Raw genomic sequence first — 72,089 nt, 5'->3', positions numbered from 1 at the left:
TTAAACATGTTCTTACAATATTTTTGAATTGTAAAATATTTATTTTTTATATATTTGGACATGCATGTTGATGCAATGTCTTTTATATAAATGAATTAGATTTTATTCACAATTATTGATTAGCTTTTTACCATAATAATATTGAAACAATATAAATTTCAAAAATGTTATAACTTTAATTTTTTAAATAAAATTGTAAAAAGATAATAGTTATAATAATAGAAAATTAATTAAATAATATATATTTTACTCATTTAGTATTTTTGTTTAATTTCGTTTTTTAAATTATTTTTACTTTTATATTAATTATAAAATTTATAATTTTTTTAAAGTTTTACACTAATTAATAGTATTAGTGAGTAATCTTTTTTTTTTCACTTTTACATGTTCACAATAAATTTCCAAAATTTGATATTGATAAATTGGTTATAGATCTTTTTTATATTATATATATATATATATGATTTTCTTTTGAAGTCCTAAAATAATTTTTTCCAAATATTTAGAAATAAATGTTTGTTCAAGATCATGAACATAAATGGATCACTTGTTGTTTTGGAGTGTTAACTTTTTAACACATAACATCGAAACAACAAAAGCTTCAAAAATGGTATTACTTTAATATTTTAGAAAATAAAAATGTTAATAATGGAATGTTAGATCATATAATATAACTAACCATAAATTAATTTAGATTATATTAAGAAATAATAAAATTTAATTTGTAATGTTATTCTCATTCAGTTTGAACTAAACACTCCTTGTGAAATAAAGTTATAGAACTTCATTACAACTAATGAAGTAGGTTGCTCACCAAAAAGCACCATTTTAGCACAACATTTTCACTTTCATATCTATATTTTCATAAATTCTTTAATTAATCAACTGGCAACACGTGAGTACTCCATACTCCAATTTGGCATATTTAAACTAAACGGTAAATAACACTTGTTTAGCTTTAAAAATAAGACAATGTATTAAAAAAATAAAAGAAAAAATAAGACATATATGCACAACCTTTAATTTTAAATTCCAATAGAAATTATAAAATTTAGAATGTTTATATTTCCCATAATAATATATATTTATAATAAATAATATATATTAAAAAAAATAAAATTAACCATTAAACATTATGTATATGTATTTATAATATATTATATTTTAAAGTTATCCATTATATATATATATATATATATATATATATATATATATATATAACTAATGTCATGATCATTAAATTCAAAAACATCACCCATGGTAGTTTTGTCTATGATAACCATTATGTTGAGGAGGTTTCTTCTTATAAATATTTGGGTATTGACTTTCAGCTCAATTGGAACTATAGCATCGAGAAATGAATTATTGGAGGTTGGAAAGCTTATTATGAGTTTGAGAACAATTGTAAGTCAGTCAATCTTTACGTTTGGAGTAAAAAAAGGTTCCTCTTTGAGACTCTCGTCACCCCTATTATCTTATATGGATGTGAAAGGGTGCAGTATATCTAGGGAGTCGTGGAGAAAGATTGAGATGATCCAAAAACAATTCATAACCTATAACATGAATATAAAGGGAAATACTCCCTATCCTATCCTCTTGATTGAAGTTGGTTTGTCCCCTAATGAAAGTGCGACTATGTTTATATATCTAATGTATAAGAAGAAACTTCACAATATGGAATCCAAGAGGCTCCCAAAAATTGCTTCCACCTTTAGTCCAAATCCCCACCCACGCCTCAAGAGCAAGTGGCATGAGGATGCTCAACCTTGGCTTTACCTTTGGGAGATTAAGGAGTAGATCATCATGGGAAGCAAAGACAATATCAAAGATACTATTACCTCTAATTTTAAGGACGAGATGTGGGATGAGAAGGAGTTGGAGGGTAAAGCGAAGCTAAGGTACTATAAGGAGGTGATCAATCCAACCCTCGATAACCAAAATTATATCTCTATGTTGACTAGAACTAACTCTCATGAGCTTTGGAGTGAGAAAAGCCAGTGGTCTACTCCCAAGACTCCCTCGGATGATAGTATTTATCAGATTTGTGATACTAAGAAGGTGGAAGATGAAAATCACTTGCTCTACACTGCGTGACTCTTGCCCACATTCACTCCCAATTCCCTATCATCAACCACACCTCCATTCTTCTTGACTTATTAAACGAGCCCAATTATAGTGACTTGGAACACTTATTTCCTTGTTCTTTAATCACAGAAACACGATTTTGAAGAATGACAATTATACTCTCTTTTCTTGAGTTCTGATAGACCACATTGGTCTTAGTAGATGTTAATCTCACACACACACACACACACACACAAACTAAAAATATATTTTTTGTATTAAAATATTTCTGTTAAGATATTTAAAAAACACTTAATAAGTTTGCTAAAAAATTATATATATACATATATGATTTAAATTATAATAAATATGTTGATAGACATAATTTTTTTAGAGTGAGATTTTCATAATTTTAATTTAATTATTAATAATTATTAAATGGATGATATAGATTTAACTTTTATTCTAAACTATTTTTAATAATGGTTATAAATTAAATTTTACAATTTATTTTGAAAGTAATTATGTATTTTTTTTCTTTTAATTAAATTGATTAATTAAAAAAATATCATATGAAATGATATTTTTTTAACACATGGTCTTCACCCATGGTATTGTGATAAAACTTATCTAGCAATTAATAATCTTCATGATAAAGTGGGGTTGAATCTTCACGGTTAAAAATATTGTTTATATATATATATATATATATATAAACAGTCTCCTTAATTTTAATCAAAATTTCATTGACATTTTTAAAAACACCAGTTTAAGTTGTTTAATTTGTTGAGTTTGAGTGCCGTAAAGACTTTCAAGGTGCTAAATCTATTTATACATTCAAAAATGTAGTTTAAATAACAAAAATTCACAATAAACATCAATTTAAGTTGTTTAATTTGTATAATTTGAGTGCCCCAAAGAATTTCAAGGTGCTAACTCCATTTATACATTCCAAAATATATTTTAAATAACAAAAAATCACAATCCTGCTTGAAATTGTATAATTCCGTGAAAATGGTCCTTAATCCCCGATATAATAATAATAATAATAATAATAATAATAATGTGTACATTTTGAAATTGGGCTTCTAGAATTCTAATTTAATTATCAATAATTATTAGGACGAAAGTAGGATTTAATATCTATGGAATATTCTAGAATATTTATAGTAGTATAACAAATCAAAGTTTGAGATTTATCTTCAAAGTAGTTATGTTTTTTTTCCTTTTTTAATTAAATTGATTAATTTAAAAAATTGTCATATTAACAAGTGTCGTATGAAGTGGGTTATGGTTTCTGGAGCATGTGATATTGATAAACCTTGTTATTAGCCTATGGTATTATAACAAAGTCTATTTACAGATTAAGATTCTTCATGATAAAATGGACTTAAATCTCCATGGTGAAGAATTGTGTTCCAAGTTTTTATTTAAATGTATATATTTTTATCTTATAATAATAATAATAATAATAATAATAGCCCACTAGGCTTTGGATTGATAGTGAAATGTGCACTATTAAAGCACTCTATTGGGTATGTCACCATCAAATCCCCGGTAGTGATTGCTGACTTAAAAAAAAATATATATAATAATGATAATAATACCATTGTTATAGCCTAAATAGTTCCTCATAATATTTATAACTACATATGTGTATAACATTTTTCTTTAAAATATTTCATAATTTTTTTATTTAACTTTTTAATGTGATGTAGATAGCATAAATTGATTAGAAGCAAAGATAGTATAGATTGATTAATTATAGAAACTTTTTTTGAAATATTAAATTTTTATATATTTATTAATTAAATTTATATACAAAAATTTGCAATATTATAATTGTAAATATAAATTATCATTATTTTAATTTATTTAATAAAATAAATATTTATATTTCTAATTTTATTAAAATCCTAATAATACTTTTAGTTACATCGACATCATTCTTTAATATATTTTATATATACATATATTTTTAATTTATAATACGTATTTCTAATAATAATAATTTGTTTATTAAAACATTTCAACTAAAATACGTGGAAAACCCTGAAATTAAAAATATAAAAATATAAATAATCATTTTTAATATAATAAATATATTATGATTTTTATTTAAAAAATATATTTATAATTTTATTAATCAGAATACAGTGAAAATATAACAAAATAAATTAATTTAAATTATTATTAATATAATATAATTGACATTGTGTTATGTATTATTATTATCTAATTTAACATTTCATTACAACAACTCATATAATGCTTTAGGATAACTTTTCTTTTATTAAGAAATAACAAGTTTCTATATTCGATATGCTTCAAATTTTTAAGGACTTTTGGATGTTTAAAGTGTTCCAACATCTTATATGATATTTCAAGTACACATTCAATTTATTTAAATATATAAAATATTTCATTTATATAGATATATAATTGGATAATAAACTAATTATTTTTTATAAATTAAAAAAAAAATATATTTGATTAGACTTGAAGAAACCCACATCATCTTTGGTGTATTGGAACTAAAGTTTGTGATTAATCTAATTTTTTTATATTGGAACTAAAGTTTGTGATTAATCCAAATTCTTTCTAATATAATTGTTAACTGGGGCAATGTTATAGTTCAAAATGTCAACAATGGAGTCTTTCATACTTCAAAGTGAGACTCCCTCACTCCTTTAGTCTATTAAGGAAAGGCATGAAAATGGAAATTACAATGTAGAAATAAGTCCATGGAAACCTTACAAAAATTAGCGGTTTTTTTTTCAATACACCTAAAACACTCGTAGAAAGAGCTACAATGCTCTGGTTGACTTAACATTGAGAGTTATAAGGTTTATTACATGTGCTAACACAACAAAAAAAGATATGAAGCAGCGAAAATGAAATTCTTTATTATAATTATATTTCTTAACTAATAAAGGTTTATTACCACCTACCACTCTTTGATAAATGCTAAATTATGCTATAAACACAAAATTTAAGTTAAAAAATAAATAATTTACAATTTTAAAAATATTAAAATAGAATAATTTAATATTCCAAACCTTTTTAATAATTTTTTTCCATATTTTTTTTTTTTCTAATTTCTTCATTAAATTTGATAAAGTTTTTAAACCTTTTTATCCTTATAATATTTTACGAAGCATTAACATGCTTCAATTGAAAGCAACTAGAAGGTTTAGGTAAGTAAAAAATGCAATTTGTGGTTATATATGAAAGATTATATTTGATGATTATTTTTTTTTATATATAAAAATAAATAAAAAAATTAATAATAAAAGAGATTTAATTAAATAATAGAAAAATATTTATAAAAATAATATAATAAATATATGTTGTATTAAAAATTATTAAATAAATTATATATATATATATATATATATATATATATAATAGTGAGATAAAATATATTTTTAATTTTTTTTATCATAATTTCCTAAATTTTTTTTAATGTACATATTTCATACTGTGTGAAGTAGGTCAACACACTTAAATTATTTGAAATTAATATTGTAAGAAGTCTTATGCAAACATTATCTTCTAGTTTTTTAAAATTGAAATTTTGATTTAAAATAATATGGAAGTTGAACTGTTAATTTTATGTTTTAAAAACTAGATTTTAATTCATTTATATATATATTGGCACGATCCCAGCTAAGATCGTGCCGATATATATATATATATATATATATATATATATATATATATGATGATAGTGGTGGTGGTTGTTTAGAGGAAGCAAGCTATGTTGGCACGATCTTAGCTGGGAGGCTTCTTTCCAAGCTTTTTGAGCATAGGAATACAATCTTAAATTAAACTAAATAATTCGTTTCTTTAGGTCCGATAAACCAAAGCTAAGATCGTGCCAACATAGCTTGCTTCCTCTAAACAACCTTCTAGCTTGTCATATTATCATATTTTATAAATTTTTTAATTTAAATTTAATTAATAAGTGTATAAAAATTTAATATTTGTAACATATACATATTTTATAATAATAATTATCATATTTTTTAATTCCAAATTAATTAATAAGTATATAAAAACATAATATTTGTAATATTTTTTTGTAAAGTTTATATATAATTTATTATATCTTATATTAAATTAAAAATAAAATAAAATAATTATAAAGAAAATTGTATTACAAGAATTTAATGAAATTAAATTGAGAATATTTTTATATATAAAGATGTGAAAATTATATATAATATAATACTATTATAAATAATAAGTATAAGTTTATTTAATTTTGAAGAGTAAATTTATTTAGATATAAATATATTTTTTTTAATTCTGTACCAAAATATGTTTATATATTGAGAAAGCTCATATTTTTATTAAATTTACATTTTGAAAAATTTAGTTTGTATACAAATTTGGTAAATTAAAATTAAGATAAATCAATATTAATTTTATTAAAATATTACTACTTTAATACAAATTTAATTACAACACAAAAAATTACTACTTTAACACAAATTTTATTACAACACAAAAAAACCATTAACTTAATTTAATAAAAAAATTTATAAAATTTCAACAAACATTTTCAAGAAATCTCTGTAAGGATTTCTTAAAATGTATGAATAACTAGAGAAAATATAATTTTCTCTTATTAAGAAACATTTACACATATTTTAACAAAAGAACATTTATACATATATGTGATTACATTCAAAGTAGTTAAGATCTTAAAAGAAAAATGTATATAAGTTGGAAATGTACCATGTCAAAGGAAATAAAATGGTATCGAAAATGGATATATATAATTTATATTCCCTTCAATGTTTTTCAACTTTTTGGTTTGAGGAAGATGGATTACATCTTTAGAAGATCTATGTTAAACCTAGAAATATTTAGATATGTCTATTTAATTTTTAAAGTTGCATAATAAATAGGATTAGGAGTAGGGGATTTTCCTATTTAAACCCTTGTGACACTTCTTTAAAAGATAATATCCGACGAGTGGAGAAGCCAAACAAATTATATTCTTCTAAAATATTTAAGCATAAAAAATTAATGTTTATTGCTTATAATACCTTCTCTGAGATTAGTAAGAATGAAGATCATTTAAGTCGTAGTCTTAATCCATAAAATCCTTTAAATGCATTACCTTAAACCTTTCATAGTACTGGATTTAGATAATTTAAATAAATTTGTCAAAATAAAGACTTCCGATTGTCAATACCATTAGAACGCATTGGTCATTTTTTAGGATCAATTCCATTCTTTGAAATAACAAAAGTACTGCCAAACATAGTTTTGATTCGGGGTTAGTTATACTCTAATAGTTTATTAAAGAGCTTATTTATGATAAATGAGATTATAGTTTCGAGTTAGATTTATTTGTTTTATATTAGTGTAGTTATATAAATTAATTTTTGGTAAATGATAATAAGATTAATATATAATGAACATCAAAACAATTATTCCATGATATATCTCACATTGTTAAAAATTGATAAAATTCATAAAACACTAATTTATAATTTTATTTTGAATTATTATTATTATGAAGTATACAAAAAATTAATATATAAATTAAATGTAATATGCATGTAAAATGTAATAACATTGTTAACCATAAGGATTCACTCCCACTTTGCCATAGAAGTTAAACATGGAAAATGTAACAACATTATTACTATGGAGATTCACTCCCATTTTACCATAGAGATTCTTAACGTGTAAATAAAATTTGTTACAACATCATGGTTTATCAATATCACATGCCTACAAAAACTATAATGAATTTCATATAACACTTGTTCATATAACATTTTTTTAATTAATCAATTTAATTAAAAAGAAAAAAAAGACATAGCTACTTTCCTAATAAATATAAACCTTTAATATGTAACTACTACTAAAAATATTCCATTAAATCTTTATCATCTACTTAATAATGATAATTAAATTAAATTTTTAAAACTTTTATTCCAAAATACATATACCTATCAAAGTAAACCTTTCCTTTTAAATAACTTTAAAGAATGTAGATAAAGACTTAATAATATGTGTAACAGTTAATTGCATATGTAATAAGGGTTCTCTCTTCACAAGATGTGAATATACATATTGCAACACCCACTCATTTAACCACATATACATACCCACTCAATGATAACTTTAATACAAAATTATAACCACGCTCATCTAATGACAATTTGAATATAAAAATGCAATATTCATTTTATAATTTTAGTTAATGACATTTTGTACCATTAATCAATTATAGCTGCTGAGTAATGAGATCTCTTATTGGTAGAATATTTTCTTAGTTCTAATAAGGATTAACACACATCTAGGAACTCAACGATAGGGTTCTAAGTACATTTTGATTATTCCCATCGATATGGTTTTGCTAATTCCACTTCCCTACATATATATTTATATGTATTTAACTAAATATCAAATATATATATGTAGCTATTTACATCCATATACACTTTCTAACTGCTATTTAGGGGTTGTCTTTAAAAATGGCAATTTCTCCGCTTTTGTTGACAGAGATTTTGGATTTTTCAATATTTCGAATCTTAAAAATAATCCATAATCAAGATAATGCAAGAGAAAAAAAAACAAGTAAAAGAGAAATAAGTAAATAATAATAACACAAAAAAGAAAAACATAAATAATCAATTAGAAATATAAAATAAAACTAAACTAAAATTAAACTACAAAATCCTAAAAATAATAATTAATAACCTAATGAAATAATTAATACTCAAGGATATCAAGTTGAAGAGGAATAAATAAATAATAATAAAAAATAAAAAACATAAATGGTAAACTAAAAATATAAAATAAAAACTAAACTAAAATTAAACTACAAAATCTTAAAAATAATAATTAATAATCTAATGAAATAATCTAAACTAATTATTAATATATATATATATATATATATATATTTATAATAATAATTATAATAATTCATAATATAAATAAATAAATAAAAATTAATTCTTCGATGAAAATTAAAAAAAAATTACTTCTTTCTTGTGAAGTTATCTCTAGAATTTATGGGTTGCCAAAGATTCACAAAGAAGAGACTCTTTTAGGCTAATAGTCAATACCATAGACTCCCCCACCTATGAATTAGTGAAGTATATTGCCAATATTCTTAGGTCTAAGTCAGTTTTTAAAGATTGTAATGATTTTGTTAATCTTATAGAAAACGAAAGGGTGGATCAAGATGACATTATTGTAAGTTTTGATGTGGTGTCCTGTTGTGGCCACCAACAACCCCCCTCCTTCTTTAGTATTAGCAATAACACTAAACAAGTGGGGACCCTTAGTAAAAAATTCAAAAAAAATTATAATTTTTTTTTGTATTATACTCCTTAAAAATACATCGCACGGAGAAGAGTAAAACATTTCTTTATGAGCACAATAAAAAACTGCGAAGAAGCGACGCGAAATTCATCGCATCGCATACATTAAGAAGTGCCCATAAATGAAGATCTTAAGAAATCTCCGATGGCCGATATGCGACATCGCATAAACAACACACAATAACTTAACAAATTGCAACGATCTGCGATCTTGCGATAAACGCGATGCTGCGATCTTGCGACAACGCGATAACGCGATTCTGTGATAAATTGATCAGGAAACTCTGCGATGACACATCTTGATAATGCGATCTGCGATGCTGCGATGCGAGTCGCGGAAATCATCCATCGCAAATTTTCCTCGGCTCAACATTCAAGAAAAGCTGTCCCTGAACCAAAAATTGGGCACGCGCCTTAAAGGAAATTAATGAATGTACGCCAAAGTATTCATGAAGGACAGTTTTGTGTTTTTCGAAGAGTCAGTTCACTATGGATGTCATGATTTTATACATTCGTAGAGCTTAGAGATTTCATGTCAAAATTTGTTATCATTACTCTTTTCCTTTGCGTGAACTGCAGGAATGAAAAACAGGAAACAACATGAAGCAATGTGCAGGGAACATCTAAGGAAAAGGGAGAGCGTCAATGCTCGAAGAACAGAGAAAAGATGTCCTCATAAACGGATACCGCATGCAACAGAAACGCAGATTTCATAGTATTACTGAACAGATGCTGATATCAATAGGCGATTCGACACTCAAGGTCAAAAGCTCACAAAAGCATCATGTTTACAAAATTCTGAAGCTTATGCCCGGTAAAGGAAAAAGTGCTAAAGGCGAAAAACGCACCGGAAAGGCCCGGATCAAAGAACGGAGGTAGTTTTCGATGCGCGATTAGCGCTAGGTGCTAATCGCGCATCGCTAAGAAAATTGTTCAGAAAGCAAAGTCCCTAACTTGCTTAGTCGTCCACGAGTCCGGAAACCGAGATAGCAAAAGCAGAAGCAATTTGAGAAAAATTTGGGTTGTTACCAAGTATATACGCAGTAAATTCACCCAGCCAGAGGATGATTCCCAAAAATATCTTCTAGTTTACTAAAAAAGTGGTGCCAGCGCTTGCCATTTCTATTTGCGTAGCTCAAGCAAAAGCAGAAAACAACTAGCCGACTCTTCCCAGGCAAATGTTGAATGCTCGCAACATTAAGGAGCAAATGCAGAAATAGTTAGGAATTAGATTCAATTTTTAGAAATAAGTTTGCTTAGATAAAGGGCGGTCATTTAAACCGTATCCTAAATTTATATAATTAAGTTATTTAGTTAGCAGTATTTAAACCCTTCTCATGCATTTAGAGAAGGGTCCAGAAATTTGTCAAAAACTTGTCCTCTGAACATGCACTTTTTCACCCTCAGAGGAGGTTTTGATGAATGAATGGATCAAGGTTTATTAATGTTTGCATTTGATATCTGCTACTGATGTTTCACTTCTGTACTCTTGGTAGATATTAGAACAAGGAGAGATAAATCTTTGTTGCTTGAAGCTTATGAGTAGGACCAGTCATAAATGGTACTTTTATCTCTTGGCCATTTCTGCTTATATTCTTAAAGTGATATACAGTTTTTAGTTGTTTATATGTTATTGCACGAATGTTTGAGTTAACATTTGGCACTTTTGTACGGTGGAGCCATTTATTTATGTTTGATATATGAATAACTTATTATGCGATATGCTTTTCACAACTGTTTTGCCTAACTTTTTATGCAAAGTGGTTCATCTTAATTGATTTCCATTCTTATGATAGCTGAATGATCTTTATTACCAGTTATTATTTGAAATCTCTTTAGATCACATAATAGAAGAAATACATCCCGAGTTAGCATAGATTAGATGTGCTATTTTCATTAGATTACAATAGCATAGAATTGGATTAAAATAGCTTAGATTAGAACTCTTAGATCAGCATCATCCAACTCTGCACACACACACACCCTTAGATTGGGAAACTGGTCCCATTATCCCCAGTCGGACCCGCTATACCAAACGGATAAGGAGCTGCCAACCAAGGTCCGGACCGGGCGGGTATCCCCCTTGTTGTCGACCCGATTTTCGGGGCTTCAACATATTTGGCGCTAGAAGGAGGGCTGAACTATGAATGGCACCTAAATCAAAATATAAATACCATTCTGAGAGTAAATCGCCCTCGTCATCTCCCTTGACTTCTCTAGTATATTTAAATACAGAGTCAGAAGTCGCTCAAGTATCAATTGCTGCTACACACCCTGATATTTCAGACCATTCTACCATTAAACCTCCTGGAGTTGAATCTCTGATTCACAAACTTCAGGGATTTTCCATTTCTCCTCAGAGGTCTGATAAATCTCAAAGCAGTGTGACTTCGCAGTACAATCTTGCTCATCCCCTAACCAGGTTAAAGAGTGAAAAATTTGGCATCCAGCCGACTGAGTTGCCTCTTCCCACCAGGAAAAGAGTGAGGAAATCACCACAAGAGTCTGACAGTGAGAATCTTTCATCTACATCGCCCATTTCAACTACCTCACCGCGAAGTCAACCACCCACACCTCCATTCCAAACCATCATCCATCCGTCTACCGGAACTCCCACAACCCCTCTTCAATCCTCTACGATCATAGTATCCTCATCTTCCCAGCCATAGAGATCATCTTCTGCACTTTTCTCTACTAGCAGCTCAACGATGGCCCAGTCTCCATGGAACAACCCTGGGGCAGTTTTAATGCCCGCGCCCTTGAGTCAAATACCGGCCCATCCTAAGAAATGGCTGCCCAAATTCAATCCAGAAGCAGGCATGCTAGCAGAAGAACACATAAACAATTTCATGCTTTCTATCAATCTCAACGGAGTTACTAACAAAGATGTTGTTGTTCGGCTTTTTCCCTATACACTGCAAGGGACAGCCGGGTCATGGTATTTTTCATTACCCTCCGGGTCTATCACAAGTTGGGATATCTTCCAGAATCAATTCCTTATCAAGTTTGGTGATGACAGATCAACGACAACATTAATCAATGACCTATCCAATCTTAAGGCCCAAACTAAAGAACCTATCAAAGATTTCGATTTATGGTTCAATAAAATTCTCAACAAAATTCCCACTGCTTCCCAACCCAACGAAGAAGTACGATGTGAATGGTATATTACCGCTTTACCATCAAACATGGAAATCTTCATGGATAGAGCAAATAAAACAACCTTAGTTGAAAACATGACAGAGGCGATAGTAGTAGAGAAACGCGTAATAGCACTGGAAAAGAGATCTGTGATAGAGGAATGCAAGTCTAAAAAAGTCACCTTCAAGGAAGACTCCAAGAAGAAACAAAAAAAAGACCCTTTCGATTTGGAAGGATTGCAGAAAGTATTAAAGACCATGTCTAATGAGACGGTTGACATAAAAAAACAAGTAGCAGAAACTTCTTTAAAAAAGCCCTACAGATCTTTTAAAAGAGGTCCTTCAATGGATGCAAAACCACCCAATGCCATCTCCAATGCTGAAACTAAGGAAGAGGAAGAAGAAGAAAGTGCCATTGAAGGGCAAACCGATGACGAAGAAGTTGTGGAATTACAAGGAATGTGGGATTTCATCCTCCCACAAGAAGAAGATCAAGAAGTATTTCCGGTTAGCACACGAAGCAGAAATCAGCTTGATCCTCCCCAAACTACCCCTAAGCAGAAGAGCGCAAGCCCTACAACAAAAGATAAAGTCGCAACAAAGAAAACAACCACTAAAGCGACTAAATCTAGCCCAGTCCAAGCAGATCAAACAACTCCATCAAAAACACTGATAGTGTCAGATGAAATGGAGTACAATATTATTGATGACATGAAAAAGACTAGGGCTAATATTACCCTTTATGAATTGAGCAAATTGAAGCATCAACATAAGATAATGATGAAATAATTACATGCCGTGCCTATTGTACCTTTGCCTATTGCTGTACTCTCTCAAGCTTCCCACAACATGGGAAGACCTCCAACTAACACGATCAATAAGATTGATCCAAATGATATCGCTTTAATTGGAGGAAGATCAAGATCTCACACTCCCCCGTTTCTTCTCACTTATGAAATTTTCAATAAAAATGTGCACAATTGTTTGGTAGATTCCGGTGCTTCATCAAATATTTTACCCAGATCAATATGTGTTAAGTTAAATGTTCAACCACAAAAATCTGCAGTGCGCATAGTTCAGCTTGATCGATCTCAAGTCGAAGTGATTGGTGAAATTAATCAAGTAACCATAAGATTGTCATCTAACCCGAAGGTATGTCAGGTTATTGACATTCTAGTGGCTGATATACCAGAATTATATGGCTTAATTCTTAGCAGGGATTGGTCCGAGAAACTCCATGGATACTTTGCAACCGACTGGTCGCACATGTGGTTACCCTACAACGGTAAACCGAATCAAATAAAGGTTGAACGAGAGTTGCACCAGAAGTACATAGTAACAGAATTAGAGGGAGAAAATGAAGCAGTATCGTATAACAGTAGTATCATAGGCAATTACTCGGTAGATTCTTTTCTCGGTAATTTCAATGCTCACACATCACCTTACTTAGAAAATTCAGTTTTGTCCCAAGTCGAAATTTTTTCCCAAACTGATAGTTCAAAGTGTGTTAATTTTGTAGATAAACCTGTAAATACATCTTTGTTTTGGAAATTATATTTCGATGGCTCTAAATCTAATGAAGGAGTAGGGGCAGGATGTGTTCTGATTAGTCCATAAGGAAACAAGACCATGCTTACGTGCAGACTCGAATTCAATTGCACAAACAATACAACAGAATATGAGGCCTTGGTGCAAGGCCTATACAAAGCAATCGGGTTAAACATTAAGTATCTTCAAGTCTTCGAAGACTCTGAGATTATCGTCAAACAGGTATGTAACACTATACATTGCCTATCAGGTCATTTAAAACACTATCAATCTTTAGTACAAGATCCGACTGAGCATTTCATAGCATTTAATTATTTCTTCAATCCCGAGACTCCAAAACGCAAGCGCAGACCTTTTGGCTAACGTAGCCTCTAGGCTTATTCCCTCCAAAGATTTTAGTCCAGATAGATTCTCAATAGAATTAATCTTTAGACCGTCCATCCCTGACAACATTACAAATTGGAGAGTATTCAATGACGATCCTGATATTGTAAATTTCCTCACTTCTAAAGGATCCTACTCCAATCAGATAATTGATGAAGACCATCACGATCGACAAATACAACAAAATAGCACTGATAATGCTATACCTAAATCGGTGGTTAAGTTAGAAGACTTATACAATTTGAAAAATCGTTTTAAAAGGTCTACCAATTCAAAGCTCTACAGTCCAACTCTGAATTATGAATTAGTAAACCTAGGAAACGATGATAAACCACAAAACGTTAATCTAGGCATCGGCCTAGTCCCTGAAGAAAAACTAGCGTATATTCGTCTTTTGAGACAATATAAAAATGTTTTTGCCTGGAATTACGATGAGCTGAAGACGTACGACACTTCTATCATTTAGCATACTATTCCAATGATTGACAACGAAAAACCTGTCCAACAGAAACTGAGAAAGATCCACCCAAATTTAGAAAATCAGATAAAAACTGAGCTAAATAAGTTATTAAAAGCCAGAATAATTTTCCCCGTCAGACATTCCAAATGGGTCTCCAATATGGTACCTGTTAGAAAGAAAAACGGAGATATTAGAATCTGTATCGATTTTCGGAATCTTAACAAAGCCTGTCAAAAAGACAATTTTCCTCTTCCACCTATGGAATAGATATTACAGGCAGTAGCAGGCTCAGAACTAATGTCTTTCTTGGACAGATTTTCAGGATATAATCAAGTGCTGGTGCATTCTGATGATCAGTTCAAAACCACATTCAGAACTAAATGGGGCAAATATGCATATCAGAAGATGCCATTTGGTTTGATTAATGCCGACGCTACATTTCAAAGAGCCATGGACATCGCATTTAAGGGTTTAGTCAATAAATCTGTAGTAATTTATTTGGATGATATAACAATGTACTCCAAGAAGAGAAGCGACCATCTCAAAGATTTAAAACAAATCTTTCAACGATGTTTAAGGTATGGGATTTCTGATCCGGATTTAGACAGGAACGCAATAGATTACAGAGATAACCATAAATATAGAGATGCAATAACCATAAACACAGAGATGCAGCGGAAATAATACTTCATTTCATTACTGTAAAATACTGAAATATGCTTACAACCAGAAATGGAAATAAACCAGCTAGGGCGATGGTAGCTTATCTCTGAGAAGAGATGTGTGGCTACATGCCTCTAAACTGTTCCCAACTGTGTTACAATGAGGCTTGAAGGCCTATTTATTGTTGAGAAACAATGGAAAACCCTTCACATCCCGAAACCTAACCCTAGAAGATGAAACGCCAAATTGTGGGCCCCGTTTGGGTAAATTGGTACAACAATTTCCAGGGGTCATAACTTTGGCATACGATCTCCGTTTGACGCGTACGATAGCTCGTTAGAAAGATCTATCCGAGTACTACCACTTTGGGAGGCAACATGGGTCCATGGACCCATGTTGCCCCAGAATCCCAAAAAAACGTCGTTTAGGGCCTCAAAACGGCTCCGGAAGTTCAGGACCCGAAAAACTGCTAAAAATAGTAAACTGTGATACAATTTAGGAAATTGGAAAGGCTGAAAGAGACAGTTGTGAGGGTCCAAATGGGTTGGTGGGTGGCCACCAACATCCACCTGGATCATTCCTCCCCCCTTAGGAAGCAATGGTCCCCATTGCGTTGAGTTCCTCCCTGAGATGAGGAAGCTTCTGCTGAGTTGGTTCTCTGGTGAGCTGTTCTGCAATCTCTGATGTGTCCAGAAATGGTGGAAAGCATGGTCGACGATGGTCCACATTGAATACTCGGTGCAAGCGAAGGAATGGAGGAATGTTGTGCTTCAAAGCATTGTTGCCCATAGCCTTGGTACTACTGTGAGGACCATGTCGGAGTGGTCGGAGCTTCTGATGGGCTCTTGTAAGGCGTTCTTTCTGCAGATGTAACCAAACTTTGTTGCCCACCTGAAACTTATGTGGTACCCTTGTGGGTGAGGAGAAGATTTTCCTGTGTTCTGTCATGACCGTATCCCTTTGTTGCTGCTGCTGCGTGGAGGAACCCTTTGCAGGGGTCATGGATGTAGCAACGATCTTCCCCTTATTTTGGGAGTGAACCAGACAAATGAATTTCCTGGTCTGTGATATGAGCTTGCTACCTTTCTTGGTAGTGATCAAGGATGTGGCATTAGGTGGGGCTACCTTTGGTATCCTGTATAATGAATTTTTCAAAGAAATAATGACAGCACGAGGCCTGGACTCATACACAGCATGTCGTCTCCACAAGTATGGCTGGCCTAATAATACATCACAAACATCCAGAGGTGTAACATCACACAATACCTCGTCTGTGAAGGGTTTGATGCTGTATGGAAGGTGGCACTGCTGGCGAACTTTCAGATCTCGTCCTTCGTGAAGCCACCCGATACTGTACGGCTGCGGGTGTGGTGTAGTCGGTAGGCCCAACCGCTTCACAACCTCTGCTGAAATGAGGTTCTTTTGGCTGCCACTGTCGACAATGAATTGTAGCGGCGAACCCTTCACCCACATCTATGAGTGGAAAAGACGCTCCCCTTCCTCTGGATTTTCGGGCTCATCTTTCTGGATCTTGGCAGTGGCAACAATGGCGCTGGGATCCGCATCAATGATCTGCTTCCCTTTTCCATTCCCCTGGTCGGGTTCTGGCTCAGGGTCGGAACATGCATCTGATTCGGAAGCCTTCAATTCGGCGACCAGCGACTGCTTGGTCCGACACTCACTTGTGTTATGAGTGGGACTCTTGTGGAACTCACACCACTTTCCTGTGTCCTTCTTCGGCTTCATGGTGTTGTTCTTTTCTTGCGGCTTCGACGGGTTGCCTTGGGTCACCCCGCCTTGGCTTTGTCCTTTGGGCTTCGGATTTGCAGATCCAAAGTCTCACTTCTTCTGTTTGAACTTTTGCTCGATTTTGACAACGTATCGGTATGCTGTGCCGAGTGAGGAGATGTTCAAGAACACCATCTCTTCCTGGATGTATCTGTGTAGGCAGCCACGGTATTTGAGTACCAAATGCAGCTCAGAATCTTTGATACCCAACTGTGTGCGAAGGGTATGAAAAATGTTTGTGAACTCCGACACATCTTGGTCTCGTCCCTGCCGCAATGTGGTCCATTTGATGTATTTGTCCTCATAGCTTCCGACAGGGTAGTACTGCTCCTTGATGGCATCCCGAAAGTCATTCCAAGTGGGTGCGGCCGAAAATAGTGAGCCTGTACTTTCATCCTTCTGCTCGCAGTAGGTTTCCCACCAGTCCTTGACGTGGGGGGGGCTTTGAGAAGTGCGAAAACGATCTTTTCCCGACTTGAAAATTCATGAACAGAAAAATACCCATCTAGCAGATTTAACCATTTATCTACGGCATCTGCGTCTATTTGACCCTCGAAGATAGGGATTTCAAAATTAACTTGTACCTTGAAGGGTGTGGCATTTCCAGAGTCGCTATTGGAAGCCGATGCGTCGCCTCTGGGTAGTCGCTGAAGGATCTACGCAAAGCTATCCATCATCGCGTTCCTTTGCCGCTCGAGCGCTTCTTCGAGCAAGATTTTGATAGGATCTCCTGCCCCCTCGTCTTTCTTCTCATCCGCCATGGGAGGCCGTCGGGATTTTCGAGGCTGGTCTTGCAAAGTTTCGACCAGTTCAAGCCCTAACTCCTTATATCCCGACCTCGTTGGGGACATGCAAAGAAAAACAGAGAAAAAGCAGACCCCTCTGATACCACTGATCCGGATTTAGACAGGAACGCAATAGATTACAGAGATAACCATAAATACAGAGATGCAATAACCATAAACACAGAGATGCAGCGGAAATAATACTTCATTTCATTACTGTAAAATACTGAAATATGCTTACAACCAGAAATGGAAATAAACCAGCTAGGGCGATGGTAGCTTATCTCTGAGAAGAGATGTGCGGCTACATGCCCCTGAACTGTTCCCAACTGTGTTACAATGAGGCTTGAAGGCCTATTTATTGTTGAGAAACAATGGAAAACCCTTCACATCCCGAAACCTAACCCTAGAAGATGAAACGCCAAATTGTGGGCCCCGTTTGGGTAAATTGGTACAACAATTTCCCGGGGTCGTAACTTCGGCATACGATCTCCGTTTGACGTGTACGATAGCTCGTTAGAAAGATCTATCCGAGTACTACCACTTTGGGAGGCAACAAGGGTCCATGGACCCATGTTGCCACAGAATCCCAAAAAAACGTCGTTTAGGGCCTCAAAACGGCTCTGGAAGTTCAGGACCCGAAAAACTGCTAAAAATAGTAAACTGTGATACAATTTAGGAAACTGGAAAGGCTGAAAGAGACAGTTGTGAGGGTCCAAATGGGTTGGTGGGTGGCCACCAACATCCACCTGGATCAATTTCACTTAACCCAAAGAAATCGTTTTTCGCATTAAGTGAAGGAAAACTTCTAGGATTCATAGTGTCAAAATCCGGTATTCACATTGATCCTGACAGAATCAAAGAAATCTCTGAAATATCTCTACCTCATAATAAAAAAGCCATGCAATCTTTCCTTGGTCAAATCAATTTTGTAAAAAGATTTGTCCCAGATTTTTCACGAATTGTGTCTCCTTTGCAAACCATGATTAAAAAGAATTCAAATTTCAAATGGGGTCAAGATGAACATGAAGCATTCAACCTGATCAAACAAGCTATTATTAATGCTCCATCTTTAGCAACCCCGAATTTTTCAGAATCTTTTGTTTTATACACATTTGCCTCAGAGAAATCATATGCTGCGATTCTAACTCAAGCAAATCAAGAAAAAGCGGAAGCTCCAATTGCGTTTTTTAGCTCAAATTTACAAGGTGCTGAACTCAAATATTCAGACGTGGAAAAACAGGCCTATGTTGTTTTGAAAGCGGTCAAATATTTCAGACCTTTCTTACTAAAACCCATACTAAGATCATAGTACAGTTTCCAGCGGTAAGAAATCTTCTAGTACAGAAGGATTGAGCGAGAAAAGAGCAAATTGGATCACTGCTTTACAGGAATACGACCTTGAGATCAAACCATCAAACATTGTAAGAGGTCAAGGCTTCTGCAAAATGTTGGTTGGAGCATCACAAATCTTTGAAATTTCATCCGAAGAGATACAAATGTATGAGGTAAGCCTAAACGATGCAGAATCATTGTATGCTGATATCATTTATTATATTAAGAACGGGTATGCTCCATCACACCCGGATCACACTAAGAAAAGAGCTCTGAGATTGAAAGCTTAACAATATCAGCTCATAAATGATATTCTTTTTAGAAAGAATTATGATTCTGTTTTTCTTAGATGTCTTGAAAAACTGAAGCTGAAAAAGTTTTGCAGGAACTCCACGATGGACCAGCAGGCGGACACTATGCTGGAGATGCTACTGCACATAAAATTTTACGTGCATGATATTACTGGCCTACGTTGTTCAAAGATTCACACAGTTACGTGAGGAAATGTCAAGTCTGCCAAACTACTGCTGGAAGACAAAAGAAGCCGTCCCTGCCACTACAACCGATAAACATCGAGCAACCATACAGTCAGTGGGGCTTGGACATAATAGGTGAGATCGTTCCTCACTCTTCTAAGCAGCATAGATACATCCTCATAGCAACAGATTATTTTACTAAATGGGTAGAAGCAGTTCCTCTCAAGACGGCTAATTCTGAAAATATTATCAAATTCATAGATCCATTTATAATCACTAGGTTGGATTGCCAACGGCTTTAATGTTTGATAATTCATCATACTTTTCTGGAAATGTAATGACTGAGTTTGCACTTAAAAGAGGGTTCAAACTAAAATATTCGGCCAATTACTATCCGCAAGGTAATGGGTTAGCTGAGTCAACAAATAAAAACCTAATCAGGATTATTAAAAGAACAGTTGACCAGAACCAAAAGAATTGGCATAAAGCTTTGGTAAATGCTTTATGGGTAGATAGAATAACGAAAAAAGCTTCGATTGACACTTCCCCCTTTAATTTAGTTTATGGGAAAGAAGTGGTTCTTCCAACTCACTTAGTCATTCCCTCCTTGTCTTTAATACAATACATTGATGAAGTACCTACTTCCTTCATACAACTAAGACAAATGGAAATAATTAAATTAGAAGAGCAATGAGAACAAGCTAAGAAAACCCATGCTCATCATCAAGTGCTAATAAAATCCTCTTTTGATTCAAACATAATGACCAGAAATTTTTTTCAGATGGGAGATTTAGTTTTAAAATGGGATAAGGCTCATGAAGAAAAGGGCAAACATACAAAATTTCAAAAGATGTGGCTTGGTCCTTTTCAGATTGTTGAAGTCATAGGTCCATCAACATTTGTCTTACAGGATTTAGCAGGTAGAAGGGATTCTTTGCCTGTTAATGGACAAATCCTTAAAATATATTTTCCATAGAAGATTATTCTTCTATTTTGTAGAATAGCTTTATTCTTCTTTTCTTTTTCATAATAAAACCAGTTGTAAATGGTTACTTCCGGTATTCACGAAAAGACACCAATTCTCTTTCAGATTTTGAGCTTTTCGCTTGTATGAATAGAAATTTTTTGAAAATCTGATCTTTATTATTGACAGATACGGTTAAAAAACTTTAGCCTAGATATGATAATAGTTTCAACTTCAAAAAATTTGATGAAAGCAACCTTTAGCGAATAAATTGTTTTATAACAACACAATGAAAGGTATCAATAACAAAATAAAGATTCTCTGTAAAACTGCTGTTTTCAAACTCTATTATTGTCGTCCAGAGCTTTCTTAAGGAAAACAATGATTTCCTCCCTGTTAAAGAAAATCGTAGTATTCAGAGGGACAATCCAAGAAACACTATATTTCAAAGAATAAGAGGTCTCATCACGAGACGACTTATCATGATCACGGATATTATAACTTTGCTGACTTTGCCAAACACTGTCCATCAAAACAGGGCAATGACTCAAGATTGTTGAAATCAAAAGACAAAGGGTCTCATCATGAGCCAGCTTGTTCAACAAAAGTGTAAATCAAGTGAATGACTGTGTCACAATTTGGCTACCAAACCAAGACATTGTTCTTTAAGAATAAAAAAGGAAAAAGTGTTAATGTGGATTTTTTTTGAAGGTTGTAGATAACCTTAAGCAGGATAAAGGATCATTGCTGGGTAACATGTAACCCTGTCGAGGCTATGGACGCCTGCTGGCAGCAGAGGCTCTACCTACGACAAACGAGCATATTTTAAATCTAGCACAGAAAGAAGACTTTATTTTATCTTTACAAGAACAAGTAATGGCTGATATAAATACAAGGACAAGCCCGAGGAAGCAAACAATTAGAATAGAAAGAGGTTGAAACAAAATATCATTGATAGAATATGGCATAATGTACTCTATCTGTCCATAAAAAAGTTTAGATTTATGAAATTTTTTTGTTTTGGAAGTTTAAAAAATTCAATAGAAAAGCAGAGATAACTGGTTCTTCCAAGTGAATCGCCATTGTTGTGGCCACCAACAACCCCCCTCCTTCTTTAGTATTAGCAATAACACTAAACAAGTGGGGACCCTTAGTAAAAAATTCAAAAAATTTTATAATTTTTTTTTGTATTATACTCCTTAAAAATACATCGCACGGAGAAGAGTAAAACATTTCTTTATGAGCACAATAAAAAACTGTGAAGAAGCGACGCGAAATTCATCGCATCACATACATTAAGAAGCGCCCATAAATGAAGATCTTAAGAAATCTCTGATGGCCAATATGCGACATCGCATATCGCAACATTGCATAAACAACACACAATAACTTAACAAATTCCAACGATCTGCGATGCTGCGATCTTGCGATAAAGGCGATGTTGCGATCTTGCGACAACGCGATAACGCAATTCTATGATAAACTGATCAGGAAACTCTGCGATGACACATCTTGATAATGCGATCTGCGATGCTGCGATGTGAGTTGTAGAAATCATCCATCGCAAATTTTTCTCGGCTTAGCATTCAAGAAAAGCTGTCCCTAAACCAAAAATTGGGCGCGCCCCTTAAAGAAAATTAATGAATGTACGCCAAAGTATTCATGAAGGACAGTTTTGTGTTTTTCGAAGAGTCAGTTCACTATGGATGTCATGATTTTATACATTCGTAGAGCTTAGAGCTTTCATGTCAAAATTTATTATCATTACTCTTTTCCTTTGCGTGAACTGCAAGAATGAAAAACATGAAACAACCGGAAGCAATGTGCAGGGAACATCTAAGGAAAAAGGAAAAGAATCAATGCTCGAAGAACAGAGAAGAGATGTCCTCATAAACGGATACCGCATGCAACAGAAACGCAGATTTCAGAGTATTACTGAACAGATGCTGATATCAATAGGCGATTCGACACTCAAGTTCAAAAGCTCACAAAAGCAGCATGTTTACAAAATTCTGAAGCTTATGCCCGGTAAAGGAAAAAGCGATAAAGGCGGAAAACGCACCGGAAAGGCCCGATCAAAGAACGGAGGCAGTTTTCGATGCGCGATTAGCGCCTAGCGCTTATCGCGCATCGCTAAGAAAATTGTTCAGAAAGCAAAGTCCCTAACCTTCTTAGTCATCCACGAGTCTGGAAACCGAGATAGCAAAAGTAGAAGCAATTTGAGAAAAATTTGGGTTGTTACCAAGTATATACGCAGTAAATTCACCCAGCCAGAGGATGATTCCCAAAAATATCTTCTAGTTTACTAAAACGTGGTACCAACGCTTGCCATTTCTATTTACGTAGCTCAAGCAAAAGTAGAAAACAACCAGCCGACTCTTCCCAGGCAAATGTTGAATGCTCGCAATATTAAGGAGCAAATGCAGAAATAGTTAGGAATTAGATTCAATTTTTAGAAATAAGTTTGCTTAGATAAAGGGCGGTCATTTAAACTGTATCCTAAATTTATGTAATTAAGTTATTTAGTTGGCAGTATTTAAACCCTTCTCATGCATTTAGAGAAGGGTCCAGAAATTTGTCAAAAACTTGTCCTCAGAACATGCACTTTTGCACCCTCAGAGGAGGTTTTGATGAATGAATGGATCAAGGTTTATTAATGTTTGCATTTGATATCTACTACTAATGTTGCACTTCTGTACTCTTGGTAGATATTATAACAAGGAGAGATAAATCATTGTTTCTTGAAGCTTATGAGTAGGACCAGTCATAAATGGTACTTTTATCTCTTGGCCATTTCTGCTTATATTCTTAAAGCGATATACAGTTTTTAGTTGTTTATATATTATTGCACAAATGTTTGAGTTACCATTTGGCACTTTTTTACGGTGGAGCCATTTATTTATGTTTGATATATGAATAACTTATTATGTGATATGCTGTTCACAACTGTTTTGCCTAACTTTTTATGCAAAGTGGTTCATCTTAATTGATTTCCATTCTTATGATAGCTGAATGATCTTTATTACCAGTTATTATTTGAAATCTCTTTAGATCACATAATAGAAGAAATACATCTCGGGTTAGCATAGATTAGATGTGTTGTTTTCATTAGATTACAATATCATAGAATTATATTAAAGTAGCTTAGATTAGAATTCTTAGATCAGCATCATCCAACTCTGCACACACACACACACACCCTTAGATTGGGAAACTGGTCCCATTATCCCCAGTCGGACCCGCTATACCAAATGGATAAGGAGCTGCCAACCAAGGTCCGGACCGGGTGGGTATCCCCCTTGTTGTCGACCCGATTTTCGGGGCTTCAACATGTCCTTATTTACCAAAATTCCTTTAGACGAAGTCGTTCATGTTATTAAATATGTTGTTGATCCAGAAACAACAATGCTTGCTGAGATATGTTTGTGTTCTACATTTTTTAGTTTCCAAAGAAGTTATTATGAGAAAATATATGGGGTCGCAATAGGATCTCCCCCCTCACTAATTGCTGCGAACTTATACATGGAGTAGTTTGAGAAGAAATCCCTTGAATCCTACCTTTTAAATCCAGCTTGGTGGAAGAGATTTGTTGATGACACCAATGTAAAATTGACTCATGGTAAGGCAGAACTTGATAATTTTTTCATTCACCTTAATTCCATCTAAGTTTACCATGGAACTAGAGGAGAATAAAAGCATACCATTCCTAGATGTTCTTATTACCAGGAAGGAGGATGGTACACTAGGACATCAAGTCTTCAAGAAGAAAACTCACACAGAAAGTTATCTACATGCTGAATCATATCATCATCCTTCTCAAAATTTTGGAGTCCTTAATACTCTTGTTGTGAGGGCCCTTAAAATATCTAACTATGAACACCTAGATGAAGAGAAAAAACATTTAACTTATGTCTTTAAAATTTAAGAAGGTTATATGAAAGACATATTCACTTAATTCACAACAACAAGAACGATCAAACAAAGAATGAAGTCTGTTAAGGATAGTATTGATCAATATCAACTTAAAGGAGTTTACAAAATTGATTATTCTTGTGGTAAAAGTTATATTGGAGAAATATGATGCTCCTTGCAAAGAAGATTGAAGGAGCATGGAGCTGACATTAAAAATGAAAGATCTCATACTTCAGCCCTTGTTGAACACTCCTCGAATACTAAGCATCATGTTTTCTTAGAAAGTGCTAGAATTATCACTAGGGAAGAACACTACGCGAAGAGAAAAAATAAGGAAGCTCTTGAGATTATGAAATATCCACATAATCTCAATAGGGATGGTGGTATTGAAATCAGTGGTAACTAGTTTCCTCTTCTCAGACAATCTAGTTCTGTCAGAACTTCTCATGTATAACATCTCAGGTTTGAATTTATATACTTAACTTCATTTTCTAATTATATTACATTAATATAAATATTAACACATTTTTACCTCAAATAACATATTACCATTAATAACATATAAATAAATAGAACATAACTTTTTTTAATATAATCATTATAATCATATATATATATATATATATATATATATATATATATATATATATATATATATATATATATATATATGAGTAGACTATTAATTATTAGTTAAGATTATTTCATTACTATCATTAGGTACTAATTATTTCATCAGATTATTAATAATTATTTTTAGGGAATTTAATTTCAGTTTAATTTTTATTTTATATTTTTAGCCGGCCATTTATATTTTTTATTTTTATTTTTTTGTACCTTTATTATTTATTTATTCTTCCTCAGATAGAATTTTGATTCCTCATACATTCTCATGATGATGGATCCTCTTTGGGATACAAAATGTCGAAAAAATTCACATGCTACTGTGGAAAATCCGAATTTTCTCTCCACAAAAGAAAATCACAGAAGTTTGAATCTAACAATTCCTCTTTTGGTTAGTAACACTAAACAAGTGTCACCCAAGTTTCCCTGGGCATTAAGTAGATTACCTACTTAAGGGTTTGTATCCTAAGGGTAAAGGTACTATTAAGGTTTGATCATTCACTTGTCCCTTTATTAGTTGGATGTTTTTTTTTTTACAAGAACAGTTGAATTTTATTAAGTGAGGTTGGGCCTGGGCCAAAAAACCCCTATTATATTATGCTATATGATTTCTGGTGATTCAGAATCCTCAAAATCTGGCTTTATCCAATAGACTTTTGGTGATACATTTGATTCTTCTGGGATTGCTAAGAGATCCTTGATTAGCGCTTAGAATCTAAAATCAAGGGAGGTATCTAAGGATCCTTTCTGCTTTTCTCTGGTTGGATAAGGTGAACCTAGGTTTTCCCAAAATCGTTTCCAGTAGCTTGACAACCTGCAACCTCTGTTTATGAAAACATTGTTAAGCCATTTCATTATGTCACTGTTTAAGTTAACTGCCTAATTGATGATCGCGTTAGCTGTGGTCCTTTGCGAGGTTCATATTATACTGCTGGAGTTGGGATAAATCCATATCTCTCTTTGATTGTGAACATGATCTTTTAAGCAACATTTGACATTATTTATATTCAGCGTTTGGAGGTTTGGATGTATGTTGCCTATGCCAAGCTTTGGTCTTTCATGGAGACAGAGACATTGCAAATGGAGAGCTTAGCATTGACTACCCAGACCTTGCTCTGTTGGCCATCTCTTTTAACGAATTAGATGTGTTTTTGTTGCTTCATCATTCTTTGACAGAAGACCTTGAGCTAATAGACATCCCTTATTTTCCATTATGTTTTCTTCCTTATTCAGAGTTGAGAGGATATGGTAGAATGAGTAGGTAGTGAAGTTCTGCATCAGGTTTCTTACTCTTTCAAGGGTCCTGTTGAGCACTGAGCTATTAAGTTGATCACCAGTGTTTAGTATTTTTATCAAGATTTCTGAGTCCCCAAAGACTTGAAGATTTTCCCCTCTGTTCCCCTAAGCCAACTGACATGCTCTGAGCAGTCCTACAATCTCAGCCTGGTTGTTAGTGCTCTATCCTAGGCTCCAACTAATGTTGTCCTTTTTGTGCCCGTCTGAGAAGTAGATTGCTCCTCCTGCCCCTGATATCCCCAGGTTTCCTTTGGTGGCTCCATCAAAGAATATCAGAATCTTGCCCTGTTTTTTACACCACTTATGAAAGTCTAACTTAGTGATCCGAAGCTGCCAGCCTAGGTTGAGGCAAGGCCAGGAAGGGTTCTTTTTATTGTTGTCTTGCGTCAAGGACTCACCTAGCCAGTTGAGCTCTTCAGGGAGGAGAGTACTGTCTGACTTTTGAGGTCTGTTTTCATATGTTTCTAGCAACAGAGCGTTGGCTTTGGCAGTCACTATATTGGTGGGTTGAAGTCTGTTGTTGAAGATGGCTTCATTCCTAGCTAACTAAACTCCCCAGTAGATGCATTTCGGAATTGCATTCCAGATTTGAGCCCATGTTGATTTTCTCTTCAGAATGTGAGGATAACACTTTTCCCATGAGACAAAGAGACTAACTATTGAAAGCTACACTCGAATTTGGGCATTGATCCCCAACATTGCTTGCAACCAAACTTCCTGAGTGAAGCGACAGTCGAAGAACAAATTTTCAATCGTTTCTTGAGCCACACAGTAGAGAGGGCATCTATGGGGGTTGATTATTCCTCGTTTCACTAAATTATCTCCAGTGAGGACCCTTTTGTGCATGAGAATCAAACTGAAGAAGTTGATTTTTTGGAGACTAAAGGGGTCCCGAACATGTTGACAAATATTTGTAGAGTGGATCTGAGGTTGTTGTTCTTGAAGAGCTGCAAATCCCTACCTTGTTGAGTAAGCTCTGGTCTTCCCCTAGCCACACATGTTCCTCAAATGGAGATGCACATGAGCCAGATCAGAGAGATTAGCTAGAAAGAGATGAAGTTAAGGGAGCATCCAGTCAGGAGGGCGATGGAGAGCCCAATTTCTCTAATTCCCTTCAGAGTCCCAAGAACATATATTAGAAAGCTTGTGAATACCTTTTTGGATGAGCCAATTGCACAAATCTGCATTTTCAAGGCTAGTTTTAAGGGTTGGAGACCCATGATCTTGTCTTCCCACAGCCCAATTCTTTTTCTGTTTCTTGGAATTCTATAGATATGGTCTTTAAAGAACTCCAAACCACGACTGCAAAGTTTCCATAGCGTGGTTCCTTTAAAGGAAGCTCCTTCTTCCATATTATTTATTGAGAGTTCGTGTAGATACTTTTTAATAAGAACTTGACTTACAGGGTGATTTTGATTTGAGAAGATTTTCTAGAGAATATTACCTCCCAAAGCTAGATTAGCTAGCCTTGGATCTCTTACCTGTAGTCTGCCTTCATTTATTGGCCTTTTCACTATGTCCTAGCTTACAAGGTGAAATTGTTTTTGGTTCCCCTTTCCTCCTTGCCATAGGAAATTTTGAATCAGCTTAGATAGTTGTTCGGTGATCATTTTTGGAGCTAAAAGAAATGTGACCTGATAGATAGGAAGGAAGGAGAGAACTGATTTAACAAGAATGAGCTTCCCGGCTGTGGTAAGCCACTACCCTCCCCATGTAGTCATTTTTGCCTTGATCTTGCTAATAATTACCATCCAATGAGGGGCCTTGTTGGTTCCCAATGTTAGAGGCAAGCCTAGGTACTTGAAATTGTCCCAAGAGACGTAGCCGATGAAGCCTAGGGCTTGGTCAATCTTGAGAATAGTTTGCTGATCTACCGCTCAGAATACACTGCGCTTTTCCTCTTGTTGACCATAGCTCTGGAGACTCTGCAAAAGCTTTGGATAACTTCATTGAAGGCCCTTGCAATTTTAATGGAGTCTCCTCCCATAAGGATTGAGTGTTGGCTTGTTGGGGCTTGACCCAGGTTTAGAAGTGATTTAGCCAAATAAATCCCGAAAACTACCGACCCATTCAGTAACAATCCGTGGTGTGCAGACTGAGGTCTCACCCGAGGTAGTATGGGAGGGTGCTGGAACCAAGTTTCTGCACCTTAGGGATGTCTTGATGAAGTCTAGGAAGTTTGCGAACCAAACTCGCGCAATTGCGCTGCTCCACACAGTTGTCTGTCCTTCGCAACTTGTGTAACTACTTCCGTGTAGCTCTGTAAAGAGCGTGAAGAGGTGTTTTCTATATCCTTATTTCTTATTGTGCTATTATTATAGATATTAACTTAATTGTGTGAGCCCAATATTCTCATTAATCATTCAACATTCATAACAAGTGTGCGCAATCATAAAAATGTAAAGATATGCACAAATATAACAGAAGAATAGACACACAATATTTTAGAATCAACTTATCTTTTATTAATTCTCTTGTCCAAGTACAATCCCAACTCCGCCCTGCGCACTCAACTGCAGGGGTCCACGCACTCAGCTGTGGACTCTACTAGGCCTCTGTGCACTCAACTACAGAGCCTCTACCTACCACTACGACCCAATACACTTCAGATTTACTTCTATCTTCTAACCATGCCTTCGCATCTATCTGTTACTTGTTAAGACTAATACTGACTTTACACTTAGAGTCTCGCTCTATTTATACAATCCCATGGTCCGTAGACCATGTGTAGGCTGAGATACCATACATTAAATTACATTATCCTAGACTCTCGTGCTTCGTGCACGCATTTCGCGGGGTCTTTACATTGCACTTGACCAAACTTCAGGCTTCAAGCACCAAAAACAGAGTATGGGGGGATCCGCTGCCCAACAGACCCTCAACATAATCATCGTGACTCGTCCTAAGCCACTTTGCTGGTATGGTGATCTTTACACGAAGTCCATCCAACTGTGCCTATGTTGCTCGAAGGTCCACAACGCACCATGTTGCCATTGCCTAGATCTGCTCCATTTCTGCTTCTGAATCATTTGCGTCTGACTTGATTCCCTATTGTGATGATGGCTTCTAGTACCTGCATTTATAGTCTTGCACCTCTGTCCAGATTATCAGGTCGCAAAGACTATGCTTTGGTCAGTTAGTCAGACAGCCAGCCCACCCATGTAGGGCTTCAGGCGACTACCATTTACTCTTCCTGGGAAGGGTTCTCCATTAAGTTTGACTAGCTGGACCGCGCCTCCGTCTGTGACTTCTTTTACCACATATGGTCCTAACCAATGCATTCTAAATTTCCCAGAAAATTTTTCAAACTTGCTTTCATACAACAACACTAAGTCATTTACCTTGAATGTGCATGACTTGATATGGTGATCGTGCCAGGCTTTCTCGCACTGTTTCTGTACCTGCTGATGGAATCCCACCAGAAACCATTCTTCCTCGAGTTCTTCTAATTGCGCGAGTCTCTCTTCCAAGGCTTCGCGGTCTGACATGCTTGTAATTGCTGCTATTCACAAACTAGGTACGATGTATTCCATTGGCATGATTGATTTTGTGCCATAGACTAACCTGAAAGGTGTCTGACCCATCAATTTCTTGCATGTGGTTATGTATGCCCATAATATGGCAAGTATGTGCAGGTCCCAGTCGTTTTGCTATGTGTTACATACTTTGGTCAGCGCAGTCTCCAGATTTTTTTTGAATGCTTCCACTGTCCCATTATCTTGCAGATGGTACGATGTAGTTTGTTGATAATACACCTGGAATTCCTCAGTGAGTGCGCTGATGGTTTCATTCAGGAAGTGCGTCCCGCAGTCACTCATTAAAATTTTCGGGTAACCAAACCGTGTCAACACGTTGTCGAACAAAAATTTCGTAGCTGTAGCGGCTGTGCAGTCCTTAACCGAATGTGTTTCCACCCACTGAGTTAGGTAATCTATTGCGGTGATGATGTAGCACGCACCCATCTTTCCCTGAGGTTTGATTGGTCCCACAAAGTTGATTGCTCATTTTTCAAATTGCTATAACGTCATCTGTGGATTAAGTGGCATCTCATCCCTTCGTGATGGTTTCCTAGTCCTTTGACATATGTCACATGCCCCAAAGTGTGCTTCCAAATCTTGATGTAGGGTTGGCCACCATAGCCCTGTGCGAAGAATCTTCTGTGTCGTCACACATCCTGCATAGTGTCCTCCTGCAGCGCCCCCCATGTGCTTCCATGATGATTTGTCCTCGTTTAAATTCAGGTACATATCTTCGCAATATCTCATCGTTTCCCATTTTGTAGAGGTGCCCCGCGATGATAGAAAAGTCTGCCGCACGTACTACCAATTCCTTCTTCTGCTAGACTAAATATTCCTTAGGCACAGTTCCTGTAGTTAAAAATTGGATTATATCTTCGAAGTGGCAGTCCACGGCGCCCACTGCAAAGAGCTGTGCATCGAGTAGTCCTTCTTCCAAATTTGTTGGATCCTCGCCTATCTCAATTCGTGATAAGTGATCTAGTCATGCATTTAGGCGTCCTGGTTTTACGATGACCTCAAAGTCATATTCTTGAAATAGTAACAACCATCTGCATATGTGCCCCCTCAACACAGGCTTGTTCACCAGGTATTTCAATGCGGAATGATCGATATACATCTTGAAGTGCCTGCCAAGTAAATAGTGTCGGTATTTCTGGAGCGCGTATACCATTGCCAACCCTTCGCGCTCAATAGTAGAATAGTTCTTTTCGGCTTTCGACATTGGCTAACTCACAAACACGATTGGGTGATCCACGCCTTCCGTGCCTTCCTATGTAAGTACAGCTCCCAGCGCAATACACGACGCATCAACATGTACATGAAATTCTACGTCCCATTTTGGGAAGACCAGGATGGGAGCGGATGCCATTTTCTCCTTGAGAAAATCCAAACTTTTTCTACAATCATCATTCCAACAATATGTAACATCCTTTTTCAATAGTTTTTCCATCGGTGCTGTTATTTGTGCATAGCTCTTCATAAACTTTCTATAGTAACCAGTGTGCCCCAAAGTAGCCTGTAGTTGTTTGACACTTTGTGACGATTCCAGATTAAGAATAACAACAATCCTTGTAGGTTCCACCATCATGCCTTATTTTTAGACCACATGGCCGAGAAGGTTTCCAAAGGGGATGAGGAAGGTGTACTTTTTAAGATTTAGCGCAATTTGATTTCGTTAGAGAGTATCCAGCATCAAACGTAAGCTCGCTATATGGTGTTTAACTAATCTGAATACAGTCTAATCATCCAGATAGACCTACAAGAACTTGTGGATGTATTCCTTGAACGTGGCCACCACTACGCGCAAAAATATCGCTGGCGCATTCTTCAGTTCAAAGGGCATGAAGGTGTATTTAAAACAACCCCATTCGATTGCAAAGGTTGTCTTGCTCCTATCTTCCAGTGTGATCTTGATTTGATGGTACCCTGAGAAACCATCCATGAATGAGTAAGCTTCTTTACCACCAACATTCTCCAATACTTCATCTATAAATGGTGGCGGGAATGGATCATGAGCACAGTCATTGTTAAGCTTCCTGAGGTCCACACATATGCTAATTTCGCCCTTCTATTTTTTCTCCTGTACTACCATGGGACTCACCAAGTCAGATTCTTCCAATGGTTCAATAATTTCGGCTACAAGCCTTTGTCTAATTCGTCGTGGACCTTTTCTTTATACTTTGGATTCAAATGGTAAGGTCGTTGTTTAACTGGCTTCGTGTTTGGTTTCAGAGTGATCTTCATCATCCCTAAGTCACCAATGATCCCCTTTAAGTCTGTGATTTTGGTCTGGAACAAATCTTGATATTCACAAAGTAACTTAGTGACCTTATCTACTGTAGCATCATCCCAATAGTCCCCAAGTGTCACGTACTTCGGCTCTGTGTCTATGTCAATGTTTACCTACTTTTTTTTTAGCGACACAGTGATGTCGGGATCCTCAATTGATGGTCCTCGAACTTCATGACACCCTTCAGTTTCTGAAATATTAATATTTTAGGGGTCGTCATCATCTTCCTCTACCTACACGTTATAACATTCTAGGGCACTGCTTAACTGGGTTGCCCATGTTGGTTGAACTACTTTCCGTGGTTCCGGTGGTATTTTGAAGATGGCGGCTTTTACGGCTTGCAGTGCATCGTCAACAGTATCTGACCATCAGTCTGCAAATGTGAATGTTAACAAAAATCCATCGCACAAGATATCCCATTTTCCCGTACCATGTCGGAGTTCCGTCTCAGTATACCAATTCATGGGTATGACATCTAGGGTATGGTAGAATAAGTGTACCCATTCAGGGTGAGGTTCTTCCCCATAGGCCTTGGTCCATTTCGCAAGGTGCGTGCGTAGGTCATCTCTTCCATCGTATTTATCTTCCATTCGTAGTTGCGGTTTCCCAAATCGTAGGTGCATCATCCTTTTACATCTGCACCAGTTTTCAAAACTCTCTTGATGTGTTCCCCACCACTGCGCAAGTGTCACGCACAACGCCCACTTCAACGCATCGAGCTGCTATTGTTCCAATAGTGTGCTTTCAAACTTGCTCAAGAATTCATCCACTGTTGTCAATCCATCATATGTTGGCAGATCTTGAGCCTGGGTTTTTATGCAATGCAGTGATCTAATCATCATGTTGCAATTGAGCGTAGTTACTTCGTCCAAACTATTGTGCTAGCATTCGTCTTCTTCATATAAATCCGAGGTGCCAGAACTTATGTGTTCCCACGAGATCCTTACATCTACATTCGGATTCACCCAATCCTGATCTCACCTAGTTATCTTATAGATATAGTCTAGTTCATCGTTGCTTTCATCATTGCACACAGGTTCGGTGTAGTGCACTCCTTTTGTTGGATCTAGCGAAATTACTACTCGTAGGGACTTTTTCTTGAATATCATCTTCCACTTCTTCAAGTTGATGACTCCATTCATATCAGTGGCCCAGTCTATTCCTAGCAACGTGGGATAAGGATTGCTGTCATCGACAATCTCTATTACTTCAAAGTCCGTCTGTGTGATCGCACCTTCGAGATCAATTGTTACCCCTTGCAACATCCCCATGGGAAAAATATTTTGTTGGTTCACCATTTGTAATTGAAAAGGGGACCACTACAACGCGGGCCTGCCCATACATTCCCATGTTTGCTTCGGTAATACATTCGCTTCTGAACCTAGGTCTAGGATTACCTGATCCATTTCATATTCACCAATTTGCGCCATCAATCTCATTTCCCTCACTATGCACAATGTATTCTTCCCCAATTTCTGGACTACGCGAGGTTCCCCTGATCCCACACACCTGGTGATTAACGCTTTTTAGTCCCTTAACTGCCTTATTATCTCGTAGAAGTTTCATACATGTCTCCAAAAGGGTAGTAAGCATAGAAGGATGCATCCCTAGTTCTGGTTGATCCTTACTACCTGAAGTGGAGGCCTCCCCAAAGCTCTTCTTAGCTTCCATGAATGTCTCCTTTGCACGTTCTAATTCAAACTTAGGTTCCTTTGTAGGAGCCTTGCGAACCCATGTATCTTCCTCAGTCTGCTTCCCGTTATCCCACCCTGTGGTCGCACCACTTCTAAGCATCATGTTCACATTTGGGTCTTCTTCACGCGGTTTACACCTCATCATTTGGATATTCTGAGTCGGAGGAGGCTGGAGTCCTCCTTTCTCATGCATCTGTGTGATCAGCATAGGAAAATCTATCATTTCATGATCAAACTGAGCACAGTATGAACAAGATATTCTCATCAGGTTGGTACAATCACGAGCGTAGTGCCCTGGTCCTCTGCAATTGTAACAAATTAACTGTCCGTGGCCCCTTCCTGGCCCCATTCCTCCTTGCCCTCGACCTCGCTCCTGAAATCCAGTGTGCACCATCCCCACGATTAGGTCAAGGCCTCACGTTTCTATCTGCATTCTATAGGTTGGGGTCTGATCCATCATTAACTCATAGCTATGACAAGTACGCTCATCATGGCCTACTGACCTGCAAAAATTACAAAAAAACTTGTTGGGGAGTCTGTGTATACTTCTGCAACAAATGACAATTATCCTTCATGTGTTTTCCTCCTATCTGTCAGATTGAGCACCATAGCGCGGGTGTCGCACTTAGCTCTGTCGGTGCCTCTAGTCTCAATGAAATTGGACCCCTCTTGCCAAGTAGTTTGCAAATACTGGATAGTGGTCCTTGTCATGGCCCTAGCCTATGCATTTTATGCACCACACTTCCTCGCACACCTCTGGCCATGATGCCTTATCCTGCCTCAAGCTCTACATTTCTAGGCAGAGATTATGTAGTTGCTCATGGATTTGTTGAATTCCCAACCCCAGATCTTGTATTAGTGTCTCATGTAACCTCATAGCCATTTCCAATGCCTCGGCCTAGGTAGCAAGTTTATGTTGTGTTAGCACCGTCCTTAGGTGTGGTGTCAAATATGCCATAAACCATGTGTGGTGTTGCGCATCCGTGAGCGTCATATTAGCCTCGCGAATCATACTCTTCAATCGCTAATCAAGATCCTAAGGGGTCTCGCCTGAAAGCATCATGATCTCTTTAAATCCAATGATTGATTGTGTCTCTGATTTCAATCGGCTAAATTCTTTGTTCATCACATTTTGGATTTCTGCTATTCTTGCATTTGGGTGATCATTAGAGTGCTTCATATACCATGTCAGTGCATGATCCTGCAGCGCACTTACTAATGTAGCCTTCTTAATGTTTTCCTTCATGAACCCTTGTGCTTCCCACACTGCTCTTACCACGAACCAGAATTGGTCCAGATCCTTGTTCCCTACTCCTCTAAATACGGGTAGCTTGATCACGCTCGCCATGCTGAACTGCGAGGTTTGTGGAGGTGGAGTGGGTGGAGATGGAGGTGAAGGAGGTGAAGCAAGTGCTAGCATGGGTGGAGGTGGTAACTGCGGAATGCGCTGCCTTATCAAATTGACCGCACTTCTTGGAGAGATCCGAGTGAGCTCTTCCTTGCTCTCTTGTAAAGGTTAAATTAATGGACTATTTCCTACTTCCCCGCTACCTTTGTATATCTTTCTACTCCACATCATTCCAAACATTAATGTATTCGCATAACTCACTTTTCACATAACAACATCTTGATCCAAGCATTCAAAGATTTAATGTACTTACCTCACGATCCCTTCAGAAAACGTTATTCTTCTTTGCTGTAGCTCATGGTCATGTCTATCGCAAACTCAGTGATAAATCCCCTGATTATCTGGTAGAGCCAATGGTCCACAACTTGCGCGATCTTATCTTCTAATGCCTCTATTCTGCGCACTAATTCTAGAGTCCACATTATCAGTTAGTCAAGATTACACCTTCCTTGGCTATTGGCTAACCTTGTGATCCACTAATACAGTTCAAAAGGAAAGGACGCAAAGAAGATCTCATGGATTTCTGTATATATCTAGTGATCCAGCCACCTTTTCTCAGATACCTGCGGAGTTCTATTTTCCTATGTCACGAACTCGTGAATCTTTTTTTCCAACCACTCTTCAATTTACTTACTTGTTGAGTTCCAGTGGCATGACATCAGTCATCCCTTAGGCAGATCCCGGTCTCGAAAACAGAACCATTTGTTTGCTTATTGGAGCCTAACCCAGGTTCAGAAGTGATTTAGCCAAAAAAATCCCGAAAACTACCAACCCTTTTGGCAATAGTCCACGGAGGGCGGACTGAGGTCTCACTCGAGGTAGTATGGGGGGGTGCTAGAACTAGGTTTTCACACCCTAGGGATGTCTTGATGAAGTCTAGGAAGTTCGAAAACTAAACTTGCGCACTTGTGCTATTCTGCGCAGCTGTCTGTCCTTTGCAACTTGTGCAACTACGTCCGTGCAACTCTGTAAAGAGCACGAAGATGTGTTGTCTAGATCCTTATTCCTTAATGTACTATTATTATAGATCTTAACTTAATTGTGTGGACCCAATATTCTCATTAATCATTCAACATTCATAACAAGTGTACGCAATCATAAAAATGTATAGATGCACAAATATAACAGAAGCATAGACACACAATATTTTAGAATCAACTTATCTTTCATTAATTCTCTTGTCCAAGTACAATCCCAACTCCGCCCTACGCACTCAGCTGTGGGGGTCTGCGCACTTAGCTACAGACTCTACTAGGCCTCTATGCACTCAGCTGCAGAGCCTTTACCTACCACTACAACCCAATACACTTCAGATTTACTTCTATCTTCTAACCATGCCTTCGCATCTATATTTTACTTGTTAATACTAAGACTGACTTTACACTTAGAGCCTCGCTCTATGTATACAATCCCATGGTTTGTGGACCATGGGTAGGCTGGCATACCATACATTAAATTACATTATCCTAGACTCTCGCACTCCCCACCCACATTTTGTGGGGTCTTTACATTGCACTTGACCAAAATTCGGGCTTCAAGCCCCAAAAACATACTATGGGGGGATCCGCTGCCCAACATTGAGTCATCGGTGAACAAGGCATGGTTGATTAGTGTTGTTCCATTTATCGCCTTGATGCCTAAAAGAGTCCCATTGATCTTCTCTACTGCAATCTTTTGGCTTAGGGAATCTGCCATCAAAATGTATAGGAAGGGGGACAGAGGGCAGCCTTGCCTAATGCCCCTCCTGGCTTTGAAGTAGTTTGCCAGCCTGCCATTTACTAGAGGGACTATCCAAGGTTCTCCAATACATGCTTTAATCAATTTTATAAAATCAGAACTGAAACCAAATTCATAAATAACTTAGAGGAGGAAAGAGTGCCTTCCTTGGTCAAAGGCATTCGCCATGTCCAGCTTAATATGCATACCTTGCTCTTTATGTTGATGTCTGGAATGGATGATTTCCTGCACCAGTATCACATTGTACAGTATATGCCTGCCTTTGACAAACCCACCTTGGTTGGGAGAGATGAGTTTTTCCAGCAACTACTTTATTCTATTTGCAAGTAACTTGGTGAGTATTTTGTAGGATGCATTGCATAGCGAGATTGGCCTGAAGCGATCGAATGCCACCGGGTTCGATTCTTTTGGTGTTAGTTCTAGGAAAGTGGAGTTTGTGTTCCCTCCCACTTTGGCTTTTCAGAGGAAGCCTTTGATCATTCCGTGCAAATTAGCCTTGATGATATCCCAATAGATTCTATAAAAATGGTTGGAGAACCCATTGGGTCCTGGAGCTTTGTCTAGTTCCATCTTCCATATGGCATTGGTGATTTTGTCTTTAGTGAAGGGCTTTAGGAGTATTGAGTTATCCTCCTCATTAACCAGTCTTGGAATGTGCTTGAGGAAGTCTTGTGCTTCCTCATCATCATCCACACCTTCTTCTTTGTACAACTGCTGGAAGTGAGAGGTCGCAAGCTCTTTTATCATAGTTGTGTCTTTGAGAACAACCCCATCTGGTGAGGTGATTTTAGCAATGTGGTTTCTAGAAATTTGAGTTCGAATTTTCTTGTGAAAGAAGGCTGAAATTTTATCTCCGGACACAAGCCAGAGATTGCGAGATTTGAACCTCAAGGATTCTTCCTCCTCTCTAAATGATTGGAAAGTGCTGATTTGGTGTTCTTGCTCAATCTAAATTTCTGAGCAGGTAATGTCTTGCAGCTCCAGGCCCATTTAGAAATCATGCAACTGCTATATATTCTTTTTTCTATGATTAGAGGGGGAGTATGTGGGCTTTTTTATCCATTCTTTCAAGGCTGTTTTGGTGGCCTTTAGCTTTTGCTCCCAGACATAAATGGGTGATCCAAGAACATGGATGGACCAGGCCTTCTTGACTGTGTCCATAAACCCTTCTTTGTCTGACTAGAGAGGGCTGAACCGGAAGGGGATTGGCCGCAAATTTTCTTCTTCTTCTAGCAGAAGAAGAATGGGTTTATGATATGAAGTCAACTTTGGCAGAATTTTTGTCGATATGATCTTCTTTTCAGAGAGGAAGGTGCTCTGAAGTAGGAATCTGTCCAATTGGGTTGAAATGTGCTCCGCTCCAACTCTGTCATTTGTCCAAGTGTAAAGCCTTGTTTTTGGCTTAAAATCTAGTAAATCCCATTTTTGAATTAGGTCTTCCATGATGGGGAGGAAGTGGTCCCTACTGTTGATTCCTATGATTTTTTCCTTTAGGTCAAGGATTATGTTGAAGTCTCCTACTAGAATTATATTCTTGAGGGAGTAAGCTTTAAGGAAGTTGGACAGGGTTTTTTAATATATTTTATTTTCTACAAAGAGGACATGTACGTAAAGATTAAAGAGAGAAAGATATTACTAGGAAGGTGCCAGAGTTCGGTATAAATCCAATTCTATGTCTGAAAGGAACTCTCAAGTTGAAACTTGTCTTCCTCCCAGAGAGTGGCAAGCCCACCACATGTGCCCCTTGCACTTACTACTTTTCCACCTTTTGTTTTCCATTTTACTTTGCTAAGTTCTAGAAGGGCTTCCCCTTCTAATCCAAGATCTTTTGCTTATAGATGTATTAAAGATCACATGTAGAAATTGCAGCTTAACCATAGAAATCTAATGTGCACATGAGAGAAGAAGAAGAAGAACATAAAGCATGAAAGAAGACAACAATACTTGATAACGAAGTTCATCCAACTTGGACTACATCTCCGGGCCCTACTCGATCAATGGGGAGGCCTTCTTTCATTAAATGGCATGAAAAAAGAAAGAATACAATCATCAGTTATAAAAAAGGAGTCTTATACCTCCATTATGGAAAATGTCCGAAAAATTCAGAACTTAGATGGAGAAATGGATAGCACCATTGCGTTTGTGGAATTGAGAAGGGCGCAAACCATGTCAAATATTGACAAAATGAACTTTCACCCCACTTGCAAGTTCCTGCCTTGAACTGCGTGCACTGTCCTCTCCCTCTGTACTTTTCTACATTCATCGTGTTTGATGAGCCTCATAAATGGGTAATTATATGGGCTCATTTTACCTCCTCACCTATTCAAATCAACCATTCTCCTAGCTTATTGTATGATTTTTTGATTATATTTATGCTTATAGGGTGAGTTGAGTTAGTTATTATGCGATGTGGTCTAACATGTATTTAATGCAAATTATTGATAGATTTCAAGGTCAAAGTCAAGGATCTAGTGGTCAAATTGCAGCAATAAATCAAAGTAGATAGAGGAAAGGACTTATAGGATGGAATCCCCCTCATTTATTGCTCCTCACTTCGAATTCCCCTTCATTCAAATCGAAGTACAAGCAGCTGAATCATGCACTAGAAGGCAGCTGAACAAGTGGAAGATGATTGATAGTTATCTTGAGTTTTGGGAGCCAAGGCTCCATGATTTTAAGGAAGCTATTGGTAGCTTTAGATGTATAAGTAGAGAGGTCTAGGGCCTCACTAGGGTTGACATTTTTTCTTGTGTAAACTCTGCTCAAATTTTGAGCTTACTATTTTATGACAGTTTTATGTAATCTTGCTATTTTTTGATAATGAAGATGGAATCCTTTTTGAGCTAGCACTGAGTTACCTCATAGGGCTGAAGCTCTTTGGTTAGGGTCCAATCCAAGTAGCCAAGCTCCTCTTTACATGTATTTGTATGCTTTAATTCAGTTTGTAGATTAGTTTTTTGTTAGATGTATTTCTCTTATGGTTGAGAATAGGTTTCTTTTGATGATTTAGTAGCTTGCTTCCATTTGTGCTTTCTGTAGTAGGTTAAGCAGTGATTAGAGAAGATTCAAAAGGCTAGCAATAGTGCCTTGGCCTCTCTTCCTACCTATTGGTATCCAATTATGAACGATTTATTCACCCTAATCTGACATTAAATTATCAATCTGGGTGCATATCCTTTCAAGGCAATGCGCAAGGTATATGCAGGGGAAGACACATATACCATTTCGACCAAGGGTTCGCGGTTAAGATTCAAAACATGGCTGTAAGATTAAATTAACTACAGAACTTCAAAAATAATCATAAATAGTAAAGAACTGTAATAGCAAGCATAAACTAATAAATAACACACACACAAAGACGCAACACCTGATCAGAAGAGCGGGCCCAGCTCTCTGATTAGGGCTGCATTAGTCACAGAGAAGATTGGAACAACAAAATAGGTAATACTTTATTAATTTGTAACAGGTGATTACAATGTTAAGATAGTCTTCGGCAAAATCACATAATCAATCTTTTGTCGACGCGTTTCGAACCAACCAGTGTGGTTCATCGTCAGGACAAGTTGAAGAACCAATCCAGCTTAGCGAGATTAAATAGAGCGTGCAGAGGTCCCAACAGCTAAATTCTTAACGGCTAATTTGACCTAGAGACCCTGGTCAAACTAAAAAATCAATTAATATTTCTCGAAAAAAGCTAAATTTAGGTAAATAAAGGAATCCATTTGGTAAATTTAAATTAATTAGGTGAATTATTCTTATTATCCCAAATATTAAGAAATGTATATTTTAATTAAAATATACATTTCTTAATATTTGGGATAATAAGAATAATTCACCTAATTAATTTAAATTTACCAAATGGGTTCCTTTATTTACCTAAATTTAGCTTTTTCGAGAAATATTAATTGATTTTTTAGTTTGACCAGGGTCTCTAGGTCAAATTAGCCGTTAAGAATTTAGCTGTTGGGACCTCTGCACGCTCTATTTAATCTCGCTAAGCTGGATTGGTTCTTCAACTTGTCCTGACGATGAACCACACTGGTTGATTCGAAACGCGTCGACAAAAGATTGATTATGTGATTTTGCCGAAGACTATCTTAACAATGTTATGGATCACATAAGTCTAAATTCCTTAATAGGTGATTACAATATCGATGGGGGAACCCCCATTTACAGGAACATTCTTTCTTTTATACACAACACTGGGGAATAACATATCTCCCTGAAACATGGTAACCGCATATGCAGAAATATACATCAGTTGGAATGGCACCAACACTAGGCCCAAGAATAGTTCCAAGGGATTGTGACTCAGCTGTATGACCTCCTTTTGGTTGGCCGTTACTAGATTTATTGTGAAATGCTGAAGCGAGGGTTCTTGTTCTCCAAGATGCGGTCAAAAATTCAATTCAGTGCTGTGAATAGATAAGACTCCGTGAATTTACTTCATTAATTAAAATATTCTAATTAGACAAGTTAGGGTTAATTACCTTATTAGTTTAGCATAGTAACATGGGTAAATAAGTATAAAAAGGGTCAAAAAGGATTATAAAAGTGGATAGAAAGATAACTAGATTCGGTGCCCAACACTCCCTCTAGGACCATGATTTGAGGCAAACACTCTCTTGCTACCCCAAAAACACAGATTTTCCTCATTCCTAGGACTTCTAGTGTTTGCAGCCCTCTAGTAGGTTGATAGTCTAGTTTTGATTTGATTTAGATCTTCTTTATCATGTTCACTTCCTGATTTGCAATAGTCCTTTTGCATGCGTTCCTTTCTTACAACATTTCCCATCATTTCCTTCTATACATCATAGTTTAGGCCATTTTAATGAAAAACCCTATTTTTCCTAGGATGCACTCATTTCATTGGTTGCTTGATTCTCTTGGTTGACTATCAGTTTCTATCAAGCAGATCTCTTCCAGTAGTAGGCTAGCTTACCAGCAATCAAACCCTCCATCTGATCCATGCCCTATACGTCTCCCAAACCTCACCTCAATTCTGCCCTAGTTTCCTTCACTTTTTCATAGAACTTCTTCCTCTCTCCTTGAGCAAACCCAATCATATTTCTCTCTCCTGGTGATTCATGGTAGACCTTAGGCACCCTAGCACCTCATTCCAATGTTCATACACCTTTTCCACCCACTTTTACACCCTCAAAATAGCGAAAATTTCTCTCGGCCTCCTCCTGTAGGCCTCCTGTGGTTTCCCTATTTTCCTCCTGTAGTTTTCTTGTGTCCTCTTGTAGTTTTTCCTGTAGGCTTTCTTTTGAAGGCCAAGTGTGGAAAAAGCCTCCAGAAGGCCACCTAATACCTCCTAGGACCCATCCACACCATCCTACATCCTCCCAAGCTCCAAAATCACCCTCTAATGCCACCTGTTCGTTGCCACACTCACACATAGTAAATTAGATGCATATTAAATTCACATAAAAACACATAAGAATCCAAAAATATGTTTTTTGCTTATTTACTTCCAGAAATAGCATGGTTAGATGTTGTTTAATTCTTTGAGTAGGTAATGGCATTTCTTTCGTGGTTTTCATAGTGTTTTTGGCAAAAGTAGAATTAGTTTGTTAATTAGGGTTTACTAGGTTTTGCTTTACATTCTAGTCTTTCTCCTTTCTGCAGTTAGAATAGCATCTGTAGAGTAATATTTCTTTCCTTTCATCACACATAGAGCTTATTCTGAAATCTATAGAAGTTTGCTTGAGTTCTTAGTGCTCTCGCGTTGGCTGACCAAGTGACAACCTACAGTGAGAACTAGTACTTGTGCATATAGCACCAACACTTCCAAGTTTGTTACGAACTACTAGGTTGACAAAAGTAAAGTTGGCAGCCAATGAGTTGCAGCATTCTTGCTACAATACTGGTGCTCACCAATGTTTTATAACATTTTTTTGTTACAAGGATGCTTAAAGCGGGGAATCTTTTTGTTTAATAATAAAAGCTGTTCAAATGAAAGGATCAGCTGGCGTGATTAATCCGACCGTCCAACCTTTCTTTGCAACAAAACCCCAAAAATAACCCTTTTGCATTCAAACAAACAATACATGGAAACACAAGAAAATACGACTGAAAATCTTAAAATCTGGAACTCAAATGATATTAAATCTCCCCTATTCTCCTGTCGGGTCTGCGCTTATCGCAAATCACAATAGCCCTTGTCGCGGTGATCATCGATTGCTGATATCACTGATATCGGTGTATCACTATCGGCCCCGTCGCAATATCATTGTCAGCATATCACAATCGGTATGGCCTAGGGGTTCTTCCATTATACCTTGGAATACATCGACGCCGATCGCCGACGCCGATATCGACAATCACTCCATCGCCTATCGCATATCGCCCAATCGCATGTCGCCTGTTCTTAAGTCCCGATATTGCATATAACCTGCCCTCGATTGCGATAAGTTGGAGATTGCTGATCGAGGTTCCTTCTGCCTGGCCTTAAGTCCACCCTTTCAACCCTTCCGATTGCGATTTTCCTTTATAAGGCTTTTTATGCCATTTTAAGAAGAAATTCCTCCTTTTTCAAGGATAAGGGGCAAACTTCTTTCTGCGATAACTTCATCATCTGAAGTCCATTTTAGCCCATTCAAATTGTAGTAGATTCGGAATGAAAAGATCTATGCAATGGGACTATTTCCAGGAGCACCGTTGGACTTTCATTTTCCTCTGTTTCCTGTAAGTCAACCCAGAAATTTGACTGCTTCTATCTCCTTCATTCGGACTTGGATCGAAGCATCGTTCGCACTGTTGGAATCAGGGTGACAAGCACTTCAATCTAATGTCAAGATAATTGCCTTTTTGCCACATTGAATTTTGAGCCTTTTCCCATGCCATTGTGTCTGAAGATCCTATTGGATCAATCCTCCCCATTGAGGAGATTTTGGACTGCCAAAAGCTTTATTAGTCAAGGGGAAAGTGAGGGAATTGTTCCCTCACTCTTCCCTTCTCCATCCATTTTTCCTTGCTAGGGTGCATCCCCTTGAAACCAACTCGAAGGTATTCCACATCTCCTCGTCATGAAGTCCTGGTTCTTCTGTCAAGGATGATGTCTTTAGGTAACTCATCGAGATACTCTGGTGCAAAATCATCAACTGTAGGAACTGTGCCCACCTCCTCGGTGTCCATAATCAATGGTGGCTCATACAGCTTTAAGTTCTCCACATTCACTACGGAGTACATCTGCATATATATCGGAAAATCGAGATGAAAGGCATTGTTTCCAATCTTCTCCAAAATGGTGAATGGACCATACTGGATTGGTCGCAACTTCTTCCCTTCTCCCTTCATCCTGTCCTTGCTGATATGGAACCACACTTTGTCGCCCACTTGAAATTGATGGTCGACTTAGTGTTTGTCATGTCAAGCCTTGTAACGGGCTTGAATTTTCTCCAACTGCTCCTGTACTGCTTGGTGAATCAACTGGATTCGTTGAATGAACTATTGTGCTTTGTCCCTGTCATTACATCCATTGGAGTCATCTTCCCTTCCAAAGACCATATCAAAAGGGTCCTTTGGCAGGTAGCCAAAACATGTCTCAAATGGTGAATGCTGCGTAGATGAGTGCACTGCTCGGTTGTAGGAATGCTGCAAATATGGGAGATGCTCATCCCACAACTTAGGATGTTTTCCATAATAGCCTCGTAATAAGTGTACCACGATGTGGTTGACAACCTCTGTCTGTCCATTAGTCTGTGGATGAAATGCAATGCTTCTTTTCAACTTGGTGTCCATCATCTTCCACAAGTTGGTCCAAAACTCTCCAAGAAAGCAAGAGTCTCGATCTAACACAATTGATGTGGGTAGCCCAAAATGGACCCAAACATGTTGAAAGAAAAGATAAGCAGTCTACTCTGTAGTGATCTACTTTTTACAAGGCATTAAAATACACATCTTACTAAAACGGTCAACGATGACATACAAATAGTCGTGACTCTTTCTAGACAAAGGCAAACCTCCTACAAAGTCCATCGACACACTTTCCCATGGATGACTCAGAATGAGGAGTGGTGTGTAGAGCCCGAGTTTTCTATTATAGGGCTTTGAAACAGAACACATCACATAATCCTTTACATAGCGAGTCACAATGTTCATCATATGAGGCCAAAAATAAAATCTTTGTACATGACATAAAGTCTTTTTGACACCAAAGTGACTAGACACAAGAGAGGTGTGGGCCTCTCAAATTACATGTACTCATTCCCCTATGGGAATGCACAATTTTCCAAGGTGATACAACAGTTTCCCCTACAAGTGATAGTTGTACACCTATGAACCATGGGTTAGTTTTGCATAAATCTCCTTAAAGTCATCATCGTTAGCATATTTTTTAGCATAACTCTCAAAAGACAATGAAGCATTATGCAAAATAACAGAAGCATAAATAGGAGGGTGAGATAGCATATCAGCCACTTTGTTGCTAGTTCCCTTTTTATACTTTATTACCAGATGAAACTATTGAATAAAACCCATCCACATGAAATGACAAGATTGCTGCAACTTGGTTTGTGACTGAAGGTACTGTAAGGGCTGATGATCTGTATGGATGATGGTCTCCTTGTTTATCAGGTAGTGTTTCCACTTTCTCACACTTTGAACCAAGACATAAAGCTCCTTGTCATAAGTGGGATAGTTTATCACATCCTGAGAGAGCTTCTCGGAATGGTAACATATCATATTCTTTTGCTGCATCAGTACAACTCCCATGGCATATCCACTGGCGTCTGTTTTGATCTCGAACAACTATTGGAGATCTTGTAAGGCTAAGACTGGTGTAGTGCTGATCTTTTCCTTCAATGTTTCAAAGGAATTCTGTTGTTTCCCTCCCCATTGAAAGACCTATTTCACACTTGTTAATGTGTGCAAAGGTGCTACAATAACAGTGAAATTGGAAATAAATCTCCTCCAATACTGGACTGCACCTAAAAAGCTGTGGACCTCGGTTACACTAATAGGCTTAGGCCAATTTAAAATTGCTTCAACTTTTGAAGGATCAAATTTTAACTGACCATGACCAACAATATGACCTAGGTAAACCAAAGAGGCTTTCCTGAAGTCACACTCTGACAATTTTACATAGAGTTTTTCTTTTTTCAATACATCAACCACTTTCTTCACACGAAACACATGTTCATTCCAACTTCTACTAAAGACAAGGATATCATCTAGATATACAAGAACAAATTCATCAATGAAAGGCCTAAAGAGATCATTCATGACCCTCATGAAAGTGGCTGGAGCATTTCAAAGTCTGAATGGCATCACCATCCATTCGAACAACCCGTATTTGGTCTTGAAGGCGGTTTTCCACACATCCTGCTCTGCAATTCGAACCTGGTGATAACCACTACGCAAATCCAATTTGGTGAAATAGACAACATTCTTTAACTGATCTAATAAGTCATCAATGCATGGAAGAGGGTAACGATTTTTCACCGTGATTTTGTTTAGTGCTCGGTAATCCATGCACATCCTCCATGTGCCATCTTTCTTTGGAACTAAGACAATTGGTGAGCCACATGGAGAAGTGCTTGGCCTGATGACCCCTTGGTCTAGCAATTCCTGCACCTGCTTTTTGATTTCCTCCATCTCAATGGTCGACATCCTATACATGCCAATATTTGGTAAAGGAGCATCATGCTGCAAATGGATCTCATGTTGGATTTCCCTCTTCAGAGGTAATCCCTTCAATTCCTAAAACATCTCATCATAGTTATAAATTAATTCACATAGTTCCTTTTTATTTTCTTGGTCAAAACCCTAGAAAGCGTTGGCTAATTTTGCCTCTTTTCCCCTTACAACCATAAGCATGCAACCCTTACTGGAATTCACCAACCTTTTCATTTGTCTTGCACTTACAATGCTGGCATTGATTTTAGTTTGATGAGCCCTTACAATATATTCTACCCCATGTTTTGTGATTTGGTATTTGTTTTCATGATGGAAGAAGATTGCCTTTCTATCATATAGATATGGACTCCCTAACACCTTGCCACAAATATCCAATGGTATCACATCAAGTTTTACCTCATCCACTATCTTAGAAACAATCACAAATTTAACCTTACACTACTTAGTTACATTCAGTTTTGCTTTATCATGTATCCATCCAAGTGGGTAAGGTTTTGGATGCGGTGTAGTTTCCAAGCCTAGCTTCTTTACCAAGGACTTTGAAATTAACTTTGCTTGGGATCCGCTATCAAATAGAGTTTCCACTTTTGTATGATTTATGATAACTCTAATATGAAATGGTTCAATTCTCTTTCGTTCATTAGGAAGAGACTCATCTATTGAACTAGTGCATTCCTGTGATTTATAATTAATATGAGGTGTAAGAGTACCTTTTGTTCCTGTGGTTGTGATTAATTCTTCATCCCTCGAATCGGATCCAAGGTCTTGCTACATAGTTTCCACTGTCTTCTTCTTGCCTTTTCCTCAATACTTCTTTGGTCTCGTTTCTAGATGCATTTTCCAATAGTGATCATCATCATGACCTTCCTTTTTGTAGTGAGTACAATAAGGTATTTCTCCTTCATCTTTCTTGGTTGATGTTGTATTCTTCTCCTTTCATTTCCATTTTTCTTTAGGTTTTCCATTGGGAGGTTTGAAAGGTGGTTTCTTGGAATGATCATCTCTTTCATTTTTTCCCCTGTTCTCAAGATGAATTGCCTTCACACTGGCGGAGTCAATTGTAGTTGGTTCAAACAATAATATTGAATGCCTAATGTAACTATGCAATGATCCAATATACTTAGTTACTACTTCAGGTGAATCAAGTGCAATACCCAAATTAAGGGCTTGATTTCTAAACTCCTCTGTAAAACTTTGAAAACCCTGGCCTTCACCTTGCCTTAAATACTGTCGATCCATTAATTCTTTTTTCTTGTAACCCAAGGGATAAAATTGTTCCTTTAATGTATAAATGAAGTTAGGCCATGAGGAAAAAAGGTTAACCACATTCTTACTGCTTTGCAATTTTCTCTCCCACCAGACAAGAGTAGTGCTGCTCAACCGAAAAGAGGCCAACTGAATCTTTGCCTCATCCTCCAGGATCCGCTGAATCCTGCAGTAGATCTCAATCTGCCTAATCCAATTATTAAGATTTTCTGCATTATTTTCACCATTAAACATGGGGAGATCAAATTTGACATCTAATTTAAGAAAAGGTTTCTTAGATGCATCCCTTGAATTTCTACAATTATGGTGATGAGAGGAAGAAGAAATTTCACTTGTGGAAGGAGAAGGAGAGGGTTCTTCTCCACCATTTCCATGCGCTGAACCTTGTTCTTCTGGTTTTCTCTCTTCTAGTTTCTCCAGCCTTGAAAGCAAATAACTGACATTCTCTACCATTGAATAGGTGGTCTTGTGGAAATTTCACTCCTCTTCAAGATGAGCCTCTTCATCTGTCATGTTTCTCCTTCGATGTGCACGCCCCGCTTTGAGATCGAAAGAATTTAGTTTCCCTTCACCTCTTCGGAGCCTGTTTCTTGTTAGCATACAAAAATGCAATTCACATCTAAAAAGACCAGCTCTGATACCACTTGATCCAAGATCTTTTGCTTATAGATGTATTAAAGAATCACATGTAGAAATTGCAGCTTAACCATAAAAATCTAATGTGCACATGTCAGAAGAAGAAGAAGAAGAACATAAGACATGAAAGAAGACAAAAAGACTTGATAATGGAGTTCGTCCAACTTGGACTACGTCTCCGAGACCTACTCGATCAATGGGGAGGCCTTCATTCATTAAATGGCATGAAAAAAAAATACAATCATCAGTTACAAAAAATGAGTCTTATACCTCCATTTTGGAAAATTGCAAAATAATGCAGAACTCAGATGGAGAAACGGATAGCACCATTGCGTTCATGGCATCGACAAGGGTTGAAACCATGTCAAATCTTGACAGAATGAAATTTTGCCCCACCTTCAAGCTCCTACCTCGAACCACATGCATTGTCCTCTCCCACTGCACTTTTCTACGTTCATCGTGTTTTATAACATTTTTTTGTTAAAAGGACACTTAAAGCGGGGAATCTGTTTGTTTAATAATAAAATTTGTTCAAATGAAAGGATCGGGGGCTGTGATTAATCCGACCGTCTGACCTTTCTTCGCAACAAAACCCCGAAAATAGCCCTTTTTTGTTCAAACAAACAATACACAGAAACACAAGAAAATACGACCTTAAAGCTTAAAAGCCGGAACTCAAATATTATCCAATCTCCCCTATTCTCCTGTCAGGTCTGCGCTTATCAAAAATTGCAATGGACCTTGTCACAGGGATCACCGATCGCCGATATTGCCATATCGCTATCGGCCCCATCGCAATATCGTTGTCTTCATATCGCAATCGCTACGGCCCAAGGGTTCTTCCCTTATACCTTGGCATATGCCGACACTGATTGCCGATGCCGATATCAGCGATCGCTTCATCGCCTATCGCATATTTCCCATTCGCATGTCGCCTAGTCTTAAGTCCCGATATCACATGCAGCCTGCCCTTGATTATGATAAGTCGGAGATCTCTGATCGGGATTCCTTCCGCCTAGCCTTAATTCTGCCCTTTGAACCCTTTCAATTGCGATTTTCCTTTATAAGGCTTTTTATGCCATTTTTATAAGAAATGCCTCCCTTTTCAAGGATAAGGGGCAAATTTCTTTTTGCGATAACTTCATCATCTGAAGTCCATTTTAGCCCATTCAAATTGTAGTAGATTTGGAATGAAAAGATCTACGCAATGGAACTATTTCCAGGATCATCCTTGGAATTTCATTTCCCTCTATTTCCTGCAAGTCAACCCAGAACTTTGACTGCTTCTATCTCGTTCATTCGAACTTGGATTGGAGCATCGTTTGCATCGTTGGAATCAGGGTGATGAGCACTTCGATCTGATGTCAAGATAATTGCCTTTCTACCACTTTGAATTTTGAGCCTTTTCCCATGTCACTGTCTGAAGGTCCTCTTGGATCACCTTCTATTTTAGTCTCTTGGAGCATGAGGATCTTAGGAAATTTTGTTTTCAATAGGCTCTTGACTGCTTCAGCCTTTGAGGGATTCCCCAGTCCTCTGCAATTCCAAGAGACTAATCACATTATTTACTGGCAGAGGGTGGGGCAGTACCTCCCTTTGGAGGCCTAGTTCTAGTATTTCTACTGACGAACATCTAAATCATGGGCTGACTACCTTGAATTTTTTGTCTCTCCGCCTTTTCTTCTCTCGCCTCTCTGTGAGATTTCCTCCACACACTTTTCGAGGGCCTCTCATTTGTCTCATCTTCCTAGGATCCTGAAATCTCTAGAGTCTTATTCCTTGTCATATCTGCATAGGTTGGCGAGCTAGAGACACCTTTTGGAGTTTCAGTCTAGGGAGGGCCTATTTCCTCCTCCCTTTTTTCTTCTTCCATGGTGATGGCTTGTTGTTCAGCCTCTTTATTTGTTGGGCCTAGGAGTTTTTCTAGTGTGCTGAGCATTTCAAAGGGATTTGTGGGTATGTCTACTCTTGGAGGGACTGAGCTCCCCTCCTCTTACCCTATGGGAGGAGCACCAGTCCCCGTGACTACTCCTTTCCCTTTGGATTTGTTATGCTTAGTTGTTCCTAGTTTCTGGACCTAAGTCCATTGATCTCCTTTTTCATTCTCAGCTACCTCCTCTGATTTATTTTTACAGTGCTTGGCAGAGTGCCCATAGCCATGGAAATGCTGACATTTAAATGGGAGTTGCTCATAATCTAAGACTTTGATGTGAGTCCAGTCAACCACCGTGAGTTTTATAGCTTCATGGAGACCTTCCTCCAGGTCTACTTCTACAAAAATTACTAGTCCCTCCTTTCTGCTCGATCGATGTATTTTCTAAGTTTATTGCCTATGGTTTCTAAGGATTTAGGGTTCCAGCAATGCAGAGGTAAATGAGGCAAGCGCACCCAAATCGGGACAGCCGAGGGCACATCTTGTGTTGAATCGAAGTCTAGAGTCCATTGATTCAGATACAAGCCCTAACGCCCCATGAAATACGGGCCATTTCTGAATATGAGATTCCGGTCTTCTATTGCTTCAAATACGAATATAAAGAAGCCTTTGCCGACAGAGTGACTTTGATTCCTTCCTTGACAAGGGATCACAGGTTCCTTTGCACCCAAGAATCTACAGCTTTAGGTGAGGGCCATAGCCCAGTGAACTATCTAATAAGCCCTCTTTCTGCTAGATTCAATGCCGCTTTACAGGGTTTTTTAGTAGGCATAGCAACTGTGGGGATGGAATCCATTCTCTTGACAAACTTCTATTGCTTTTCAGTTGCTGAAATTTTTTTGCATGCCACTACCAGTTCCTGGAATGTAGTCGGGTCAGATGGTAGGGGAGGATCCGGATCGTGGCCCCCTATGAGGGCCATGGCACTGGAGCTACGCGTGGTCTCTCGCTTTGGTTGTGTTGGCTCCTCTCGTGCATGTAGACCTAAAATTTTATTAGTTGGATGTTGTTATAAACTTAAGTTATTATTAATCCTAACCTTATTAATGTTATGTAGTATTCAAACAATGATATAACTTATAAGGAAAATAATGACTCATAAATCATTACCTAATATTTTTCTAGCAACTTAACCTCTATCTTGTTGAGCATGACGAACCCCTTAACCTTGATTAAGGATCTAGGGTGTAGCTCATCCAACCCCTAAGGTTCATTCTATAGATGGGTAGTCAAAATTTCCCTTCTTTCCATCAACTTTAATGACAAATCTAATATTTTCATCATCTTCTACTCATCAAGAGATTTCAAACAACATCAATTTCACTTAACTCTGACCTCTAAGCATAAATTTATGCTCATTTAAAGTTTTTACCCCTTTCACAACCACATCAACATCTATAGACTCCACTAGGATAACACAAAATAACCTTGGGCCGCGTGGGACCCCACATGGGTCCACATTCGCTTCACAACTATCATATCATACTATTTCTATATTAGCAATTTTCAATCATCACCCCCTCTGAAACCTTTTATGTATCTACCACTACTCTGATTTTCCTATATGGGAATAAGTCGATATCGTGATATAAAATATCTAACATCACTGCCTCTATTCACTAATATGGTTAAATGTTGATACTAGGGTATAGTTGAATCTTGCACTACCAACCCTAAAATTTCCTTAATATTTCGATGGATGGTGGGATGACTCAACATGGAACCTCACTCCTTGACGCTCAATCATAAAGTGACACATGATTGATATTGACATGCCTGACACAAGGATATTCTAATGTGTTATACTAGGATGTCAGGGTATCAATTATTTTCCAAGGGTCCACTCCTATAAAATATGAATATGATAATATGTTGATATGACAACCTAACTTACCAAATAATTTCCTAATCCTAATCACCTACTAACATGTGGCCTCTACTGACATGTCCCTGAGCATATGGCATTACTAATATGTTCCACATGTCACTCAGTTATCCCTACCATGGATGAAAAATTATCTAACCTAGGTAATTGTGTCATACTCCTAGTGTTTCCATGCCATAACTCTAACATGATCATGATGCCATCCTTCACTTGGTTCCACCTCAAGCCTCAACATTTTGTGAACGTTTTCCTTTCAATTTCATTTTGGCCGAGGTTCTAATATCCTAAGCCTACAACGATAAACTAATGGGAACCTGGGGAAGGAGCCTAACCATTTGTTGACATTCCATTTAGCGAAACATAATGGATATCAAAGCTTTTAGTGTTTAGGTGATGTGATAATATTTTGATATTAGTTGACCATTTATATCTTAGTCACTTGACCATCCAATTTCAATATTGTTAAGTGACGAGAACTTGGTCACCAAGTTATGTTGGTCATATTCACCTGATATAAAAAAGGGCTATATGCTAAATCCTCGATTAGTTGTTATGTTGATATGGGTAGTTCTCAGACATGGTGCTAGCTTTTGAGTGTTTGTTTGGTGTAGCACATGGGTGCTAAAGGTTCAAGTTTTTGGCCAAATTTTCATGCATTAGTGTTAGCAGTCCATGGAATTTTAATACATGATTTTCTCTCTACTATTAGGGAAGGGAAAAGGGAACAATCAAGAGGTTGAAAATTTTACCCAAGAGTGAGGGATTGGTACAAATATGAAAATATTTATTGTACATTGGCTATCAGTTTGACTAGTATGTAATCTTGATTATAAGTATGTACAATGTACATGCCAAGCCAGGAGGTAACTCCTCAAATGAGATTATGTTTATTCATTTGGGTTGTTCATAGTTATATACATGAGGGAGTGACTGTTGAGTTTCATCTCTCGATGACTCTTCATTTTCCCTTATTAATTATTTACACTATTTACAATTTTTCACTCAATCCCTATGATTAGGTGTCAACATTCCCCCCCTTAATTTGAAGGGATGTTGGTGAGTCCAAGCATCATTTTGAATCTTTCAAGCTTTTCTCTTCAAATTGCTTTGGTGAAGTGTTGGGCATGGGATCCCCCACATCTGGTTTTGGGGCTTAAAGCCTGAGTTTTGGTCAATGTAATGTAAAGACTCCACGAAGTACGGACATGGAGCATGAAAGTTCAGGATGAGTCATAGCGTTTCCCGCCTTGAGAGTTGTAAAATAATGCCGGCCTAAGCGAGGCTCAAGTGTAAAGATATTTCTTTTGGACAAGGAAGTAGTAGATAGATGTGAAGGCATGGTTAGAAAATAGAAGTGGATCTGAAGTGGATTGGGTCGTAGTAGTAAGTAGAGGCTCTATAGCTGAGTGCGCGGCAGCCTAGTAGAGTCCGCAGTTGAGTGCACAGACCCCTACAGCTGAGTGAGCAGGGCAGAGTTGGGTCCATATTGAACTGAAATTTGAAAGGCTTATTAATAAAGATAAGCTTGATTCGACATATTGTGCATCTATTTCATGGATCTATAGTTTGATGTTACGTGTTAAGTGTATCAAGTATGCGCACACTTGGTAAACATTGATACAAATACTTATGTATGAAAATCCTCTAATTAATTAGCAAACAAAATCTAAGTAAGGAAGATTTGGGTAAGTAATACTGATCACGCTGCGACTAGAGTTGCACAAAGGACACATAGAGCTCGCTGGTGCGTGTAGCCCAGTAAGCGTGAAGGTTGAATCGCATACCTATTGCCCCATATCAGACATCCCCAGGGTGCGGAAACCTAGTTCTAGCACCCTTCCATACTACTTTGGGTGAGACCTCAGTCTGCGCTCCATGGACTATTGCCGAAAGGGCCAGTAGTACCTAGATTTTCTTGGCTAAATCACTTCTGAACCTGGGTCAGGCCCCAATAAGCCAATAAATGGTTCTGTTGCCAGGACCAAGATATGCCTAAGGGACTTCTGATGTCATGCCACTGGAACCCAACAAAGAAGGAAATTGAAGAGTGGTTGGACAAGAACATTCACGAGTTCACGACACAGGAAAACAGAACTCTGCAAGTATCTGAGAAAAGGTGGCTAGATCGCTACATGTATACGGAAATCCATGACATTTTATTTACATCGTTTCCTTCCGAACTGTATGAGTGCATTGCGAGGTTAGCCGACAACCAGGGAAGGTGTAGGCTTGACCACCCAATAGTGTGGACTCCGGAATTAGTGCGCAGACTAGAGGCGTCAAAAGAAAAGATCGCATGAGCTGTGGACTATTGGCTCGACCGGATAATAGGGAGATTCATCACTGAGTTTGCGGTAGACATGACTGTAAGATACACCAGAGGAGAACGATGTTTTCTCAAGCGACCGTGAGGTAAGTATATTAAATCTTTGAATACCTAGATTAAGATGTTGTTATGTGAAAAGCGAGTTATGCGAATACACTAATGTTTGGGACAGCGCAGAGTGGAAAGATCTACAAAGGTAGTGGGGAATTAGGAAACAATCCCTTAATTTCACCTTTGTGAGAGAGTGAGGAAGAGCTTGCTTGGGTCTCTCCGAGAAGTGTGGTCAGTTTAAGAAGGTAGTGGATTTCGCAGTTAGCACCTCCACCCATGCCACCATCTACTTCACCTCCCTCACCTCCATCTCCACCCACTCCACCTCTACCACCCCCACAATTCAGCATGGCGGGCGTGATCAAACTACCCATATTTAGAGGTGTAGGGAATGAAGATCCGGACCAGTTCTGGTTCGTGGTAAGTGCAGTATGGGAAGCACAAGGGGTCACAGATGAGAACATTAAGAAGGCTACATTTGTGAGCGCACTGCAGGATCACGCACTGACATGGTATATCAAGCACTCTCACAACCACCCAAACGCAAGGATAGCAGATATCCAAAATGCGTTGCACAGAGAATTTAGCCGGCCAAAATCAGAGACACAGTTAATCATCAGGTTTAAAGAGATCGCGATGCTCCCAGGCGAGATCCCCTGGGATCTGGATCAGCGGCTGAAGAGTATGATCTACGAAGCCAATATGATGCTAATAGATGCCCAACATCATGCATGGTTTGTGGCATCCCTGATACCACACTTGAGGATGGTGTTGTTACAACAGAAAATTTCCACCTAGGATGAACCGGTGGAAATGGTGATGAGGTTGCATGAGACCCCAATACAAGACCCTGAGTTGGGAGTTCAACAAATCCACGTGCAACTATAGAATCTATGCTTGGAAATGCAGAGTTTGAAGCAGGATAGGGCACCATGTCTAGAGACACACGAGGAAGTATGGTGCGTGAAATGCAAAGGCCAGGGCCATGACAAGGACCACTGTCCAGTATTCGCGAACTACTTGGAAGGAGGGGGACCAATGCTGTTGAGACCAGAGGCACAGGCAGGGCCGAGTGCGACACCCATGTTATGGTGCGTGATCTGTCAGATAGGAGGAAAACACATGATGGACAATTGTCATTTGTTACAGAAGTATACGTAGACTCCCTAACAGTTGTTTTGTAATTTTTGCAGGTCAGTAGGCCACGATGAGCGCACTTGTCATAGCTACGAGCTAATGATGGATTGGACCATAGCCTATAAGATGTAGATAGAAACATGAGCTCTCGACCAAGCTGCAGGGATGGCGCACGCTGGATTTTAGGGGCGAGGTCGAGGCGAGGAGTAATGGGACCAAGAAGGGGCCATGGATAGTTAATTTGTTACAATTGTGGAGGACCAAGGCACTATGCCCACAATTGCACCAACCCGATGAGGATATCCTATTTGTACTGTGCTCAGTTTGATCATGAAATGATAGATTGTCCTACCTTTATCACATAGATGTGTGAAAAATGGGTACTCCAGCCTCCTCAAACTCAGAATATCCAAATGATGAGGTCTGAACCGTGTGAATAAGACCCAAATGTGAACATGATGCTGAGAAGCGGCGTGACCACAGGGGAAGATAAGGGGAAGTAGCGCGAAGGAGATACATGGGTTCACAAGGTTACTGTAAGGAAACCTTAGTTTGACCTAGAACGTGCAAAGGAGACATTCATGGAAGCTAAGAAGAGCTTCGTGAAGGCCTCCACTTCAGGTAGTATGGATCAACTAGAGCTAGGGATGGATCCTTCTATGCTTACTACCTTTCTGGAGACATGCATGAAACTTCTGCATGAGAACAAGGCAGTTAAGGGACTACAGGATTTGATCACTAGGTGCGCGGGGTCAGGAGACCGTGCATAGTCTGAAAATTGGGAAAGCATGCCTTGCGTACTGGAAGGGAGATGAGATTGAGTGCACACATTGGTGAGTATGAAATGGATCATGTAATCCTAGGTCTGGGTTTGGATGTGAATGTGTAACCGAAGCAAACATGGGAACGCATGGGTAGGCCCGTGTTGCAGTGGTCCCCTATTCAATTATGAATGGAAAACCAATAGAAGATTTTGCCCACGGGGAGGTCGCAAGGGGTAACAGTTGATATTGAAGGCACAAGCACACAAACAAACTTTGAAGTGATAGAGATTGTTGATGAGAACAATCCCTATGTTACATTGTTAGGAATAGATTGGGCCAATAATATGAACAGATTCATCAACTTGAAGAAGCAGAAGATGATATTTGAGAAAAAGCCACTACGTGTAGTAGTCCCACTAAACCAGCCAAAGGAGCACGCTACACTGAACCAGTGCACGACGATGAGCTAGATTGTATTTACAAGATAACTATGTGAGACCAGGATTGGGTGAATCAGACCACAGATGGGAGAATCCCATGGGAGCGCGAAAGCTCCTGCACTTTGGGTTTAGATGAGCAAATAGAGCACTGGCCAAATCGGTTGAACGAAGTAACAACACTGAATTGCAACATGATGATTAGATCACTACGTTGCGTAACAACAAAGGCTCGATATTTTCTAACAAATGATGGATTGACATTAGTGGATGAATTCTTGAGCATGTTTGAAAGTGAAATACTGGAACAACAATGGTTTCATGCGTTAAAGTGGGCATTACACAAAACACCCGTGTGTTGGTGGGGAACACATCAAGGAAGTTTTGAGGACTGACGCAGATGTAGAAGGATGATGTGCCTGTGATTTGGGAAGCGCAGCTACGATTACAAGACAAATACGATGGATGAGATGACCCGCGCACACACCTCATGAAATAGGCCAAGGCCTATGGATAAGAACCACAACCTGAATGGGTACATTTATTCTACCATACCCTAGATGTAATGCCCATGAACTGGTATATTGAGATAGAACTCTAACATGGTACAAGCGAATGGGATGTCTTGCGTGGGATTTTTGTTAACATTCACATTTGAAGACTGATGGTCAAATACTGTTGACAATGCACTACAAGAAGTAAAAGCCACCATCTTCAAAATACCACAGGAGCCATTGGAAATGCTGTAACTGGAATGGGTGGTACAGTTAAGTAGCGCACTGGAGTGTTATAACATGCAGGTGGAGGAGGATGATGATGACCCTTGAAATATTGATATTCCACAAACTGAAGGCTATCGCGAGGTTTGAGGACCATCAATTGAGGATCCAGACATCACCACACCACTCAAAATAAAACAGGGAAACATCGGCACAGAAGCGGAGCTGAAGTACGCGACGCTCAGGGACTATTGGGATGATGCTACGGCAAATAAGGTCGCCGAGTTACTCTGCGAATATCAAGACTTGTTCCTGACCAAAATCATGGAATTAAAGGGGATCATTGTTGAATTAAGGATGATGAAGATCACTCTGAAACCAGATGCAAAACTAGTTAAGAAACGACCTTACCGATTCAATACCAAGTATAAAGAAAAGGTCCGCGACGAATTAGACAAAATTCTTGTAGCCAAAATTATTGAAACAGTGGAAGAATCTGACTAGATGAGTCCTATGGTAGTGCAGGAGAAAAAATAGATGGGAGAAATAAGAATATGCGTGGACCTCAGGAAGCTTAACGATGCCTGTGTTCACGATCCATTCCCGACACCGTTCATAGATGAAGTATTGGAGAATGTTGACGGTTAGGAAGCTTACGCATTCACTTATGGCTTCTTAGGGTACCGTCAGATCAAGATCGCACCAGAAGATAGGAGCAAAAAAACCTTCACAATACAATGGGGCTGCTTTCAATACACCATTATTCCCTTTGGACTGAAGAACGCGCCAATGATATTCTCGCGCATAATCCAAACACAGTCCAATAATCCAGGCGAGGAGCCAACAAATTTAGAGGAGGGAATACTTGATGCACATCTCTTTGTAGTGCGCATCGCAGACAACCATTTCAAAGATATAATCCATTTTTTAACCACAGGGACTACACTGAAGGAATATTCAATCCAGTAGAAGAAGGAGTTGGTGGTGCGCACGACAGATTTATCTGTCATCGCGGGGCACCTCTACAAAATGGGAAACGATGAGATATTGTGAAGATATGTACCGGAGTTTGAACGAGGACAGATCCTCGTTGAAGCACATGGGGGTGCTGCACGAGGACACTATGCAGGACGCGCGACTGCACAAAAGATTCTTAGCGTCGGGCTTTGGTGGCCGACCTTGCACACAGGATTCGAAAGTGCATTGTAAGGCCTGTGATATATGTCAAAGGACGGGAAAACCATCACAAAGGGATGAGATGCCACTCAATCCACTGATGACACTGCAGCCATTCGAAAAATGGGCAATTGACTTTGTGGGGTCGATCAAACCTCAAGGAAAGATGGTGCACACTACATCATCACCGCGACAGAGTACTTGACTCGATGGGGGAAAGCACAATCGGTTAAGGACTGCATGACTGCTACAGCTACAAAATTTTTGTTTGAAAATGTGTTGACACGATTCGGTTGCATGAAAATCTTAATGAGTGACTGTGGAACGCACTTCCTAAATGAAACCATCAGTGCACTCATCGAGGAGTTCCAGGTGTATCATCAACAAAGTACACCATACCACCGATAGGCGAATGGAATAGTAGAAGCATTCAATAAAATATTGGAGACTGCATTGACCAAAATATGTAATGCACAATGGAATGAATGGGACCTACACATACCCACTGTGTTATGGGCATACAGGATAACATGTTAGAAATTAACAACACAAACACCATTCCGGTTGGTCTATGGTACGGAAGTAGTCATGCCGATGGAATATATCGTACCTAGTCTACGAATAGAAGTGCTCACAAGCATGTCGGACCGCGAAGATTTGGAAGAAAGGCTCGTGCAATTAAAAGAACTCAAGGAAGAATGATTTCTGGCCAGATTTCACCAACAGGTACAAAAGCAGCGTGAGAAAGCCTGGCACGACCGTCATATCAAGTTGCGCACCTTCAAAGTAAACAACTTAGTGCTACTATATGATAGCAAGTTAGAAAAATTTCCTGGAAAATTCAGAGTTTACTGGTTGGGACCATATGTGGTAAAAGAGGTTACAAACAGAGGTGCAGTCCAGCTAGTCAAACTTAATGGAGAACCCTTCCTAGGAAAAGTAAATGGCAGTAGCTTGAAGCCCTACATGTGTGGGCTAGCTATTTGACTAATCAACCAAAGCACAGTCTCACAACCCAAGGAGTTGGAGAGGGACGCGGGACTATAAACACATGCACTAGAAGCCAGTACCAAAGTAAAGACATGAGTCAGATGCAGATGATTCAGAAGTAGGACTAGAGCAGATTCAGCAAATGACAGAACAAGAGTGTTGTGGACCTTCGCGCAGCACAGACACAATTGGAGGGGCTTCGTGTAAAGATCACTACACCAGTAGAGTGACTCGAGATGAGTGATGATGATTATGTTGGGGGCCTGTTGGGAATGGGATCCCCCATAGTAGGTTTTGGGGCTTAAAGCCCGAGTTTTGGTCAATGTAATGTAAAGAATCCGTGAAGTATGGATGTGGAGCGTGAAAGTTTAGGATGAGTCATAGGGTTTTCCACCCTAAGAATAGTAAAATAATTTCATCCTACCCATGGTTCGCTGACCATGGGATTGTATAAATAAAGCAAGGCTCGAAGTGTAAAGATAACTTTTTTGGACAAGGAAGTATTAGATATATGAGAAGGCATGGTTAGAAGATAGAAGTGGATCTGAAGTGGATTGGGTCGTAGTAGTAGGTAGAGGCTCTACAGCTGAGTGCGCAGAGGTCTAGTAGAGTCCACAACTGAGTGCGTGGACCCCTACAACTGAGTGCGTAGGGCGGAGTCGGGTCTGTATTGAACTGAACTTGGAAAGGCTTATTAATAAAGATAAGTTTGATTTGACATATTGTGCATCTATTTCTTGGATCTGTAATTTGATGTTATGTGTTAAGTGTATTGAGTATGCACGCACTCGGTAAACATTGATACGAATACTTATGTATGAAAATCCTCTAAGTAATTAGCGAACAGAACCTAAGTAAGGAAGATTTGGGTAAGTAAAACTAATCGCACTGCGGCTAGAGCTGCGGGAAGGACGTAAAGGGGTTGCTGGTGCATGTAGCCTACTAAGCGTGAAGGTTGAATCATGTACCTATCGCCCCATATCAGACATACCCAGGGTGCGGAAACCTGGTTCTAGCACCGTCCCATACTACTTCGGGTGAGACCTCAGTCCACGCTCCACAGACTGTTGCTGAATGGGCCAGTAGTACCAGGATTTTCTTGGATAAATCACTTTTGAACCTGGATCAAGCCCCACTAAGCCAACATGAAAATGCCTGAAATCTTCTCATTAGTGGAACAATGGCGAAGATGGATTGTTTGAGCCTCAACATGATGTCAAATTGGATGATATTTTGTATTGATATGCTTTGTTCAATCATGGAACTTTGGGTTCTTGGCCAAGTTTATTGCAGAGGTATTGTCAATCATGAGTGGAGTCAAATGTACTTGTTTTACCTACAAATCTTCCAGAATTTTCATGAGCCACACAATTTCTTTTGTTGCCTCAACTGTTGCCACATATTCTGCCTATGTTGTGGAATTTGCTAGAACTAATTTTTTGCATGATATCTAGGAGACAACTCCTGATCCAAGACTCATAGCATAACCAGAAGTAGATACCCAAGTTTATTTGTCTCCATCGAAGTCTGAATCAGACTATCCAATCAAGCTGAAGTCACCCACCTGTGTATAATTGAGTCCAAAGTCTTGAGGTCCCTTCAAGTACTTTAGAACTCTTTTTGCAGTAGACCAATTTCCCTCACAAGGATTTTTCATAAACCTGGAGACGATTCCAAAAACAAAGGAAATTTCAGGTCTGGTAGTAGTTAGGTAGTTGAGACTTCCTACAAGTTGTCGATACTTTGTTGCATCCTCAAATTCTTTTCCTTCAATGGATGTGAACTTTAAGTTTTCTTCCATTGGAGTAGTTAGAGGATTGCATTCATCCATGCCAAACCTGTTCAATAGATTTCCAATGTACTTCTTTTGAGAAAGGAATATGGACTTCATATGTTGACTTACTTCAATACCAAGATAGTAATGAAAATAGCCCAAATCAGTCATTTCAAAACCTTTCCTCAATTCCTTCTTTATGGATGCAATGTAGCTCTCATTGTTCCCTATCATCAAAATATCATCTACATATACCACAAGATATACAACTATTTTTCCAACTTTCTTGACAAACAATGTTGCATCATCAAGATCATAATGTTTGAAATTGAGTTTCAGAAGATGCTCAGTTAGTTTTTCATACCAGGCTCACGGTGCTTGTTTGAGGCCATACAAGGATTTCACAAGTTTGCATACTTTATGTTCATGTCCTTTCACAGCAAATCCTTCAGGCCGGGACATAAAAACATTACCTTTTAGATCTCCATTCAAGAAAGCAGTTTTTACATCCATTTGATGGACTTTCCAACTGCTCTCAGTTGCTAGGGAAAGAGTGTCTGGATGGTAGCCCATTTTTCTGTGGGGGAAAAAGTCTCCTCATAATCGACCCCTTCCTTCTTTGTAAAATTTATTTCTACAAGATTTTCTTTGTGCTTGTCAAGTGAGCCATCAAATTTATAATTGTTCTTATAGACCCACTTGCAGCCAATTGGTTTGGTTCCCAATGGAGGATCAACCAACTTCCAAGTGCCATTATTTATCAAGGCATCATACTCCTTTTGCATCGCTTCTTTCCATTCATCGTGAGAAGTGGCTTCTTTGAAGGAAGTTGGTTCAAAATCTGTAGACAAATTCAATTCACAATCACAAGAAACATCCATATCAACAGGAGAATTAGAGTCATCTACATCACCTCCATTTTTCCGGGTTTAATTTCTAGTTCCCATCTTTCCAACCTCATCAGGATGAACACTTTCAAGTGTCTTTGTCAGCCACTTTGGGGGACCTTTTTGAGATGGTCCAGGCTGCTTAGTTGATTGAGTTGGGACTGAATCAAGGTTGAGTCTCCCAATTTTTTCAATCACATCACTCAAAGTATCATCAGTGGTTGGAGTTGCATGCAGGGGAGAGAGTGCTTTAGAAGAATATTCCACGGGTTGATCCAGTATAGGAATCCCCCATTCAAAATGTGGAATCTAATTATCAAATCCTTGAAATGATTTTTTGTTTTTGAATCTATCCAAGCGATAAAGTTGCCGCTCAACAACATTGTCAGCTTTTGATGATTCAAGAAAGATTACATCTTTAGATACAACAAACTTTTTATTGACCTGATCATAAAGACGTTATGCTTTGGAGATGTTTGAATACCCCAGGAAGATACACTTACGACTCCTTGCACCAAGTTTTTTTCTATGTAAATTTGGTATCAAGGCATAGCAGGTGGAACCAAAGACCCTGAGATGCTTTACCAAAGGAATGTGCCCATACCACCTTTCATAATGAGTCTTGTTTATAATAGCATTAGATGGACATTTATTCTTTACATATACAACACATAGAACTACATCAGCCCAAAAAATCACTTTTAAATTCTTGAAAAACATCATGGAGTGCCCCATATTTAATATTGTCCTATTCATTCTTTTAGCTACTCCATTCTGTTGGGGATTATAAGGCACAGTTGTTTGATGTTTGATACCATGTTGGCGAAGATAGTTTTCAAATTCATTTGAAGTGTATTCTTTTCCATTATCAGTGTGAATAGAGCCAATATGAGATTGTGCATCATTTTCAATCCATGTATGAAAGTTCTTAAATGTTTGAAAAGCATCAGATTTGTTCTTCAATAAATAAACCCAACACATTTTTGTGTAGTCATCAATAAATGTCATCATATATTTATTTCCATTTGCAGAAGGAATAGGCATTGGACCACATAAATCTGAATGAATGAGTTCAAGTTTTCTATGTGCTCTGGAATGTGAATCATGAAAAGACTGTTTTCTATGCTTTCCTAGAATGCAAGCATCACATTGCTTAAATTTCCTAGGAATTGTAGGCAAACCAGTAACACCATTTTTCTTCAACAAGCGGAGGCTCTAATAGTTCAAGTGTCCAAATATAGCATTCCATAATAAGCTTCATGGAAATGTACCTTCATCATAATGAGAATTGTATGAAAAATTTTGTGCACGAGCAGAGGTACCCTGCATATTGAGAAACCTTTCTTCTTCTATCCCCGTCATGACAAGTAAGTGATATGATGCTTTTCTCACCTCAACCTTGCCATCAAACATATGAATGGAGTGTCCTTGATAGTGGATGTGGACCAAGGAAAACAATTTTGTCCTCAACTATGGGAGATATAAAATATGATGCAGAAGAAAGACTGGAAGGAAATTTAAGTCTAATTGTGCCAAGCCCTAATGGCTTGAGTTTTGATTTGTTTGCAAAGTATACTACTCCATCAACATTGTCAGTAAATTCTTCATAAAAATATCTTCTAAAAGTGATGTGGCATGTTGCTCCTGAATCAAGCAACTAATCATTTTTCAAGGAAGCAAGTGAAGCATTAAATAAGTCTTCATTTACTCCTATATTACAATGTTCCACAACATAGTGAGCAGATTTAGGTGCTTTACCTTTCTCATTTTCATTAGTTTTACCTTTGGGTTGGTTTATTTCCTGCCCAATTCCATCCCAAGGAAACTTTCATGTGGATGCATCATGTGATCCATCTCTATTGCAACCTATGCAATGCAAATCTGACTTTTCTCCTTGAGAGTGTCTCCCCCCTTGTCTATGAAATTTCTTCTTCCTCTTCCTCTTTGACCACCTATTCCCCTGGAAGAATCTTGAGCAAGATTCTTCTCTCTATGTGCAAGACACACATCCTCTTTAGAAGATTAAGGAGTTGTCTTCTTCCCAAAATCTTTCTCTCTTTCAAAATTTTTTTTCACAAGGGAGTCAAAGGTAATTTCTTTGAGGTTTCCATTTGATTGCAATGACTCAAGATAATTTGAGTAAGTGGGATAAAGTGCCTTGACAAAAGCTATAAGAGGAATGTCCAATTCAACATTAGTGACTTTGATATCATGTATAATATATTTTACTTCTGATGCAAGAGCAAGAGGATCATCATTTTGTAACTCAAGGCTGAACAATTTAATCATGAGTTGAACAACTTCAAGTGTAGAGTGTGAGTCATAGAGTTCCCTCAATTTTTGTAAGGTTTCGAAATCATTTGAAAATGGCAAAATATGGTGACTCACCTCTTTATTTACTAATGCTACAATCAAGGCATAATCCTTGCTGTTCTTTTTTTCTCAAATGGAGAATTCCTTGTCTGAGGTAGGCTCTTTTGGTTCTTTGTCTCTGTCTCCAACACACACTCCTTTCCACAGTTCATTAAAAATGACAGTGTGTTTGATTTTCCGCGACCATTCTGGGTAGTATCCTTGTCAGTGAGAACCACTCCCACAATAGATATCAATGAATGCATTTTAAAAATCCGTGTATTGTAAAAAAATATACTTGTGCTACCAATGTAAAAAAATATTTCACCTTTAGTGTTAAAAAATGTAGTTCTAGTGTGAAACTAGAAAAAAATCACTTTGTTATATAGGACAGAGGTATTTTGTGGGGGAGGTGATATATCTGGCGAAGGGTGTATCTGGAGGAGGAGGTATTTTGTGGGGGAGGTGATATATCTAGCAGAGGTTGTATCTGGAGGAGGGTCAGTGCTGTAAAGTTTTATAACAGGAGTAGCGAGGGAGCAGTCGTATGGGAGTAGCGACAACATGGAAGGAGGGGCCATATGGGAGAAGCGACAATGTGGGAGGGAAACGTTTACAGGCAACGTGGGAGCACAACGTTTACAGGTAGCGAGGGGATATCTGAGGGAGAAACTACCAGTGTATTGGAGCTACCAACATTTACAGGAAGCGGCGTTGGAGAGCGGGTATTGGAGATCTGTGAGGAAGGGAGCAACGTACTGCAGCAAGGGTCATATATATGTGGAGAGGCCGAACCGAGTAGCGGCTAGAGAAACAACGCCAGATTAGGTCAAGTACTAAGTGGAAGAGTAGTTCAGCCTGGATTCAGCTATCAATGCCACTTTTGCTGGTTCCTCTCATGTGTAATAGTTCAACTTATCTTGATAATGAAGATTGCTGCCTTTGTTCCCAACAATGGTTTTTGAACTACATTGAAGAAAACGATGAGGTCTTGATTGCTAGAATTGGGCGAAAGGAGACGAAGAGGGACTTCTGCAGGCATTCGTTGGGTATAGATGTGCAAGCGAGGGCGTTACACCAAATTATCACCTAGAGGGAAGACAACATAGGAATGAAGAATATGGAAGACTGTAGGAAATGCAAGGCAAATTTATGAAAAATTGCAAAAGGGAGTTACATCCTGCCTGACATGGTATCATAACAGATTTCAATGCAAAAAGTGGGGCTGGCTCTGATGCCATGTCAGGCTAGGAGGTAAATCCTTAAATGAGATTATGTTTATTCATTTGGGTTGTTCATAGTTATTTACATGAGGGAGTGACTGTTGATTTTCATCTCCTAATGACTTTTCATTTCCCCTTATTAATTATTTACACTGTTTACAATTGTTCACCCAATCCCTATGATTAGGTGTCAACAGTATACAACTAGTTTTATGCATAAAGTATGGTTAACATAAAACCACATGTCATATGCTAGAATACCTCCACTTTTGTGTATGAGGAGGATTTCATAGAGGATAAGAATATAATGTTACTATTTTCAAATCTTTCATTGGGTAAAAGAGGGAAACTCCCTCTAAGAATTTATCAGTCATAGCTAGTAGTCTTATTCTACATAGGGCTAAGTAATGGGTTTTATCATTATTGTTTAAGGAGAGATGGGTTGAGGTAAATCCTCTAGTTTTCTTAATTGGAGGAATTTCATGTGTTGTAATGAACCCAAATCGAAATCTATATATATTTATTTATTCCTCTCACACAATTTTCATCATAGAAATTAGAATGATAAGTATATGAAAATAAATTAACTATGTACATGATTTACCTACTAGAATCATTAGAGTGTATACAAAAGTAAGGTTTACTCAATGGGAGGAATTTCATGTATTGTAATGAACCCAAATCAAAAGCCATAGATTTATTTATTCCTCTCACACAATTTTCACCATATAAATTAGAATGAGAAGTATACGGAAATAAATTAACTATATACTTGATTTACCTACTAGAATCATTAGTGTATACAAAGTAAGGTAATTTTATTCCCAATTAATAATTGCAATCAAAAGAGAACCATCAAACTAACCAATTGATTTATGATAAACCAATGCAATTATTTAATAATTCATATTACCCAAAATTACTATTAGTAAATTGCAATAACACTTACAATTGGCCTTCATCCCTTTAATATTAATTTTTAGAATGTTATAATGAACTCATATTACACATATAACTAAACCTTAAAATTAATACTCATATTTAAAAAAATATAAGTGGTTTAAAATCAATACTCATATTTAAAAAAAATAAGTATTATATAATTTTATAGATACAACTTTGATCTTCATCAACTATTAAATATTCATATTCATAATTCTAGATCAACTTTAAAGTAACACAATATCATTCACCACTTGATCCTATGTGATGAGTGTATTTATCTAATTTTTATTTTTGTTAAGTTAATATACACTTGTTGTTTAATTGTCGATCAAGTAGGTAAACTTATGAGGCACTCAGTGTAATATGCATAGAGAACACCACTTTCTCTTTTTATTAAATGGCCTAATTTAACAATGTAGGGGTTGGTTGTTTTTAATAGGAAGGAATGACACTCTGACTTACATGGTGAAGTTTCGAAAGGATATCAAAATAAAAATGATCAAAGTTTTATGAAATATTTGATTTCCGTAGAAAATATATTCATTCCCTTTTGAAAATAAAATAAACATTACCAAATCCTCCTTTTTTATTAAACAGACAAATTAATAAATAAATTCATATACTTTCCACAATTTATATAATCACACATAATCCGAGGACCGAACTACCAAATGATCAAAATCTTCATGCATCTCAGACTATCGATCATATGTAAATGTAACAATACTATAAATATGACAACCCAATGAAACAAATGAAATAGATTTCCTATGCATAAAACAGTGAAACAAACGATATGAATTAGAAATATGATAAATTATCTACCAATTGAAGTAAAACAACGAAAATTGGCACTTGACCAAGCCTTGAGCATGCCCGACTCAAGGCTTGGTTAGTGCACTGTAAACTTAGCTACTCACAAAAATTCAGTGGAGAAAAACTATTTCAACAAAGCATACCTTAATACGCTGCCATTGAAAATAGAATCAAAAATGTCAAAATAGAGTCTGGCTCATGGAAAATTTTAGGGGCTGATGTTCATCTAGTGAGCTAATTTTCCATGATTTTTTCACAAAAACAATTCGCCAATTTCTAATTTTTATAAAAGACTATTCGCCCAAAGTTTAGAATATAAAATTATTTTACCTTAAAAATCACTAACATTATATAGAGACTATATATAAAATTATTATAAATTTGAATAATTTTACAAATATATCAATAAACATTTTATAGTTTTCATATTAGGGATTAGTGAGATTCACCAATGTTTTAAACTTCAAGAAAACTTTCCATCCTTAAAATTTTCCTTGGTCTGGCCTATCTCAACCAATCGTTTCAAGGATAAACAGAGTAAGTGGTTACAATCAACATTGAACTTAGTTTGAATTTCTATCTTATTTTACTTATGATATACAAATCTGAGACAATTCTATTAGCTTCTAGATTTATGAGCTTAAAATCTCTTGGGCCAACTAATACATATCTCTTTATATAAGCATCGGAAGTGATCATCTCTACTTGTAACTGGTATGAGACAATGGTCCATTGTTGGGATCCTTCTATCATTCTTCCCATTAGTGAATAAATGATTTCCAATAGATAGCTTTGAACTTGTTTCAGAGGTTGATAACTGTCGCACAGAATGAGTCGATCTTGCGGACAAGATAGACCTTTTAGCCTTTCAAGATACAAAAGTTGCTCCTCTTCAGGCGAGGTATTCAGAATAAGTTTTATAGCTAGCTTAAGTGAAGGGATTTCATATTTGATTGGTAGAGTTGCCTCTAAACCATACACCAATTGGAATGGAGTGAATTGAGTGCCTGTCTTAGCAGAAGTTTTGTAAGCCCATAGAGATGAGAATATCATTAAATGCCAATCCTTTCTGTGCTTCCCAACAATACGTTGAAGCATAGTAATCAAAACTTTATTAACTGCTTCAACTTGGCCATTGGCCTATGGATAATAATGACTTGAGCTATCATGTCATAGTCCCAACTGAGAAGTCAACTCTACCATCATGTGATGATGAAAATGCGATCCATGGTCTGTCAATATAGCTTGTAGAACACCAAAAAGTTCTATGACATGGTTAAAAAAGAATTGAGCAACAGTAATACCACCAACATTGTATGTAGGCATCACCTTGACCCATTTAGTAAAATAGTTGACTGCGATGATAATATAACCATGCCCCTTGGCCGATCAATGGTTACATGTCATGAAATCAATGCCCCATTTTGAAAATGGGCCAATGGTAATTACTAGGTGTAGGGGGGTATGGGTGGGGCATGCTGCTTGCGGTTGAAAATCTATCATTCATTGCATTTTTGGACAACTAGAATGAATTCTTCAGAGATAGAAGGCCAGAAATAACAGGCTCAGAGGATTTTTTGAGTAGTGGCATATCCAAACATATGACCACCACAGGCACCAGAGTGGCAATCATTTAAGACCTAATCAGCCTCTTCTACGGTGAGACACCTATGAAGGATATAGTCCACATTGACCTGATACAATGTATCACCAAGGATCTGATAGGTTTGGGACTGATGTCGAATGCAGCATTAGTAAGATTAGGACAACTCAGTTCTGAAAGTCTGGGTTTGGAGATAAAAATAATATACCCATACCATGGGTCAAGAGTGTTGATTAGAAATAGATGTTCATTGGGGATCTACTTAGTAAAATCTGTTGGGGTGCTTGCAGATGGAAGAGCACAGATTAACTCAGCAAAGACGAGCGATTTCTTTGATTTGGCAACAATAAATTCCAATTCAAACTCCTACATGATTACGATCCATTTGGAGTATTTCCCCCCTAGTAATTGGTGAGTCAACCTATATGTCATGGGGTTGCAATTAGAAATCACAGTGGTTTTTCATAAAAGGATATATTGTCGAAATATTTTGATGACATGAACTACCGTGAAGGCAAGCTTCTCGACATGAGAATATTGAGACTCAATATCCAGAATATTCCAACTCAAATAATAAACCACGTGATTGTTGCCATTCTCATCATCCTAAACTAATACCATAGCAATAGTAGTATCATTTGCAGCCAAGTACAGGAAGCAATCCTGTCTATAATAAGGGGCATGTAGTAAAGGAGCACTAATTAGCATGTTCTTTAAAGCATCGAAGGATTTCTGGGCAACTTCATCCCAAATAAAAGGGATCCCCTTCTTAAGTAAGTGAGTAAAGCCCTTCGCAAGTTTGGTGTAATTAAGGACAAATCGATGAAGAAAATTAGCCTTTTCTTGTAGACTTTGAAGTTGCAATAATGATGTGGGGTGGTAGATTGATAATGGCCTCAACTTTCAAAGGCTCAATCCATATGCCTTCGCAAGACACCACAAAACCCAAGATTCGGCCAGACTCAATGCAAAACACACACTTGTGTGGATTAAGATAGATATTGTAATGCCGACACTGTAAAAAGTTGGATATTAAATGATCAAGATGGTCACAACACTTAGTAGAATGAGCTGGTAAGCCATCGAGACATGACTAAACAATGTATCGATGTCATAAAATTCATAAGACATTGCTCATTGGAAGGTAGTGCCAGCATTCTTCAAACCGAAAAGAAGATTTTTATAAGTGAAAGTACCCTAGGGACAGATAAAGGTCATTTTATGTTGTTCGGCGGGTGAAATGTTAATTTGGTTATAGCTAGAAGAACTGTCCATGATGATTAATATCACTCCCAACACATTCATCGATGATTTGGTCGATAAAGGGAGTAGGATAATTTTCCTTAGGACACATGTGATTGATGTCACAATAATTAACACAAACACGTATTTTACCCTACCTTTTGGCAATAAGGATGATATTAGATACCCAATCTGTCAATGGAATAGGATAAATGAAACCCACTTTTAAAAGCTTCTCCACTTCTTCTTTAATAAAAATATCTTTTCGATGGTGCATAGGGTGAAGATGTTGTCAAATAGGCTTAGCCTCAGGATAAGTCGGAATCTCATGCACCACTATTGCCAGATCAATACTAGGAATTTCCTCGTATGGCCATGAAAAAATGTTTCGGAATTATTTAAAAATTTGAGTATAAATATTGACCTCATCTAGAGAACAGGAAACCCCAATATGAATGTTCTTGACAATTCTCGGTTTAACAAAAATGTCGAGAGGCATAGTATAAGTGGTTTTTCCCATATTACCTTCTGAGAAGACTTCATGCGCTAGGGCAGGTGTATGAAGTGGAGTCTTAGGATAATGAGAAAAAAACACTTCAGGACAGGAAGGAATCTCATCGAGGCTAGGAAGAAAATAATAACGATGATGTAGACCATTCCATGGAGTTTCATTCAGAGACATGAACTAAATGATACTCTCATCGGTGGGGAATGTCTCATTCAAGGGATCAAGAGAATCCCAACAAACAAGCTAGGGAGATGGCACATAAGTGTCCACATTCATACTGAAAATAGAATGACTGTCTAAAGTGGCCATTGAAGCTAAGACAATTTCTTGATAATT

The sequence above is a fragment of the Pinus tabuliformis genome, chromosome 2_1 (assembly GCF_031772625.1).
Source record: "Pinus tabuliformis cultivar Carrire ecotype Pingquan chromosome 2_1, CPIR1, whole genome shotgun sequence".
Lineage (NCBI taxonomy): Eukaryota > Viridiplantae > Streptophyta > Pinopsida > Pinales > Pinaceae > Pinus > Pinus tabuliformis.
This window is presented reverse-complemented; position numbering follows the sequence as displayed.